Source organism: Podarcis liolepis, assembly GCF_965112155.1.
Source record: "Podarcis liolepis genome assembly, chromosome: 2".
Classification (NCBI taxonomy): Eukaryota; Metazoa; Chordata; class Lepidosauria; order Squamata; family Lacertidae; genus Podarcis; species Podarcis liolepis.
Window position 1 is genome coordinate 61,293,260 of NC_139555.1, and position 72,089 is coordinate 61,365,348.

Genomic DNA, 72,089 nt, shown 5'->3' on the forward strand with positions numbered 1-72,089 from the left:
GTGTCTGAGGAGTCGTCATGGTCACCAAGTTAACCGTGAGTCCATTTCAAGAATATCAGGGCCCAACACGTGTCGCAGGACAGATTTTAGATCTGATTTTCTGCACAGTTATGAGGGAACATATTCAGAAGCTGGGGGAGCCAGATACGACTCCGGTTGCTATCTGGTCAGGTTTCCTTTCAGGGCTGCTCAAAAGCTTTGGAGGTCCACCTCCCTGGTCCAGATGGATTTCTTATGGGCTGGAGGCGCGAAGAGTTTCCTATGAGGGATCTTGTTGAGGCCCTGGTCTCTGTTAGTTGGGATGAGAGGATCATGTGGATAATCAACACAATCATTCCTAAATGTCCTCATTTAAGAAGCAATGGAGCAAACGGCTTCACACCATTCTTATTAGGGCTGCTAAGTCCTGAACAGTGAAAGCTTCTCATTTCTCCACCTGTATTGAGAGAAAATAAAATGCAATAGTGACATCTAGTGATCACATCTTAATAATGCAATAGAGACATTTGGATTTTAAGGGTTTTACACAAGGTGGTTTTACACAAGTGGCTTGCTAGTTCACTTTCCAGTGAAATGTAACTTTCATTTTTGTTAGCGTGTGTTTCCTGCCTTCTCCGCTCTTCTGCCTTTCTGATGACCTATTGCCATGTGCGACAAAGCTTTTACCAGCAGCTAAGTTTGTATCGGGCAGATTTCATGTTCTGCATGAAAAAGCTGAATTGCAGGTGGTTGTGGCACTTCCTCTTCAAATTCATCTAACTTTTGCAATTTATTTTAAAGTTGCCTTTTGAATCTGTTGGCTCAGATTTAACTACCGCTACATGTCGTGAAAAGGGTCCTGATCTGATGCGGCAGCAGGCTACTGTACACACGTTGTCAGAGAATTAGAGATATCCTCCAAGCAAGCGATGGGAGCTGAGGGGTGCAGGCTTATCCTCTATTAAGCCAGGTGTTCCAGCCTTTGACTGATGATCCATGTTGCTGATGATCCATTTGTATCAAGGGAGGTGTCTGGAACACTGCACACCCAGCACAAACCTAGGCACATTTTCACTTTAGTAACTCAGGGTACCTACTTCCAAACAAGCTGTTTGTTGAGCATCCATACTGATTTCTTTGCAAGGAGGTTAGACAATGTCTGCTATTTTGTGAGCATTCATCCTGATTAGTTTGTGGGGAGGTTAGAAAATGTTGTGTTATCATTCCCTTATCTCAAATGTCTGAACCTGCTTTTTGGAAAGCAGGTTTGTTGCACAAGAGCTCTAAATCAACTTGGCCTGAATTTGCCAATATGTGACTGAATCCTACCCAAATATAGAGACTGTTTGCCAGTGCCTTACTTAGGAGGTTATTACACCTCCTCCTTCACCCTGTCATGCTCCTTAATGCATAAGCTACCATTTCTCAGCAAAGGTACCTTTGGGAAAGTCACAAGAACTGCATCTTTCAAAGTACATCATCTCTCTTTCAAAGTGGGCAAAAAACCAAAAAACAGTCACCCCAACCCATCCTTTTAACTCTCAATCCAGCTTAAATTTGTTTGGCACATCAGGAAACTGAAGTGATATTTATATCGTTCCAAGCAGCAAGCTATTCTGGACCCAGTAGCAGACTCCATGTTAGAAAAAGGCTGTTTTTGCCAAGGCTTCTGGAAAAGAATGTCTGGCAGGAAGCGGCGCACCAGAGTGAGAAAAGAATCTCTCCTACGTGCAAGCTCTTGCTGGTGATCTTTGCAGTGGTGCCTACATAGCACTTGGGAACTGATTTGTTAGGACAGAATCTAATTTCACTCTGCCTCCACACACCTCCCAAGACTGCTTACGAAGCAAGAGTATAAAAGTAGGCATGAAGATGTTTGCTCCCCTCTGTGTCGTCCTCCTTTCCATGGGCTTGTGCTTCCCTACTTTCCACTCTTAACAAATTCTGATTTTAACTAAAATGACTTCCAGTCCTGGAGGCATGCACTTTCAGTCTCTCTTGGGTCATTTACCTCTCCACCCACCCACTTCTTGTATCCCAATTCATACAACTGCATTGATAAAGCACCGCCAAAAAATGCAGGGATTGTACATATGACTGCCATCGTCATGGTTCTTTTTGTAGGTGGTGCTCCTGCATTTTGGGAAAAGGCCAAAGAAAGATGCTCTTGATACACTGTATGTACAGTTTCATCAAACACTGCCTTTTGGGGGGAGGGCAGTTTTATCAAGACACACATCCATAACTGGTTGGGAGCAGGGGAGGGAAATGACAGCTTACAGCATATCTTGATGTGTATTGGGTTGGAGGAGGAACCTTCATCTCTTCATTTTAAATGACTGGCTTCAAAATTCAGTTGATGAAAGTTACCAAGATTAGAACCACCAGGCATTCAAGCTGCATTGAAAAAAAGAGGAGGGTAATAATAAAAGGGCATTCTATCACACAGCTAGGAAAAAGCCCAAAGGTGAAAAGTATCTTAAATGAGTATTGTTGCCTTCAGAAGACGGAACATCTTTTTCAGATGTATGATTTCCCTTTTATTTTAGCAGAGGTTTGCCACTAGCGACAGCTAGAGTATAACACCAAAGCAAACTGAACAGTGTATAGGTATAATCTCATCTTGGCACATGAAGGCTGCTCTAAGCCTCTGAGTTGCAGACCGGACAGGGTCTACTTACCAGGATAAGCAATATATGAACAAATATTCATCCCCGTTTGGTGGAGGGAAGCCAGTATGCTTTACCCATCACTTGAAGGTTACCGTACATATAAAGGCCTCTTGAAATATTAAAGGGAGGTTTGGCACTTTTTCTGGTCACCAGATGCATTCACAAACTTGGATAACTCCTCTTCTATGAAGAGGAAGGAGTTGTAGAGAATTTGCAGCATTGTTCATTTCATTCTTCATTGGCAAGGAAATACACGGATCCCCTCCTTTGAGAAGGTCAGCAAAATCTATAACGTTTCCTAGGAGGCAGGTACAGGACTGTTACAGAAAGGTTCGTTCTTATGCACCAACAAGTGCACATTGAAGTACCGTATTTTTCTAACACGCAGATTTTTTCTCCTAAAAAGGAAGGGGAAATGTCTGTGCGTGTTATTGAGCGAATGTGTGGTCCCTGGAGCCGAAAAATCAGGCAAAAATCAAATCGCACAGTCACGGAGAAGGGAAACCTGAAAAGAGGAAGCTGTTGCTTTCCTGCATTCTGCCTCAGGGTCTTACTGCCCACCGTTTTCTGTTTCGTTGCTGTGTTTGCTCAAACAGAACAAAGAGCAGGGAAAGCCCCTCCCCTCCAGGCAAGCAGAGGGGAAAGCAGAGTGTCGTTCCTTCCTCTCTGTGCTCCGGTGCTGCTGAAAACATGCAGGTGAGAGAGAGAGAGAGAGCTGCTGGCTGGCTTGGGTGGGTGGGTGAGTGGGGGGGGAAACTTTTCCCTTCCTTTCCTCCCTCCCGTTATACCCCACTCCTGCATTCTTAGCCAGCTGCTTCTCTGCACACCCCTCTCGTGCTCCTTGTCCCTTCTGTGTTTTTCCTTCCCTCCCCACTTAAAATGTGGTTAAAAAGCATGGATCCTCAGGATTTTTGCACTGGGTCACCCCAAATTCACCATCAGAGAACATAGAATGTCCATGGCTACAGCCTGCCCCCCCAAAAAAATCACGCACCCACTGTTGTCTGGGGCTGCAATGGTGCAAAAATGTGGTTACAAAGCATAGATCCACATGGATCCTCAGGATCTTTGCATTGGGTCAGCCCAAATTCACCATCAGATCACATGTCTGTGGCCACAGCATGAAGCACAAAAATGATACATCCACTGTTTCATTCAGAATGTTTTTTCCCTTGTTTTCCTCCTCTAAAAACGATGTGAGTGTTATGGTCAGGTGCGTGTTATAGAGCGAAAAATACGGTATTTAATCTGTACATGTACACTGTTTTCTGGCTTGTAATTTAAGGTGTTATGATTGCTTTGTATAAATGTATTGTTTGGTCTTGACAAAAACTTAACCGATTTAATGAGACACAGAATTTACCACTGTAGAAGCACAGTGAGGTCCACCACCACCCAGCCAAGCAGAAGCTGTTTCTCGTTCCTTCAGCTCCCTTGTGACACCAGTAAATCCAAAATCCGATTTAAAACACTTCTTCTATTGTCTTCACAAAAGACATAGAGGACCTTGTACTTGCATGAAGGCAATCCAAGTTTTGTTTCCTCTCTGCTGCCAGTTCTGGAGAAATTTTAACAGAAGGGAGCAAGTAGCAATGCGTGGGCCAGTCAATGTTCCATGCACCCACGTCAATCAAACTGCATAGGGCAAAAGAAAGGAGGGCAATAAAAGGGCACTGTCTCTGCCAGACAGAAACAAGCCCTCACTGCAAGAGGACATGTGAAGCACGGCAACTTGAGGCGTTTCCCATTCCAAATCAAGAACAGGCTCTGGAGCTGAAACAAGACCCAGGCTCCAATAAAGTGGATTATTTCTAAGCATTTGAGAAGCTTCGGACAGCTGCAGCTAGGATGGGAAGTCTCACAGTCCAGGGTGAAAGAAGATCAGGGACAAAATCAAAACTGCTTCTTACCTAGAACTGAGCCGAATGCCCTTTTCCGATGAGCCTAAAGGATATAAACAATATTGCCGAGGTCTCTTGGAAGAACTGCCCAGATGACATGATGCTTGAAGAAAACCTAGTTTCGAGGCTTTTTAGCAGACCCAAGTGCACAGAAGATTTTGCAGAAACTAACGAGGGCACATCAAATATTTCGGGGCTTCGAGACAGCTTGGACCAAGTCCAAATGAGCGACTGTAGCGAATATCCCCACTCGAGCAATGACAGCTCAACAAGTCAGAGTTCCTGGCAGGACCACTTTGTCAGTCTAAAGCAGCAGATGGCCAGGCAGAAGGCAGAGTACGAGACTAAGATTTCAAGGTAAGAGCTCCGTCCCTGAAATTTCTAATGCATTTTCCTTTGGGTTTCTCAGGGGCTCCTACAACAAAAAGACAAGGAGTTGTGTTGGTTTCTAGATACTGGCAACACCTATTGGTTTTTGCCAGAATAAGTTGAAATAATTTACATATAGAATGCACTAAAAATAAATAATAATCACCTGCCTCAAACTTTGAACTGGTGCTGTAGTTTTAGCTATGACCTTTAAAGGAGTAATGAACATAACTGTGCTTTGCCAGAACAGTATTTTCTTCCAGAAAGGCCAACATAAAAATATGACTGTATGACTGGCATGTATTGGGTGGCTGTCTGTGGGTGGCTGTCTGAATGCACGTTTGTTGGGTGGTGGTGGTTTTCAATAGCAAAAAGATAGGACTGTGTACTCCTTCTTTATTTACCACAATCTTGCTGCATTTTGCAATGAGACTTGAGCTCCAGGGGATAATATCCCTTCCCCCTGCCCTCCACCGGCCCCCTGTAGTCAGTGTGGTTCTGTAAGTGATGAATGCGTGAAGATTGTAATTCCAAACAGCAACAGGCATAATAGATAGAGAGATTGATCTGGTCATAGATGTGATGGTTTTAATAATTTTGTATCAGGGCATGTGAGAAGAGCAACAGTATCCTTCTTTGAATTGTGTCTTATTTATAGGGCCAAGGATGCAGCGCTTGAAAAGTGCTATGCTTTAAAAATCCCTATGTCAAAAGACAGCCAGGAGAAAGGTGGGCTGCAAAATGCTAAACTACAGTGTCTGTGTTTATGCCAACAGCCTGGAGCAACGGAACAAAGAACTGCAGTTAGAGATTAAAGATCTGCATTCGAAACTGGGTCAGCAACGGAAGTGGCATTGCTTGGTGGAAATTAAAATGCGCAACACAGAGAGGGCACACAAAGATGCGGAGAGAAGGAATGAAGCACTTCAGAGGGAAATGGAAGAGTTTTTTGATACTTTTGGAGAATTAACACATGAAGGAAAGATAACAGAGCAAATTGACCAGAGCTTATAGGGAGTGACTCGCCTTGATTCTGGCTCCCCTGCTGCTGCCACTCCCATTTTCTTACTACATCCAAATGTAAAAGGTGGAAATCCTGGACTTTTCAGAGCAATATAACATACTATGATTATATAGGATTCTTCTTGCTTATATTTTAAAATATTTCTATATGTTGTAAAGTGTGTTGTGCAATGCTTAATTCAAACAGTTAATGCAGAATTCAGGGTTACACGCTATGATACCATTGACCATGGCAGGCTGCTGGACTGGCTCTGTGGCATGAATTTGGGGTGGGGGGCGGCATTGCAACGTTGTGCCCAGAAAGTAGCGCTGAGAAAATGTTCCTTGGGCCCACGGCAGTTATGTTATGGGATCCCACAAAGCACTCTTTTATCCCCAATGCTATTCAACACTAAATGAAGCCGATGAGAGCAGTCATTTGGCGTTTTGGAACAAGGTGCCGTTCATATGCTGATGATACTCAGCTCGGTTTTTCCATTGCATGTGATTTAGGAGCAGCAGGGAAAGACTGGGACTAGTGCCTGGATGCAGTGATGGGCTGAGTCTGAACTATGGGAAGAATGAGGACTTATGGGTAGGTAGTTCTTTGATCTGGGATGCAGGCCCAATTACCTGCCCTGGATGGGGTTGCACTCCCTCTGAAGGAGCAGGTACTGTACATAGTTTGAGTATGCTGCTTGAACCACCATTGTCACTTAAATCTCAGATGGCCTTTGTGGTTATTAGTGCCTTTTATCAGCTTCAGCTGATATGTCAGCTACAGCCATTCCTGGATAGGGGTAATATGAACACTGTAGTTCATGCTTTGGTAACAATCTTAAGCCCTGGTTACTAAGAGACCTGCACTGACTTTCCATTTTCAGGTTCACAGTTCTTGTACTCGTGTACAAAGCCCTGAATAACTGAGGCCCACGATACCTTAGGGATCTCCTTGCCCTATGCATCCCAAGTTAACCACTGAGGTCATCCAGGAGAGCATGACTATGGGCCAGAAGCATGACTCGTGTCAAAGAGGAGTTATGCTTTCAAGAGTCCAACTCTATGGCCCTCCTTCCCCCAGGAAGTTAAGACAGGCATCAGCCCTGAGTTTCAGATGCATGAAAGTTTTTGAACCCTGAATGCTTCTCAATATAACTTTCTACTTTTAATTACAAAACAATCCTTTGAGAGTTTAAATTCTTGAGATTTTAAATTTTGGAGGTCTTTTTTTTTTCTCCAGGGGACAATCCCATATCATAGTCTGCTATCTGTATTACTGCAATGATGGGCAACATGGATAAAGAGAATGAAGACCCATTCACCAAACTGTGTGGCAATCATTTAGAGGTGTATACTGAAAGAGAAGACAGATCCTCTTATCTCACCACTTCCCATTCCTTAGAATAATTATAATATGGAAATCAAGACAAAAAGAGGAGGCGGCAAGCAGGCAGGCAAACTCAGGAGGAAAGTTGCTTACCTGTTCACAGTATCTTTGCAAAGGAGGATGGGGAGAAAACCGGAATAAATTAGCCATGCCTCCACTGACCCACTTGACTGTCCTACCAGCTCCAGTGGTTACTAGCTGCCATTGCCAAGTCAGGTAGAACAGTGGTGGAGGGGATATATTCAGGGACCTAAATGTAAGCACAAGGCATAGTCTGAAGGCACGAGGCCACCACCTTGCTGAAGCTAAGAAGTTCTAGGTTCCTTCAGCGACTGGCTAAGTGGGAACCACATGTATACTTTGGGTTCAAGGATGGGGAAAAGTGGGATAAATTTAACAAAGTAAAATAAAACTGAATGTTCCATGTGGCATTCCCGGTCCCCAGCATTAGCCACTAACACAACAAAGGAGGTACCCGGCCTTCTTTATTACAAAGATTGGGGATGGTGGAATGCTATATATCCAGAAAAGCTACTTCTCATGCAGAGAACCACACTGGAACGAAAAAATTATTTTCCACAACAGAACTCGTATAGCAAAAAGTACTTTTAGTTATAATACAGAAGAGGGTTGTCCCCCCTACCCCCTCCAAAAATTATACAAAATGTAACTATGAAATCCAACTGGGTACAAACTTTGTATCAAAAAAAATTATTGGGGAATGTAGAGGTTCAATAAATTAAAACCTATTATTGTCATTTCAAAGATCTGCAATTCCCTACTGAGTTTTTAAGTGTAGTGGCCTATGCTACAGAATACCTTAATAATATCTATATGTAACCAATTCTGTTAACTTTAAAAACCTGTGTGTAACGGGAAACCTTGCCCCAGAAACAAAACATTGCTTTCCTGTTTTATATTTCAAGCAAGGATAGTCAAGGAAAAGGTTTCTAGAAGAGGTTTTTATTTTTTGTAGGTAGGGCAGCTAACCCGTGTGTCCTCGAGATGTTGCTGGACTATGACTCCCATAAAACCTGACTATTGGCCATGCTGGCTGACGTTGGGAGTTCACAGATTATCTGGATAGCACAGATTGGCTCCCCCTGTTGTAGATGGTCAATAATTTTGCTTGCTTTAAATGCAAAATAATCAACAAGGGCCTGAAAGAACATCACATGTAGATGATACCGGCCATGTCTCTAAATATCCACAATGGCATTATTATGGCATTTGTAGTTTTCCTGTTTCACATGATCCTGGAGTATTCTAATCATCTACACCACCTCTGAGGTCTCCCCTCCACCCAACTAGTAGTTTAAAAAAATATTTTGTGCTTTTTATTCAACTTAATATTGCTCTTCCAAGATTATCCATATTTCCCTCCACCATTCCAAAGAAGTATAGAAATACTCATGTTGAGACACAAAAACCAGCAAGCCAGCATTCTTATATACATTTTGTCCACATTTATTTCATTTTTACAGTGGCTTTAATATAGATGTTGAAAGACAAGACTATTGGGGAGAAATGGAAACCCAAATTAAAATAAGACTAAAAGCTAACACTTAATAATTCACTATTAATAACATTATTTTCAAAAGTCGAGTTCTGAGGGGGGAGGCATCTAATCTTGTTGAAGTCGCCATGGTATAAAATAATTCACTTCCATTTTCCACAGAACATTGCACAAGCATCAAGAATGAAATGTGTCAAGAGCCTCACTTAGTACACAGAACAGGTCATTTGATGTATCAATACACTGAGATTTCAAAGGTTTAGTCTGAAAGCACATTTCGAACTGACACAATAAATGACCTGAGACTCCAAACATGGTGAGGATATTAGGGCTTGATGCCATTTTTCTGTGATAATTTGTATATGTAAATCACTTGAATACAGGCACATACATCGCAGCACATGTTTTACAGGGAATAAACAATATTGTAAAAACAAAGGCTTATGGGGGAAATCTGAAAGATGAAAATGTAGATATGAGGAAACAATTTAAGGCTGTTTGTTAAAAACAATATTTTAATGGAGAGCTCTCCAATAGTTCACCTACGCATGTTACAGGCAAAATGTACTGGGACCTTCGATGTAAGCGCCATTTAAATCAATGAAGGCCACCGACAGCTTACTCATTTTGACTGGGCTTGTACAATGGAAGTTCCAAAACATTCTGCCCTAAGCCAAAATCTAGCTGGATTGTTTAAAGTTACAGGAAACTAGGGGAACAGCTAACTATAACATCTGTTAGCACAGGACTGCCAAATTCAACCAGTGTGGCTACAGTTTAACTTCAGTGGCAACACAAGTCTTCAGGCTGATTCACACATCAGCTTTTGGGGCTTTCAAACCAAAGTGATGTGGCCGAGTTACTACAGTGTGATAACACACCCATAGTGAAGCAACTCCTGGTTTAGCATAGCACTGCAAACACTTGAAAAATGTAATCAGCACAAACAGTCTTAAGGTTGTGTGAATCAACCTCTGGAAATAACTGGAGTCATTCTAGAAAAATTAATGAGGATCTACCACAGTATAATATTTAAGTTTTAAGAGGAGGGATACTTGAAAAATGCTCAAAAGTTCACCTAAGGTTTTTATTCAAAAGTTTGGCTAGATTGATATGCTTTGTGTATTGCCTTTAATTAAATACTTCATTGACTTTTGAATTTAACAGTTACATTTGGCCCTTGAAAATATGTTTCATGCATTACCCAGTAAAAGACCCGGAAGAGGAAACAGCATTTTTTTTTTGTAGAAATCTACATTTCCTTCAGTATTCCACAATAACTTTTTGTAAAGAAAACCCAAACACTCTGGAAAAGGACAATAGCTAAACATAAACCAACAACCATTTAAAAATATATGCATATAAAAATGTCAACCATATTGCTATGCCAATTCTTGTTGAAAAAATTCATGTAGGCATCAAAAATTCATTACAAAATTGTGCACATTTCTTTTTTGTTTCAGTCACCACTGTTTCCCCTAAAAGATGATAGCACCTTACAGTAGCATCTGCTATGAAAAAGTGGGAAGGGTACAGCTTCATTTCTCATGTGCACTTCTACAGCAATCAAATATGGCCATCATTAACATACATAATTCACCTTCATTATGAATGGGAGAAAGATGATTAAGCTGTCCTCTGTGTTTCAGTCTAAGGCACATAGTGCAGAACTAAAGCCCTATATCTGCAAAAAAAAATAAAAAAAATGCGTACTTGTGAGAGAAATACTATGGACAGAACCAGGGCTTCTCACTGAGATGGGATCCCATCTTTGTATACATTTTATATAAATTGCCTGTCTAGCATGCACAAGGGTTGATTCCTGCAAGCTTATCTGGGTTCTTTCATAGTATAAATACTGGAAAGCTAATTTATGATGCATAGCCAAAAATTATTTTTAAAAAAATCTAATGAAGAACCTGATTGCTAGCAGTAATTTCTAATCCAGAAAGACATAATGCACTTAAGTCCCATTAATTTACCAAGCTCACAGCCAAGTGTACACAGATCTTGGACAGTTTGAAAAAGCACTTAGCTATGGATTTTGAAACTTAGCTTTCTATTTCAGGGTTATTTCCACCTGACATTAAAGTACACTAACTTTTAAGCCAAAAAAAAAAAAAAATGCACATCCAAAATGTTTAAAAATAGTTTTATTTTTTAAAAAAATCAATATCTTGGTTTAAACTAGTCTCCTCCCCAGAAGCCCTAACTACAATGATATTAATTCAGTCCACAACAGGCGCAGCAACACACAGCATGATCCCTGTTGACATATGAGCCTGTTTCTCCCAACCTTTCCACAGCACGTGTAAAAGATTATGGACAGTCGGCAGGCAAGGCTGTTACAGGAAACTGGGGTACATGGGTGCACAGAAACACACACCTTCCACATCCCATCTAGCCCTCCTGCTTTACTTGGGCAAGAGTATCTGGCTCCAAGCTTTCATTTTTTGACTGAGCAGAGAGAATACATTAGATGATCATAAGGGATGAATGTTAAAGCACCAATCTCCCATTACACGCTAGTGCAGGGCCTATATATGCACCCATAGATGAGCACCAGAGGGGAGAGGAGGAAAATTTCCCTCATATGCATTATGGAGAGCCCTACGTAAGCAGCTACTGCGTTCGTGCTGGACTGCATCAACTCCAAACACTTTTAATAAGTAAAGATTGTGTGATGAGAGAGGAGGCATGGTTGTGTTTAGAAGAGCCCTAAAGTGCTTTAAAAAAACAATTAACAAAACAGATTGCTGTGCAAAAATGCAGGCACTCTTTCAGAAAAATTAAGCAGCAGCATGACAAAGTAAAAATTAAAATCTTAAATACACAATTTGAACCTTAAGTACATTTTCTTTTCAATTTTGGAACCATTAGAACCAAATGAATTAAGGAACCAATTAATTTACTACTTCCAAGTAGTATATTTCTACTTTATTTTTACAAATTCATATACGTATTGAAATATAGGACCCAGACTTATCTACAATATGCACAATGAGTTAATGGCAGTGAAATCCACAATCAGAATTACAATTATAAAAATAAAATACAATTGTTTTATAGTTTAAAAATGAGAACATGTGTTTTCCTTTTGCTTTGTTCATATGAGAAGATGGCTTGTAATTCTTTAGCACAAGAGATTCTCAACATGCATACCAAGCATAAAATAAAATAAAAAATTACATAAAGGTATTAAAAGTAGAATCTAAACAAATTATCTTATAATTTGGTTCACTGTTTTTCATACCGCAACATATAAAAAGTGATCTCAGCAACATTGATGGTGAAGTTATGAAATTAAAGATCAGGCAAGTCAGCTGAGGGAATTTAACCTGACTCCAAGTTCTGTCTCTAGAAGCAGATGTGCACATCACATTAACTTCAAGTATGTTATCCAAGTACACACATGTCCAGGAAAACATTTAGCTCCAACAGTATCACTAAATGTAGCAACAAGCCCTGATCAATTCCATACTACATACACTGACTTCATCTGTGTGCAGAATTTTACAGACAACGTTCATACTGAATTTACAAAATGTTGATCAGCCTTTCTTAAGCTTGCAGTTCTGCACCTCAGTTTAACAATCCAGTTCCCTACTGTATTGCTGCCAAGACTGGACCAGTATTCTCTGAGGCATAGTCAAGAAGGATGCCTCTGCACTTGAGGAATAAATTCCAGATATTTATAAGGAATGCTATCCAGCATGCATCTTGCACATTATTATGGCCACCAATTCTGTTTCGAAAAACCGATCTCAATTTAGATACTGCAGCTTTTAGTGCAACCTAGCACAAATTTGCAAACTGCATACTTATCTTCCCGCTTAACTCCTGGGGTGTTAAGTTGTAGCCTAAAACTACAGATCTGTTCTTCCTACATCTTAATCACCTTGAGCTTAAATTCAAAGAACCATACACCTAGTTCCACATGCCCCAAGGAGCTTCAGAGCAGCCCCTCCCACAGCACATGGCAAGTCTCTCTTGAAACTGAAGAGAGTTTCAAAACCAGTTTGTGATATGGCCCATGGTGTGGTGTTCAAAGGAAAATAAGAGTAAAAAGGTCTACTGGGCTCACCTAACTTAGAAACCTGGATCCTAGACCCTCCTTCAAAAGCAAAGAATGAGGAACTGGTGGCCCTCAGATGTTGTTGGATTCCCGCCATCCCAGACAGTATGGCCAGTGGGCAGGGATGATGGGACTTGCAATCCAACAGCACATAGGGAGCCGTGGGCTCCCCATATCTACTCGGAAGTTCATACATTCCACAGAAAATCATGTAAACCTGTAACAGTAACAAAATGAGCTTAAAATTAAGCAGCTCATGCTGAAACACAGGACTTGAAAGGATGGATCCGTTAGGGTACAGCTGTTTTGTTTTTAAACCCAACACCAAATAGAACACATGCAGATGCCTAGGTTAGCCCAAAAATAAACATTTGGGTACATAAATAAACCCTTGTTTAACCAGCATGAACTATTTGATAAATTTAGTTTTACTGAATAGAAAATGACACTATTTCAGAGGCTGTGTATAAACCTAAGCACGCAGGAAGCACTCTTCCACACATTACAGGAATCAGCAAAAAGCACTAGTGACTTGACTCTCTTTTCATACTTACATTGTAATATTATGGACATTTAAGGTATGCAGAACCCTCTGTTAATTTCCTTTTTTGCCACTTCCCCAAACGTACCAAAGCAGCTGTTATTTATTTGGTATGATCTGTGCAGATACGTGCCTCTCTTTATATAATTAATCATAAATATGCATGTTCACACAAAATCATTTCTTCAAAACACTTTCTACAAACAATTCAGACTGAGAATGGGTTGCTTCTAATTTCCGTAATGTTCTGAACAAATGACAAGGGTACATGCAAAAACAGTTTTTACATCTACTCATCTACTCCATCTCTGCAATGCCATTCAGCTACTCAGTATTATGTTTAAAGAAATATGTAGAATATAAAATCTCAACATTTAATAGCCAATTTTCTTCATTCTCCCTTTCAGGTGAGCAGTTAAGTAGAACTATTGACAAAGAATGGCGGTTTAAATATTTCACAGTATTGCCAGAGCATGCTATAGTAGTCTCATGATGGGATTTTGTTATTGAAAGACAGCCATGCTTGATTACATATACACATAAAGAGCTTTTAAAAAGGTGAACATTTAAGTGGCTCAAACACACCAAACTACAGAAGACAGAAAATATTTAAAGGAATAAACTTGATCAAAAATTGTAGGAAGAAATGACCTAACTGAATTAGCCTCCACTGCTAGAACTTTAAAAATAGCATGGATAAGTTTGAATATATGTTATATAATACTTACATTCTTTTGTGGCAACAAGACCAATGTGCAAATTTAGGTTTCAGGTTTAGTCCTAATAAATAATTAATAGATATAGATTCTGGATTCTTAAATGAGTAAGTGCTAGAATTACCTATTTTGAAGCTGCTGTAGATACAAGATAATGATAAAGGTAAAGGGACCCCTGACCATTAGGTCCAGTTGTGGCCGACTCTGGAGTTGCGGCACTCATCTTGCTTTATTGGCTGAGGGAGCCGGCGTACAGCTTCCAGGTCATGTGGCCAGCATGACTAAGCTGCTTCTGGCGAACCAGAGCAGTGCACGGAAATGCCGTTTACCTTCCCGCCGGAGTGGTACCTATTTATCTACTTGCACTTTGACGTGCTTTCGAACTGCTAGGTTGGCAGGAGCAGGGACCGAGCAACAGGAGCTCACCCCATCGTGGGGATTCTAACCGGCGAGCTTCCGATCAGCAAGCCCTAGGCGCTGTGGTTTAACCCACAGCGCTAACTAGTAAAGTTATGGAAGTGGCCCACTGGGTCATGTTTTCCCACTGTCTGCCCCATACTTATGTTAGCTCTACCTTTCGGTAATGAAACTGGTCAAAAAAATAACCTTATCACTTGATTTACTAGAATAACATTACCTATACTAGAAGAAAACAGTTTGCAAATATGTATCACACTCATTTACTGCAGAGGTGCATTCCTTCATGCGTAACCTTCCAGAGGCTATAAGACAGTGGTGGATGGGCAAAAGTGGGTGGCGCAATAGGAGCAATTCTTATCTTTGTACAGTAAGTTACATTCCGACCCTGCAAAAGTCAGAGGCTTTTGCACCCACACATTGCTCCATCCAGGCAAGCAAGAGGCACTGTCACAGTTCAAGGAAACATTCTAGCCAAGCAAAAGCGCTCAAGGCAGGACTGAGCAGGGCCAATGAGAGGCATGGCCTAGGAAGAATTGCACGGGGCAGGCAGTGAGGCAGGAGGGGCTGCATCTGGGACCTGGTGGTGGGGTTCTCCACCACTGATTTACCGCATCTCGTCCCTTTGACATAGGCAGTTTACAAGAGAATGAAATATTACAATTAACGTATTTTAAAATAAGAACAGGAAAGAGTGGAGATGCTAGGTGACAAGGTGACAGTACTTCTAAGTTGGTGAAAATATTACCTGAGCAGAGACGTGTGTGTGCGTGTTAACTATATTTCTTTGACATTCTATGTGAAGGCTTATTAGAAATTATGAAGGAGCACCCAGTCACGCAAGCTCCCAGCTCTGGTCTGAATTGGTACAGCCCAGGTTTGCCACTTGAGAGAACTAAGCCCTATAAAAGCATTATACTGAAGAAAAGTGTTACAAGAGCTTTTAAAAGTGGCCATCTTTTTTATTCCCAAACTTAAGAGTATGTGTTTAGACAGTGATGCAAGGCTGCTTTATAATGAACATGACATATCTCACCCAACACTATATAAAAATTAAGCACAAACTTCACTTTTGCTGCCAGTAAGCTATAACCAGAACACATTTACATGCCATTCTCCTCCACACTTCAATCCAGTAATTTTCCTCTTCACTTTCCTTTCAGCAACAAGTTCTTCACAAACGTTTTTCCCCACAACTGTGTGTGTGTCCGTCCCCCCACTCCATTTCTTGTTATAGGCAAGCTCTCCCTTGTCACCAAACTGATGCAAAGAGTCACTAGAGCTCAGCTCATTATTCCTTTTTTCAATATTAGAGATGAGTCTTAGAATACGATATTAAAAGTATTTCTTAGCATGCGCAGAGTGCCTTTCTGTCACCACTGAACAACGGCAGTCTCCCTCCTCCACACACTTAGCATTCAAGAGCAGCTCAACCCAGGACTGCTTCTTTAAAAACTACAAGGTTGATGGCTAGATATTTTGGCAGGGCAGACTCCAGAAAACAAGCTGTCCCAACCAAATCAGGACAACTGAATTCCTGTGATCTGAACTAGTTGTGCCTCACACTGTTGAAGCACAAGCCTCTGGTTGCTCTAATAGCGCCAGTGTCCCTTCACACAACTCACTAGAGTCCTTGTGTATTTCTGCCCCACCCACCCCTTCCCCACCTGCGAAAACTTCGTGTGATAATCCTAAAGTAACGCTGAAGCATGAAACAGAGTCCAGTCTCTGTTGCAGTACAGCACATTCAGAAAAGAATGCTCCAGTTACTAGATACTTTATACAAAGTATACATTCACAATCCTTGAATGCCGCACATTTACAAACATTTATGAAAATATTTTCATAGTGGTTCTGGAAGTACAATGTACATTTTGAAAGATTTAAATCCTATAAAACTAACATACATTAATACTATTTACAGTGACGTTAATTTTTAGGACTAGTTTGTCATCAATTAAGTTATACTGGGATAAATCTGCATATGAATGGGAAACCTCTTTTTTATTAAGCACACATTGAAGCATACATTCTTAGTTAAAACATAGATTTCTATTTTTCTGTTTGTACGTATAATCGATAATTTAGACTCTCTTCAAAGAATAGCTTAATAAAAATGCTACTTTAAGCAAGTCAGAGTTGCTCTGCAACACCTCCTTATTCAACTTTTTGTTAAATACATTGAGTTGTATCAAACCCAATGGGAGGAAGGCTACATCTCTCACCCTGCAGATAATAATGCCATAGTTATGCATTGATACTTTTAAAAAAGGAGTCATTTTCTTTCTTGTCTGTGGAGGATTCTTTGTGTACTTTACATCTTTAGGTATAGAGATTTAGTAGGAAGTCATTTCAACATTCACAGCCAGTAGAATGTCAGACAACATTATGAATCAAGATTGGGCGGCCAAGATGTCAAACAACTTGAACTCTTAGTCTAGAACTTATTCCTTCACTTGTTCCCTGCTGATCGTCTCTTTCTTCCCTCATGTTCCTCTGCTGTTTTCCCCACTGCTGAGTGTTAATTTGGGACACCAACCTGTCCTAAGTGCCATCCATATGGATCCTGCTATACAAGTACAGGCATGCCCCCACTTACACAGGGCTTATTCTGGGCACCCACATGCATAAGTGAAATCACATAAAGTGGGAAGCACCCTCTGAAAAGACTCTGAATGCCTATTTCCCCCTTCTCTCTCCCACTCTCCACACGACTCTCTCTTCAATTAGAGTTAAAGCTCTGGGGCTGGTTGGAGGCTGAAGGCCACAAAGGGAAGTAGCTAGGTTTAATTGTACACACATAGTTTTAATTGTGCACTGGGCTGAACCTTAGAAAAATCACTCCTGAAAGTCAGGTACCCTGACGACCAATGCATTGCAAGGGGTGGGGGCATAATGTGCATGTGGTTCTTAGGATCCTGGCCAACAGTTTTACAGGGGCTCTTTAAAGATTTAAGCTTTATTTTTAATAACATACCTGAAATTAAGTTCTACTGAAATGAATGACATACCTGAATAAGCACTCTGGATTGGGGCAATCCATTCATCCAAGAATCAACTCATACACAAATGTATCACTTAGCAATTCATCAGCTGCTGGCAGGTGCACATAATAAATAGCTACCACAAACATATTTCATACCATCTCGCATCTCAAGCACAATATTTAAGGGAGGAAGTTCCCATGTTCAGCCGCAAGTATCAAGTGAAAAGATAGCGATAAATTTACATGCCCATCTGGAAAACCCTAAGAGCAAATTCAAAGAGAAGTCTGTAGCAGCAAATGCAGCAACATGATAGAGCTACTCTAAAATGTATTTGTGGACCATTGCCTGAGACTGGTTATCCTACAAACATCTATTTAGGCTGCAATCCTATACTCACTCACCTGGGAGTAGACCTCACTGAATTCCTTAGGACATATTTCCAAGTAATCTTGCATCAGATTTTGATGTTAATAAAGTGCTGGTGCCAAAGCAAAACGATGGCATATATAGTCCGACTTTGGTTTTCAGTGGAACAAACAGATGTCCATCATCCAAGCCAGAAATCTGCATTGTTTAGAGCTTGCCAGTTAAGCCTGTTGCACCACCTGGGATTGTCTCATAACTTTGTTCCTCCCACCATATCTAATACAAAGTGTTAGTCTGGCAACCCACCTACACATTCACATAAACATTTTTATTTTAAACCCTAGGTGAATAGTTTTAACTCAAGCTCAAGGTGTGACGAATTACAATTTTTTAGAGCTAGAAAGAAACTGAATCATGTCAAACTGGTGTTTGCCTTTGGAATATGCCAGAAAAAGAGGGCGGGGGGACACACAATTATGTATAATAAATGTAGTCCTTTTCATAAGGTTTGGTGTTTAAAATAGCCCCTTTCACTTTCTTTTAGAAGTTTCTATTTATTCTGGATGTAGATGTAGTTATTTATACATAGGGAGTAAAGATCCCTTTTAATATACAGACCATAAAAGCAGGTATTTTAATGCCTATTCAAAGGGTCAAGGTAGGCCTCCAACCCCTTTGAATGCCCCCATTTTTAATCAAGTTTTCCATGGAAATGCCAGAGTATGAGAAAAGGGGTCAGGATTTCTAAGAGTGTTTTATGAACTGCTTTAAAGACCCCCCAAAATCTTATTTTTAAAAGACACACTAATGAATAAGTGCATGCAAGAATTAAGAAAAATTCCCACATGGCACGTTTTGCTTATTCCACCTTACCCCTTGAAATGAAAGCACTGAAAGAGCACATTCAGAGAAGCAGAGTTACATTCAGATGTAAAGATGAAGCAAGAACTCACAAGTTTGCTTCTTCTATAGAAAAGTACAGAAATTAGGAGGTGGAGAGGAAAAGGCCCCGAGAAAAGAATGCTATGTAGGTAAACAACTGCCTCTATATTTTACAGTACTGAAAATACCAGCAAAATACACTAATATAGCAAATGTATGTAATTGTAAAGATATACATTCAACGCCACTTACAATGGCTTTCTTCTTTTTCTTTGAAATTTATATTGATTACGTTTCAGATGTCTGACAGAATGCCCATGAACTCATTAGAGTTTTGAGTTACTCTAACTGCTCACCTGATGTAGGTTAAAACAGAATAGGTATAGTAATATTTGTTTCGACCCGAGATATGAAGTTGCTTTCATTTTACACTATTAAGCAGATAGTCTTATTTCAACTGAGTAAAATCACAGGCATTACTTTAGAAAAAAAACATGCAGAACATGGAGTTTCTTGACTTGGTTCCATAAACTTACAAGCATTTCAGGCCCAACAGAAGCAAAAGTTCTTTGCCAATGTTAAATCTGCAAAGCTGATCACCGGCATCCTTCAAGTGTTCCTGTCAAAGCATCAAGGCTGCTGTCTGTGTCTGAAGCCAATGTTTGTTCTGTCGACATGGATGAAATGTCATTGATAGATGATGACTGGGAAGGGCTGGTGTTGCTATTCACTGCTGCATCTGTGCTAAGTAAACCAAGCATAAGAAAATCTGAGGCAAGACATGGCTGGAACCATAGATTTTACGGAACTGTATTCATTGTTCTGGTGAATTTATTGTGGTTTGCTTTATTTATGTGTTTCTATGTTTGATAGTATAGTGTTTACAATGGTTCCCCCCCCCCCATCCTTTTGGGATTATTGTGAGCTGCTTTGAACTCAACGCTTGTCGTTGGAAAAGCGGAATACAAATATTGTATCAAATCAAATATATTGATGATATTTTAGGATTCATAGTATTCTTTCTCCAAACACAAATGGCTTACCGTGGTATTTCTTAAAGGAGTATATATATGCAATATTGCAAGCTTTCCACTCAAGGGCATAAATATTTTATAGGAAGCAAAAGCCCTGTACTTTTGAACAAATGAAAACATGTAGTCAATATGTTGGGAATGAGAGTGTATACACTTATGAAAATGAAATTTCAGTTTCTTCCTTTGGATATCTTTGAAATCTGTTTTCTAAAAAATAGCACCCATTACTCCACAATAGATTGGATCTAGTGTGCCCCTCTATAAATGGAAGTGCCCCTTCCATCTGCAAAAGAGGCAGATCCACTGGAGGTTCCTGCTAGGGAAAAGGGGGACATAGTTTGCAATTCTAGGCCACTTCCTATACTGCTCCAGAGGATTCATAACCATCTGGTCAGGGCGAATAAAAATCAATTTCTAAAAATACCGTATTTTTCGCTCTATAACACGCACCTGACCATAACACGCATGTAGTTTTTAGAGGAGGAAAACAAGAAAAAAATATTCTAAATGAAACAGTAGATGTATGATTTTTGTGGTTAATGCTGTGGCCACAGACATGTGATCTGATGGTGAGTTTGGGGTGACCCAGTGCAAAAATCCTGAGGATCCATGTGGATCCGTGCTTTGTAACCACGTTTTAAGTGGGGAGGGAAGGAAAAGCACTCAAGGGATAAGGAGCACGCGTGGGGTGGGTGGAGAAGCAGCTTTTCTGCGAGCTGAGCAGGGAGGAAAAGAGCACTGTGGCTTTAAAGGTATACTTAAGGTATTTGCCCTGTGCCTGGGGTTTTTTCCATTTAACAGTTTGCAGCCTTTTTCTTCTGTTCCTTGTTTTGAGGCAGAATAGATTTGAGCAAGTGAGGAGGACTTGGATTGCAGGGGATTTGCCATTAGCTGTGTAAAAGCTCTCCTCCTTGCAGCCTTCTACTTTGTTTGTACAGGTGGCTACTGGTATCAGGTTCAGTTTGAGTGATAAGCAGCCACCAGCAGCAATAAGCAGCAACAAAAAGCAGTAGGGGCACTAGGACCCAGACAATGCTCAAATCTATCCTGCCTGAAAACAGCTGAGAAGCGGGGGATAGCCTTTTCTTTTACTTCCTGGTTTTCACTGCGCTGGTGGCTCAGAGCTCCAGGTTGGTTTTGGTTTTTTTTTGCTGCTGGTTGCTTAAACTTTATCCTTCCTGATCCAAGCCCTCCTGTCCCTCTGCAGCCTCATTGCTCCATTTAGAGAGCGCTGGGACCTTTGCTAGCTGAGGCTGCAGCAGCTGTTGCCGGCTACTTTAAAAGCGCCTGCCTTCTCCCGGCTTGCTATGGCTCCCGTCTGTCCCTCCTCGCGTGTAAGCGGCTGCTGCCCGCTTTGCTGCCATGGCTCTCCTTCCCTCCCTCCTCCTCAGCTCCTCCCCCTCCTCCTGGCTGTAAAGCAAGCAAAGCTAGAGCCGTGCAAAGCCCTGCAAGCGGCTCCGCTTTGCTTGACTGACGGCAGCCATGGCTCCGGTCGAGTGCATTCGCTCCGTAACACGCACAGGCATTTTCCCTTACTTTCTAGGAGCAAAAAACTGCGTGTTATGGAGCGAAAATTACGGTAATAATCCAAAAACTGTAAATTAGAAACAATTAGAAATAAATAATCTAAATACAAATGTGTTGGCCCCCAAATTAATCTCTACATTGAATCACTGCCTCTATCAAATGCACTGAGCAAAAGGGTAAATGAAGAACCTATGTGATCATTTCTCAAATATGAACATTTCCTTTCTACCTACCAAATGTAGACATTTCATTTTCACTTGATGAAAGCAAACTGCTGTAGTCTGCCTACTAACTACCAAACCTTGCTTTGACTTAACAGTGATGGGCATTTCATGCTTGCTTCCTACTCTGTTTTTGTGAGGTTGGGCTAGGCCAATGTTAAAAGCAGCACTGTGTGCACTTAATTTTCACAACAGACTGTACTTACCTGTAATTTTGCACAGAAAATTAATCTCAAATATTGCTCATAATGTCAGGCCATGGTGAACTAGCTTCCATGAGCAAGAGGAAGCTGGGCTTGCATACTCCCTGCCATCCTTCTGCTCCCACATGGTTGGGAAGCGGATTTCTGTGTGTGTGGCTTTGTTTTTGCCAAGTTTGGTTGCTATTGAAATGAAATCAATATTGCTGCTACTCACACCTGAGTAGGCCTGGCATTGTGTGCAAACATGTGCAATATTTGACATTAATTTACAATCAAGCGATGCATACATTTTATGAAATAAATAAGTAAATAAAGCATTATATGTGAATTGGGCCATTGGATTTGTGCATGAGCCAACCTGCACACAGACTCTTCCAGAGTACTGGTACTTTAGTTGCACTTTCCTGTTCCCTAGACAAGCTTTTTGCTACCAAGCATGTCAGTCAAGATGTGGGGACAGCACCTCACTCTTTCTTTTCATATTTGTAGTCTCTAGAGCAGGGAAAGGCTATGTGACTGTATTATCTCCTAGAACAGCAGTTATGGGGAAAAGAAATTCTGTTTCCTTTTTTGTGGCCTCTGTGCAGTCCCCTATATGACAACAGTGAGAAGTTCTTACCTGGAGAAGGATGTAGAAATTGTGTCAGCTAAAAATATTCATCAGTGCATCTCCACCAACATCACCCTATATTGTGGCATCACTGTCTATACTATAGCATAATGCCAGGCAAATGTCTGAAGAGACTGCCAGGTTGCTATCTTGCCTGCATTCACCACTGATATGAAGAAAACATGTTTGCGAAATTTAAATTTTCAGGGTCAAGTAGGCATGAGCCCCTACAGTGTTCCCCATTACATTCCATGGGACCGCAAGCCAAGCCAGACAATGCTTCCATTCATCATTGTTACAGGACTGCCAGACAACTTTAAAATAAAAAGGAGAGGGGTGTTGTCCCCCATAAATTTCCTTTCAAAAACCAATGACCTTGCTCCCCTACAGTGCTGTGGAATGTGATCCCACCATTTTTGTTTCTCATCATGATGGATCTGCCTGCTGCTGGGAAAGAGAGAGTACGAGTGACACAAATGTCACTCAGAGCAATGAGGAAATACTTCCTATTCTCTCCTGAAACCTTAAGGCCACAGAGAACACAACTTTCACTCCTCAGTGGTGAGGGATAGTGTGTGATGTAGTCCATCGTCACCTGGAGGGTCAGAGGCTCCTCACCTGTGCTTCAGGGGGGAAAGGCATCCCATCCACAGCTCTCAACTTCTTCTATCATCTTTCCCCACAAGCTAGAAATTAATATTATAATTCCATGTAGCTCAATTATTTTATTACCAGGTTTTTGTGCACATTCTGAAACTGGTTGCACTGGAACAAGAATTTGAACAACATAACTTACTTGGAAACTTCCGTTGTTAATGACAACAGATTTATAACACAGCACAAAGAACTCCTGAAGACAAAAACAGACTATTACATCAATGACTAACCTGAAGGTTGTTCTTTTACCAAACCATTCTTATTCCTTTCTTCCCAATCCATTACTTCTTTATATATTAGTTCTACATTTAAAAGAAATGACAGAGGAGGGAGGAGAGAAAGAGAAGAAAAATTACAAGAGTACTTTTTAAAATCTTGAAACAGCTACTATGTTCTAACAGAACACTCTCATGCAAACCCCTCCATCTCAAATAACCACCCAGTCATATTTCACTGTAAGAGCATACTTATGTTTACTTTTGTTTATAAAGCATCTATAGGTTGCCCTATGACAAAAGGTTCTCAAGCATCATAGCATATAATAAATCATGGTTACCTTTCCATTCTTCAATGGCATGTTCTCTTTCTTCCAACTGTGCATCGTAGATCTGAGGAGGAGGCTACAAAAAAAAGGTTAAAAATAAAAGTCTTTGAATTCAATAAAACTTAGATTAATTCCCAAGTCAAAATACAAGTGTAAAAAAGAAACGATTGTTTATTGAGCTAGGAAGTTCTCACGTGTTATTTCCATTGAAACAAACATAAGCTGCATAAGAGAATGTTTCTGTTTAAAAGGCTCTTTATAAACTTTTCATCAAAGCTAGTTTCTACTGTTATCACATGATTTGCTTTTTTGAATACAAGGATTAGTAAATGCTACAATTAATAGGGTAGCAGCCAAATAAATGAGTTTTAGTCAATCAATCACTGTATGTAGTTGACAAATCAATTGAATCAAATAAATACAAATTCTTCATTCTCTCATACTGACTTCTGTCTTGCCACAGAACTGCAAAATACAGGATGGCTTAAAGATTGGGAAATGGGACTTGGTGGGATTATGGAACTGCACTGCAATTACTGTGGCATATAACATACATAGCATATATAACACTTTTTCTAGTGTAAGGAGAAATCTAAATATGCCCTCAGATTTTCACCAAGGTAAGTAGCACTGCCATAGTGACATCAACCATAAAATTTCTTTTGAATAAACTTTAAAGGTAAACTTACCGCTTCAGCTTCAGCCGGGTCATACCAAACAGTGATATATGGGTGACGCAAAGCTTCATCTACCGAAATTCGTTTGTCTGGATCTACTACTAGCATTTTTGATAGTAAATCTCTAGCTTGACCGGCTAGAAAATGGAAAGGGGGTGACCGTTAGCTGAAGATCTGAAGCATAAAAGTAAGGTACAAAATGCATATTCATAACAAGGACATACCATAAGGTATTTTTTAGTCTTGAATATGTTGACAAGAGACAGTAAGGATGTTGGAATTCACTCTATACAAGCGACATGCTTAATGTAAACAGTGGATTAAAAAATCGATAATCTGCATTTAGCTAAGTGACAGACAACAAGAATGTGCTGTTTTATCAACTAGAAAAAAGTATCCACCCCCACCCCAAACAATTACCGTACATTATAGTACGAATGAAAATGAAAATACAAGAATAATGCACACATGAAATCTTACTTTTTAGTTTGTCCCGATCAGATTCCGATGGAAATATCCAGTCTGGGAACAACTCTTCAAATTTGATACCTGGATATTTTGGCCTATTTTCTACATAGTTCCTCACAGTAGGCTGCAGTTTTTTCATAAAATCTGCGGATGGTGTACCTAGTTGTTCAATAACTTTATTCCACTGGTCAATATCTGCAAAAGTTTCGTTTAGGAAAATAAAAGTATTCCCCCTTCCCCCTCAAAAAGTATGTATAGTACAAGAATTAGCTATGTATTTAATTTATTGCATTTATATCCTACCTTTTTCTCCGAAGAGCTCAAAGTGCTATACATGGCTCTTCCCTTCTTCATTTAATCCCCATGACAACTCTGTGAGGTAGGTTAGGCTGAGAGACTGTAACTATCCCAAGGTCACCCAGTGAGCTTCACAGCTGAGCAGGGATTTGAACCCAGGCCTCCCAGGTCCTAGTCCAACACTCTAAGCACAATCCCACACTGGCTCTTCACAAAAGCTTGTGAAGCATGTTGGGAATGGCTTGAGAGACAAGTTAGATCCAAACTTTGTTGGCATGTTTCTACTCAGGGCTGGTGGAATTTCAAAACGCTTCTGCTTGTCACCTAAGTGGATAACTGCCTAGCAGGTAGTCACAGGATCCTGAAGTTAAGCATTTAAAAGGTACATGGAGACAAAATTTCAGAATCAACTTGAAAGTAGTATCTGCTTCAGTTATGCCCCTCTTCCCTGCACAAAACCGAATCAAAATGTCTCAGTTCCACAGGGTGTTTTGGATTTTTCAACTTACAAAAATGAGGAGTGCTCATTAGGAATTTCAAAAGATATTTTGGTTAAATTAAATTAATATAACTTAGCTGTGCTTGGTAAGTAAAATGTGTGTAGAATTGCACTGAAATCATTAAAAACGATTGCCAAGAACTTGCAGTTATGTTGCTGTTGCTTAGCATTAGCTGACATATTCAGAAGGTAAAATTATAATTCTTTGGTTTTCCGAAAGCAGTTTATGTGCTTCTTCCTCAGATATAGGCTTACCAAGCTAAATGTTGTCCAGTCAGAAAAATAATAGCAGATTTGAATTCCTCACACCCAAAAACATACTTTAAAGACCCTTCACTGAAGAAATCTCCAAAAATTAAATTTCAACCCCTAAAATAACATGTCCTACTGGGGCGGCTTCCTCCCCAACAAATATTTATTTCTGGGGAGCTGCACATTTTAACTAGCAAGATCATGCTTTTAATAGTATTTTTAATCCTCAATAACTTTTTCTCCACCGACTTTTATAGAATGGAAGTGTTTGGCAGAATTTCACCCCCTCAATTCCCTGCCCCTTGTTTAAAGAAGTCACCAGAATTCAATGGAATAAATGAGTTCTTCCAATATGGTAGAGGACATTACCCACAATATTTTCTGTTTAACCTGAGCGAGCACAGCACTGGAATGACAGTACCAGTCTATGGGGCTATATAAGACTAGCTATACTTCTCTTTTTGGGAACATCATGTCTTATCATACTTCTGTAGGCTTCATAAAGGCAAATCCAGATGTACGTTTAAACCGAAGACACAGTGAAAAACATATTTAAAATCTCATTATAAGATTCTCTATGTTAGTTACTACAATAGCTTAAATTTAGTATGCTGGCAAAAAAAATCAATTTCATAAATTCTTAGTAACAATCAATGGATGTCAATTGCAACTACAAGCTTGGCAATTTCAAAGTGTTAAGCCTTGTTTACTAAATGCAAGCAAAATATGCTAAATTAGCTAGCTCTCTAAAGCATCAGAAAAAAAATACTTCTAGCTTGAAGACATATATTACAGTACAGTGCATATTTCCATAGTTTTCTAAATAAAAAAGCCACATCACTGCTGCCATTAAGGTATCCTTTTAAAGAACATGTATGTTCTGTACAGATGAACATGCTAATTGCTCAGTTTTTCCTTGCTTGATCAAATGCATTTAGATGGAATTTTGATACCAAGTACTATAAAAGGTTAAAACATCACATGCTAAATTGCACAAATAAAGACAGCTTCTTGATCTGCATAAATGGATTTTACTAAAGAACTCCACCAATCTAGAGTAAAAAGAACCTTAATTCACTATGCAGTCCTAAAACATGTCTACTCAGAGGTTACTTAGAAAACTGTGTACAAACCATGTATTTCATTACTGCATTCCAGAATATTTTAAAACAACAATTTTGTGCAGTTTATGCTCTCTGGTGCATTCAGAAGTGTAGTCTACATGAAATAAATCTTTTTGGAATAACTCCGTAGGTGAAAACAATCAAGTTCCACATGGCTGACAAGTGCTTAATCAAAAATAGATATGAAGTGAGGTTTTTTGGGCATCACCATAAATCTTCAACAGCACACACCAGGAGTATCAATAATCACAATCCAAATTACTAAAATGTGCCTCTCATCTAGGAACGAAGAGGCCACATGCAAATATAATGATTAGATAGTGCTTGCTAGTAGAAATTAATGAGGAAGTCCCTTTAAATGTGGCCTTCTATAAGGTCCCTCGAGTTGTTAAACTGCAGCAAATGAAATTTAAAATGGAAGAAACCATTCTCATCCCTCACACTCCTTCAGAATCCCAAATTGAAGCTGCATGGTCCTAATAATTATTAAAAAGGATGTGCATAAGGTACTACAGATAGCTTGGTGTGCCTAAGATCTATACTGTATATTGCAAACAGAGAACACCGTAGTCTTTTTAATATCCCAAAGCACTGAGGAGAAACTTGCACATACTTGTACGTACTTCTGGAAGAAAAGTGTTTGACAATACATTTTATGTGTGTGTGTGTGTGTGTGTGTGTGAGAGAGAGAGAGAGAGAGAGAGAGAGAGAGAGAGAGAGGGAGAGAGAACATTCACCTGCTAACAACTGTGACAAAACAACTGGCTGGTTATTTTTAAGCAAGATTCAAGTAGTAAGGTTCTCCCCCACTTTCTTCTAGGTCACCCGACTGCAAACCCAAATTATAAACTAACAACCAAATGCTTATTTCAATAGGGACAATAGCCATTTACATGGCTTCCATGTAAATCACAAAGATGGAAAACAATATGGGTATAAAGAGGGAAAGAAAGCATTAGGATGTCAACACTAAGACCCTTCTCAACTCTCTGCTCAGTCATGAAAAGCACCAGTATCTGTTGAAATATATTAAATTATGTGTTTTCTGAAGAGACTGAGATTGCACCTGAGATTGACTTTCGAGTAAACAACACTTTTAACCAATAATATAAAGTAATGATCAGAGAAACAGATACTAGATTGGTGGAGCTCAAACAAGTAAGATGCATTTTCTGCACAGAAATTTGTTAAGCATGAAACACAGATATATGAAGACAGCAAATATGAAAACTAGTGTTAACATGCAACTTAAAAGAGACACAGCATACATGAAGAATTGTGTTAGGTTGGTCATAAGGCTTTAGAGAATAAAATAATATATGGGAGGAAATTGAGAAAATGAAAATTCAAGCTTCTTCTATTTAATTGTGTTATTAGGTTAACACATGATCAACTGTTAAAATCTCATGAAATTAAGCATTCGGAATTATATTTTTCTAACCTGCATGCCTTCACTATCCTTTTGAAGTGAACAGGATAAGATAAGAACTGACAAGACAAAACCACTGTTGTAAGGCTATTTCCATTGTGCAGAGAAATGCAAAAAAAAGAGAAAACAATAAATTTTGAGCAATAATTTTGTGGAATTTTCAGTTTAAACAGTGCCAATAACATCAGGGAAATTTGCAGCACCATTAAAACTGCAAAAAATGAAATTCCAAACAAGAATGATTAATGTTCAAACACCAAAGTTAAAAGAAGAGAATAAAAGTTTAAGTGCTTGGTTAATATCACAAATTCTGAACATGCGTGGCAGATCCATTCAGTAAAAAGATGAGGGCAGGGGATTAGCATATTTTTCATCCATAAGTGAGTGAAATAACTCTTTGGTAAATGTGGATTAAGATTCAAAATTATTAGGGAAGGATACGATCAGTGCCTTGGAATATCACACAACCTTTCACCAATTCTCCCATGATGCAACCAACTGACCAGATATCAACTGAAAGTAAAAGTGAAATGACAAAATTATGAAGTGTCGTGAACTAAAGTGGAAAACAAAAACATTTTTACATTAAAAACACAACAATGCAAAAAAAAATGAAACTGCTAACGTGTTGTTGAACAACATGGACAAGAACATTTAATCTAAATGCAAATTTTAACTTTTGACGAAGAAACATTTTGCATTAAAAAATATAACGCCACCATATTATGGCAGGTCTAGCAATTCCTCAAAAATCGCTTCAGTCTTATTTTCAACTGTTCACATTTGTGGTCCATGAAAGTCTTATAAAGGATACAATCTCTTCCTGGAAACAGGACCTTATGGAGGACCATTTCTGCCATTATGCACCCAACAGACCAGATATCCACTATTAAATGTTAGGTGTAATAGGGACAAAAGTTACAAATCTACAAACACATTTTCAGTACACACTAAACATTCATGGCAGCTATTCAGAATAACCCAAACAAAAAATTCACTATTTTATACAGTATTCTTTAAACTGAAATAATAGCCAGCTAGTCCCTGGTTTGAAAGAGTGTTAAACAGAACTAGCATTTCCTAGATTGAGGTCCTTACATATGCATAGTCTCCTTCCTGACTGTGTATTTTTTAGTAAAACCTCCATAAGCCTTTGGAGTTTAATTTTTATAGTGTAATATCTGGGAGGCAACATTAAAAGGGAGCTTACACATTACACATTTCTGCTCTACCAAGAGAAGAACTCAGCACCATGCACCACTGCCTTTTATTGCCATATTGGCAACCTAGATAATAGGTTGTAGCCAGTGAGTTAGGAGATGAGGTAATCTCCACAGCCTTATCAACATACTGTATACTGAGAGGTGGTGTTGGATGAAGGAGGCTGACTAGCCAGCAGCGCCTCCTGCTTCAGAGACCCTCTCCCTCAGAGGATGCTTAGTGCTGGTGGTGGCTGAGTGGTGCCTCACTACCTCACTAGCTGCATCTCTCTTTGCATAGGGAGATTTTAAAAGATAAGAAGGTAAAACTAGTTCTTTAGGCTGCGAAAACTTGGCAGCACTGCCTCAGGCAATTACCCCATGATGCTTGATGGTGGAAAGCCTACACAGTTCTCAAATGATAAGAATATATTCAAGAAACAGAAAAATCTAACAACCGGTCAAGTACCCAACAAGACGTAATTCTGTTCTGCAACTTACCATTCTCTTTGTATCCCATGCCAAGAATAACCTCTGGTGCTCTGTAATATCGTGTTACTACATATGGGGTCATCATGAAATTAGTACATGCCGTCCTTGCAAGTCCAAAGTCAAGGATTTTGAGAGTACAATCTGATTTTACTACTATATTGCTGGGTTTTAAATCCTAAGAAAAAATACATTCAATTAAATGTTTAAAAATATATAGGGTGGTGCTGTGTTTGGGGTGGGGGAGAATCTGCATGATTAAGAGTTTCTGGGATGGGGGGTCTTGGTACCTTTCCCCTCCCCCCAGTTAACACATTGGGGCTGGAAAAGACTCCAGAGTGAAATTCACCTACTATTGGAAGGAGGGAATAACTAAGTTTGTGGGAGCTCTATCCCTAGCTCTTGCCCCACCCAACAGTTGGCTGCTGTTTTATAGGACAGGAGATGTCACCAATTTCTGCCAATTACACACACAGAGAGAAACATATGACAGGGGTGGCCAACCTGGCGTCCGCAAGCAGTGGGCCCAAACTTTTGAGTTTCCTCAGAATAGAATAAAAAGTAAGTCTTTCACACTCCTAGAAAGTTACGAAGCAAAATAAGCAGGTACCATCTAAGTGATTTCTGTGAAATGAGCCAGCCTAGCTACTCCCGTCAGTCAGTGTTTCAGTCAACCATAAGGAGCTGTTGCTTTCCCCCCTCCTGCTTTTGTCTTGTTTTCTAGTCTTTGGAATGTCCATAGTTTGTCCTTCCTTTTTCACTAGGAACCAGGATGCATCTTTCCTGTGGTGGGGTCATCTGAGATTAGCAGTCCCTAGAAGTTGTTTTAATGCAAGTAATATTACACAATATATATTAGTAAATATTAAAGAATCCCTCCTTGCCCCCAAAAAGGCAAGTGTGGAAGCTTTGCTAATGGGTGTAGGCTCCTGCTGTGCAGAAGAGGAATGTCCAGCTACTCATTAAGAATTCACCGTATAGTTATAGTACAACTGTTTACATGGCTACTCAGAGCTGGGTTTCTCTGTGTTTAATGAGCCTTACTCCTAGCTAGGTGGGCATAGGATGACAACCTAGGCTTTTCAGCAAGGGCAATGAGCTAAAGTAGAAAGGGAGGAGTGGAAACCCAACCGTTCTGGGCACTGAACGACAAATCCGGTTAAGCTTCAGAATTCACGACCACAGGATGTCGTTTGTTTCCCTCTTGTATGAGAATATAAAAGGGACTGATCGAACATGGCAAGTCCTAATTGTCATGTCATTATAAAAAAACCCTTTCAAATATAGCTGAATATTCTTAATGAGGTTAATTAATGAAAGTCAGTTATTGATACAATTGTAATAGCACTACGTACTCTATGGATGATACCAGCTGAATGGAGATGTTTGATACCACACAGCATCTGGTACAAAAGGTAGGACATTCTTTCATGATCCAACTCCATATGAATTACTTGGCACAAGTTAGCATCCATTAGTTCCATAACTAAATACCTGAAACATTTAAAAAAGTATTTTTTACAGGAGCAAACGTTGACTACAGCTTGTGGTTAGCAATGAGAGATCGAACCACAAGCTCAGGTACAGACAACAAACTAAGCCAGACCTTAACTTAGCTCAACATGGGTGAGAGCATAAAAAAGACATGGGTGGTCTAGGAGCCCACAAGTTTGCACAGTCCCAGTAAGTCATCTTGTGGGAATGCAAAATGGAAATTACAGTGGACGCAATTATACAATTTTGTTTTCTTAGCAGAAATATTTTTTAGCAATCCAGACTCAAATAATCTATTATTTTATTGCTTTGGGTACAAATCTCCCACTGAAGTTAACTGGCAAAACTTCAACTGACATTAGTTCACATCTCAGTCAGGATACTGGTTTGACTGCTCTTCCGGCAAAGGAAAATAAACAAAGCAACTCCCTCTCCCCAATGTCAGTTATGTGGCCAGTAAAATTTATTTATTATTTTATTTATTTAATTTGGATACCTTCCTTTATCCGAAGATCACAGGGCAGTTCACAACATAAAAATACAAAATGAGAACACATAATAAAACAAAAACAAAACAATAACCCATCTCCTAATGATGAAATGAACACTTGGGGGGAGTGTCATGTTTTGTTCATAAGTCTCAATGCTTACAAGAAGGCTTCAGCATTTTTCTCCAAAAAGCACAATATATTTAAAAAATCATTTATAGGCCAACTGCTTCCAGGTCTTAAATGGATATTTATCAAGAAAACACAATAAAGTAAACTCACACATCTTGAAATTCTTCTAGTGACTTCTGTGGTGTGAATACATTTAATAGACTAATTATCTGTAAAACCAAAATAAAAGAATTATAATCACCATCACAATGATTTGCAAAAAAAAATCAAACAGTACATGGCAATGTCAGCATACAGATCAGATTATTTAATAACTTTTTACCTGAAGCTTTGTAGCAAGAAAAATGAGATTAACATAGTGATTCACAAATATTTTAGAACTAACTCACTATCTTCAGTTTGCATAATGCTATTTTTTTTGTCAAGTTCCATAAGGGACAGTCAATATTTCAACATAAATGAGATAAATCAAGTATATTTGTTTAATGGATTGAATAGCTTTATTTATAATAAATCCATGGATAAATTAATAACCAGAGTTTTGAAGTACGACAATTCTTAGATTATGGGAGTAGCACAGTTGCATCTCAGTGATATATTATTTTGCTAGAAGGCCTAGAAAATACATTTCCACATTGCCTGTTCAAATATTCAGTGGAAAGAGATCAATACCCTATTGATAAGGGTTTTTTTTACTGCTTTTTGAAGAAAAACATAATGGTTACTAAGAAGTATACATGCTACTAAATATACATTATAAGCCTGCTAATAATAACAGAATCGTAGAATTGGAAGGGGCGAGGGTCATTTTAATGGTCATAAAGAGAAACATACTGGACTGTTTTTTAATACATTTCTAGAAATATTGGTGCCAATCTGTGGTGTAAGCCATAGATCATTCCTATCCGAGGAACTGTTACCTAAAGCCAACCACAGACAACAAAAAGACCACAAAGAGACCTGCATGAAAAAACCGAAATTTAGTTAGCTTTTCAAAGAAATATGACAAACTATGAATAACTAGTCTTCTATATTGCAATTAGGAAATAGTCCTAAAACATCTGTTTCATTACAGGAGGTACAGGACAGAGCAAAAATTGATCTCTCTCTCAATTATTTAATTATTTGAATCACAGAATAATGGCTTTAGTTCCAGTTGATTCATCTGACATTCATTCAATTATTATTTTACATTTACTTGTTTCTAATATAAATTAACATTACTCACATTTTTGTGATTGACACATTTTAGAAGCACAAGTTCCCTGTAAGCTCGTTTTGCATGTGTTTGGTTCTGAAAAGGGCGACTCAATTTCTTTACAGCAACATTTATTCCAAGAACTGTATCAAATGCAGCACTGAAAAATTAAAACAGAAACATCTTAATTGCATCTTTTAAAAATCAGAGCCATGGGTGTCAGGGTATATGACAGACAAGCTCAGTTACCCCAAGGAAACTGCTTCTTGTTTTAGGTGAAGGGCAAAGTGCACAAATGAAAACCCTCTCGAGTTCTACTTTATTCAACCAAAAATAAATCAGATCTTATTACTAGACTAATTTTAACACCTCCATGCATGAAGCATTTCATCCTGTTCCATTAGTCAAAGTATAGTTAGAAATTTCTTAAAAGTCAGATGCATTTATATCTCAGTCAAAAACTAAGAGACAATTCTTCTCTAGAACAGGTGTTAAGATTACATAATTTCTTTAATCAACTTGTTGTTTTATTTGAGCTCTTATTCTGACACAGGACTTTTTAAAGGTTCTGTTCATTTTCAACTTCATCACGGAATAGCACTGTACTTCAAAATAATGTTTGGATTCTGTTGTTTCTATGTATGTGTGGAATTAAGGTATGTGCCATGAGATGTCAAGCAAATAAAAAACTACCTCACTTTCAGAAGACATCTGAAGGCACGCCTATATAAGGAAGATTTTAATGTTTAATGTTTTACTGTGTTTTGTATTTTAATTTGCTGGAAGCCACCCAGAGTGGCTGGAGCAACCCAGTCAGATGCACGGCTAATAATAATAATACTTTGCTTTCAGTTCTTGATCAAAATTTTGGTGATATTACAGTTTGATGCTTATACTAGTTTTGTCCAATAAGTAGCTACTCACCATACAATGCCTTGAGCCCCAGAGCCAATAGGTTTCAATTGTTGGTAACGTTTTAGTACAGTGAATGTCGAGTCTGAGACTTGAACACTGTAAAACTGACTGTCACATTTACTCTCGCTCATGATGTAGTGTCATGTAGTTTTCCTCCCAGGATTTGGCAGTTTTCAAGATCTGTAGAAAGAGAACCAAAAAAAGTGAAACTTTTTATAAATATGTACCCAAAGCTGCCAACAGCATTTCTCTTTAGAAATTAGACAACCACTAAGAGAACAAAGCACGACGTGCATTTAGATGACTAACTTAAGAGACTTGACTAGCATAATGGATGATCCAAAAGTGATTTTAGCAGAATGACTGATCAGTGCAATGCTATCTTAGCGGAGATAGCATTTCCTGTGCACACAGGTCATGTTCTGTGTGGGTTTCCTGCCTTGTCCCAAGTAACAGGCAACAATAGGCAAGTGGCTGCCCCATGGAGCCCAGAAGTCTACCTCTTCTCCTTTTGGCACAGCACCATTCTTTTCCAGTCAGTTCCATGGGTAGAATGTCTTCAAGTGCCTTGGAACAAAGGAAGAAGCATTCTGTTCCATTTCTTATCTAAAATCTTCTAGCAGTGGTGCCACACCAGATAGAGAAGGGTGCCTTTTCAAACATAGGAGGCTTTCTTACTCCTTCCCATGGCAATTATGAAGTAGGAGGAGACAACAGGGTGTTGTGTGTTGGCACTGAAAAAGCTCCAGTTAAGCCGTTTAAGCTCACTGCAGAAAACAGCCATTTAGGAGAGTTGTTTTTACTAGGCTAATACTGACATACACCACTATATGAACACACACTATTTACAAACATTACAAGTAGCATTCTCTCTCTCAGCCCAGAGGGTTCTTTGCTTCAAAGTACTTGTTGTGTTAAAAGTCCACAGTCAAGTCCTAAGGTCAGCTGCTTTCAAAGTCCTGCAGCTGATTAGACAGGCATCCCCAAACTCCGCCCTCCAGCTGTTTTGGGACTACAACTCCCATCATCCCTAGCTAACAGAACCAGTGGTCAGGGATAATGGGAGTTGTAGTCCCAAAACAGCTGGAGGGCGGAGTTTGGGGATGCCTGTGATAAGAGTTCTCTAACTTCTGAAGTCCATCAATTTTCCAACTTCTTCCTCAGACGATCTTTTCAAAAAGTTTTCACTTGAATCCAGTTCCAGCAGATAGCCTTCAGCAATTCTCCTACCATGACCCACACAGTATGCTGTAACCTTGAGGCCTTTTATACACAAAGTCACTTGCCAAATCTGCCCACTTGCACAGATAAGAGTCACAAGATGCCTGCAGGTGCATGGTGGGGAATGAGTTATCTCTGCTGATTCATAGAGAATTAACCCATTAACATTAATCCTTAACATTTTGCCCCCCCTAAGGAAGAACTGGAGCAACCGATGACCCTCATACACCAAAGCTGTCCAAGACAGCAAATACACTGCTAAGTTTATGTCACTGTCTGTCCTCTCTTTCTTTGTTTATGTGTTGCCTGTCCCCGCTTCACTTATGTTCAGTACAGTGGTACCTCGGGTTAAGTACTTAATTCGTTCCAGAGGTCCGTTCTTAACCTGAAACTGTTCTTAACCTGAAGCACCACTTTAGCTAATGGGGCCTTCTGCGTATGTAACCTGACGTGTATGTAACCTGAGGTACCACTGTACTTATTTCAGAGAATTGTAAAGTTTGAAGGAATCCCAAGGGTCATCAAGTCCAACTCCCTGAACTAAGTCTATTCCTCCTCCTTCTGAGTTTGTGTGTCCTGCGTGAGTGTACATGCATGTTAAATTGGCTCAGGTTGGCAAATAGCCCTCAAAAGAGCCGCAAACCAATGTCAGCCACCTCTGCTATCAAGTTGTACATTTTTTGAATGAAATTCTTAACCCACAATTCTTCAGTTTTGAACGCACGTATCTGGGAGTATAAGGCCCATTTAATTTAATGGGACTTACTTTTCAGTAAATATGTTAAGTCAAACAATGTCATGTATGATGTTTGTTTGCACTCCTACATTATTATTACCAATGGTCCCAAATCCAGATACATTTTTGTGCAGAAGACTAAGAAGATGATCAGCACAGTCAGTTCAGGCAGGACTGATCTGTTTGCCAGTGCTTTCATGTTGTAAGAGATGCGTGAACACACATCTTCCTTCCCACACCCTGGTTCAGATGCAGGAGGTAGAGAGATTTTTGCTTCTACAGCAGTTGTTTTGTACTCCTTGGTGGGACGTTTGGTGAGCAGAAAATGTTTGAACTCCTAGATTGTGCTTGCTGGAATATGACAAATATTGTAAAATACTAATAAGTATCTGTGTGGGGAGGAGAGAATTAGGTTACAGCACTAGAAGAAAACAAAAAAGAAGTTATCCTCAGCCAAACAGACTGTTTTGTTTGGATCACTCTGCCAACTACAGAAATTTCACTGCCTGCTAGGGGAATGTGCAGCTAAATTTCAAAACAAATCCAGGCAGCAGGAGCTTTAAACGGCTTTTAAAAATAAGATGACAAGCTATATCTAATGTTAATGTGAATTACACGAGAGACTGCATTTATGTGAACAAACATCTCAAGAAACTTGACAGTGTTTCAAGTTAATTATATATCCACAACATGCATAATACAGAAGGACTGGAAAATAAAATTAATTGCAGAAGCTGGTGAACACCACCAGACTATACTATGTCAAAACAATGTTTTAAGTTGGCAATAAGGCCTAGATGACTTCAAGAAACCTGTCCAACTGTATACCACCTCAAAATACTCCTGTCATATCTGAATTTCATGGAAATATTTGTGTTAAACTTTCCTTCTTTAGCCTTTCTGGTCCCATTATCATCATCATCATCATCACTTCTTCCCCTTCCTCCACCAATATGTTGATATTATGTGAAGTATCATTAATATGAACTGGATTCAACGCACTATTCAAGAAAAGTTATAGGGTACGGAGAAAAAAAGAACATGCAACGAAGTACCGGTAACTCACATTTCCAAATGATTATACGTTTGCAGCTGGTTCACACATAGAAAACCATGGTATGGTTATCAGGTCAAAGCCAGCTATAGTTTGCTGCAACATCCAAATTGGCAGGTTATGGATTGTGCTTGCCCTCCAATGCAGAATTGGTGGATTTAAAGTTCTGGTGTGGAAGGAAAGACAAACCACAGTTAGCATAGTTGGATCTGCAGGTAAACTGCGGTTTGCCTGAAAAAGAAAGTAAGAAAGGAATAGGAGATTGAAACTTCAAAACTTTAATCTAATGCCAAATCAGCCTCTCTTATAAATCATTAATACATATGACCAAAATTTTTGGTAAATTTGATTAGTGTTTATTAAATATAACATTTGTGTAAGTAGCAGAGCTTTAATCTAGTTGGCTTATACTATAGTAAAGTAACCAAAATGGAAAATATTTACAAGTTTAATTAAAAAAAACAGCCTCACTAAAGAGTTTAGATTACATTTCACTATTTATTCAAAATACAATTTAAACAAGTAAAACCTCTCTGTTGAAATGTTCAAAATTGTTTTATTACATTCCACTACAGAACTGGAAAAATGTATTTTTGACAGTGATATACACTTAGTTTCCATTGCCAGGCATAGATACCAATAAGTCAGTTTCTGAGTGTTTACATCTGTGTGCATAATACACACATATATATACCCTAGCCAACATAGATGTTTCTCTGTTCAGAACTGGGCACATTCAGTAAAAGCAAGTCCTTTCATGTCTAGGTGTAAAAAGTAAAACATAACCTCCAATCTTCAGGTGGGCAACATATGGTCTGTGAGCCACACAAAGCACACCAAGTTCAAAGAAAAAGGTGCTCAAAGCCAAACAAGTGTATTTCAGCTCTCCTTCAGACAATAGATGCTTACTAGACGCAGCTGAATATATTGGAGGCAGGGCATCAGCTTCAAAAATGTGGGGTGACAAGGCTCACACTGCTTTTGAAATTGCAGCCCATATGTTTTTTTTAAAAAAAACATTAAGTACCCTAAGAACCAAAACATTTTTGTATATATAAGCCTACTCAGACATATATGCTTTAATCTGTTTTTAGTTTATTACTGATTTTATTTTTTGAAAGTTTTAAAGTTGTTTTTTATTGCTTTTATTGATAATTATATTGCTTTATTCTCTTCATAAACTGCTTTGAGGGGTTTTTTTAAATGCTCAGGTTGTGCATAAATTTTATGAATTACATTAAATCAGTTAATCAATCTTGCAGAATACCTGTGTGGCCCAGGCTTCAGCATGCTATAGATATTTTCCCCTTCAAACCATTGCAAAGTTGCTTTAAAATCACTACATACACTAGGTAGCAATTGTAGCATGAATGCAGGCTTGAAATTATTGTACTGTAACTGTACTGTATCTGAATAAATGTTTTTTTTATTAAAGTGGGGAAGTGGAGGTTCCCACTTGGATAAGGACAATACCATGTGAAGATGCAAAGAACTTGCACACATGGGGTGCATCTAATCCACTTTAAACTGCGGTGTTTACATAGCCTAGCTGTGCTATTTGCCAAGCCAGGCAAATATACTAGACCTGGATGCTGATTTCTTTCTTTCTTTTTTTTGTCCTTCTCCAGAGTCAAGTGGGATGAGGATGGAGAACAACAACAGCAGCAACAACAACAAATAATAATTCAAAAGAAACAAAAATAGGATCAATTAATCCAACCCCGTTCATTAAAAACCTCACCCACATAAAGGTAAAGGTAAAGAGACCCCTGACCATTAGGTCCAGTTGTGGCCGATTCTAGGGTTGTGGCCCTCATCTCGCTTTATTGGTCGAGGGAGCTTCTGGGTCATGTGGCCAGCATGACTAAGCCGCTTCTGGCGAACCAGAGCAGCACACGGAAACGCTGTTTACCTTCCCGCTGGAGCGGTACCTACCGTATTTATCTACTTGCACTTTGACGTGCTTTTGAACTGCTAGGTTGGCAGGAGCTGGGACCGAACAACAGGAGCTCACCCCGTTGCGCGGATTTGAACCACTGACCTTCTGATCGGCAAGTCCTAGGCTCTGTGGTTTAACCCGCAGCGCCACCGGCGTCCCACATAATGACTGACTATTCCCTCTCTGGTAGGAAAGAAAGAGTACTAGTCCGTGCTCAGTCTCTGCAGTAATGATATGGAGGCTACCTGCCACACCTAGTCTTAAATTCTAGCTCCAAGTTGAGGGAAAAGAAAGAGAACAGCTGCCACTAACACCACACTGTGGAGAAGCATCACAATATTGAGGACAGCTGGCTCTCCTGGCTACTCCCTATATTCCAGGAATTGGGGAAGAGTGTTCACTTTGTGTAACAGAACCTTTCCTCGGAACTGAGGGAGTGTCCTTAAATCTGGGATTAATAAAACTCCCATAAAAATCACTGATTTTTATATACGGACTTGTAAAGCACTGTACAATAGATATAACAGAATTTGCTTAAATTAGCTGTCAACATATTGTTACACTGAGGTCTCAGGGGGTATAAAAACTTTGAAGTCCCCATTTTATTTACGTTACTTGTTTCCAACATTTGTAGACCATTTTTCACCATACAAACTCACAAAGCAGCTTATACAGCAATAAATAAAAACAATCCATCAGCCAAAATAATTATCATATTTAAAAAAAACAGCAAATGTAAAAATGAAAGTTTAATAAATAGGCACAATAAACAGCACAGCAACAACACAAACCTCTGACTTAGATCATGTTAATCAAATCAAGCATAAGTCTAGGTGAACAGAAACACCAAAGAGGTAGCCATTTGTAGGGACGGACATATCAATCTATTTCCTCTGCAGGTTTAATGCATATTAAAAAAGGGTCAGTCTCATCGTGGTGATGTGTGGATTTTATATCCTTTGAAAATCCACCTTTTTTCAGGGGGAAGGAAATTTGTATTTTCAAAGTAGTCCAATGATCGCCTTTTTCTTTCTTCTTAAAAAAAACCACAACAAAACATTTCCCAGACCAGAGAACAACTCACTAGCAGTACCTCTGTCTTGCCAAAATTCAGCTTCAGCTTGTTGATCCTCATCCAGCCTATTATCACTTCTAGGCACCAGTTCAGCACTGATCCAGCTACATGTGGTTCTGATGGTATGGACATACAGAGCTGGGTGCCCAGCATCACCACTAAGATGGTTTCAGCTAGCTCTGCCAAGGAAGCTGTTGGGCAGTGGGGTGAGGATCCCTGTTCTGTATCCATGACCCAACACTAGGTGCATTCCCTTGACCCAAGGACACTGGATTACTGGGACAGTCAGGCTAGGACAGTCAGGCTCACCCAGCTCTATGTAATGCATACCTGGTTAGCACCTTAAGATGTTTTATTATGCACCTACCTGGCATTCAGCAATAGCACTTCAAGATGGGAGGGTTGGCATGACTACCTAGGTTCTATTGACAGGTAAGTGTGTGTGGTCAAGTGCCTGCTGCCTACTTTCCCTAACATCATCCCTCCCCCAGTGTATTCCAGGGAGTCAATATTACCCTGCCTGGGATTCTGTTGATCCCTTCTCTCCGCAATACAGTCAGCCAGGCACATATCTAACATTCCTTATCTGCTCTGGATCGCCAAAAGAGTCACACAAACTGCTAATGCAAAAAAGAGTGTCAATAAAAAGTACAACTAATAAGGCACAGTGGAATATAAAATGACAACTGCTACCAAAGGTTCTTGTTAGAATTTCATTGCAGAATACATGCAATATAGAATAGAAAAGACAGACAAAAAAGCTCACTAAATACAGAGCCAGTGCAAAAACTGGGCATTATAATTTAAACAGTCAGATCTTAGTGGTGTACCCTGCACACACACACCAGTACAACCAGCAGCAATAAACACTCATAACACTTTCAACCCAGTGCCAGCATCTTACCCACACATTATTTGCTGCCTACTTGACTGGAAGTTACAGCACACACTGGCAGTTACCAAAGGCTATGCTTTGGTAGTAACCTGGGGATAATCTCAAGCTTTTACAAAGCTGCACCAGTCTTCATATTAACTGTATACTTAAAGCTGAAATCCTATTTTGCCCATTAATAAATCCCATTGGGGCTTACTTCTGAGTCTAGGGATTTATCCAGACTTCTTTATTATCTTCAAGGGCTAGGTATCTGCAAGCAGGATGGAACACCACTGTTTTAAGCATAGATTCCACTGTAGAAGACCACCAAGTTAAACAAACTGGTGAGGGAAAGAGAAAGAGGAATCACATTTATGCACATTACAAAGTACTTCCCCTTTGTTGGGGTGGTCATTCAGTCTCTGCAACTGTTGTTCAACCCTTCTCTGATGAAGATTTGGCCAAAAGGCCAACAGATGCATTGTATTTTATTAAACACGGAATATTTACAAAATGGTGGCATAGTTATCATAAACAGTGTGTCTGATATTAAGTTTTCTGGGCTGTTCCATTTGCAGTGGTTAGCAAGTCTTGCTCTGATGTAGCACTGAACTTCTGAGGTGCCCAGAACACCTACAAAATACAGCCCACGACAAGGAACAAACCCCAGCCTCCAGATCCGAGTTCAGGAGGGGGCTGGAACTCACCATGTTGTGCTTCCAAGGTGTTTGGAGAGCCCCAAAACACAGAACAATACAAATGAGGCTCAACAGTCCCCTCAAACTTGGAGCTGGATACAGGAGAGATAATATTCACATTATGTCTCTAAAGCATGCTGCAACTGTAGGGACAGTTCCCCACCCCACCCCCCCAGCTCCAAGCTCAAGAGGAAGAGTTTGTCACATCAGTCAGAGGTGGCATGGACACTCACCCCTGATCATTCCAAGCTGCAGAAGCAGACATAAATGACCAAAAGCACTTCATTCTGCACAAAGAAATTAGCACATCAAGGAGAAGACTAGAGTTGAACACTTCTCACCAAATCTAGTTCTATGTGATGGTAACATTTTGACATGGAGAATCATTCATCCACCAGCTGACTGAGACAGAATACTGCCCAAGACCATACTTGCCACCTTATCTTTTCTTTTCCTCCATCTGTTAATAGGTGGGCCCAAAATGTCTCATGCATGTCAAAGTAATTTCTGTGGGAGGAATTCAATGCCTTCTTCTTCCGATCCTTCCATCAGCACAAGCCTTTCTGCTTGCCAGAACAACAACCCCCCTCTCCTCCACCCACCCACAGTTCAAGGGGGGGGGGGTTCCTTCCTGACCCTACAGAACAAATTTGCGGTTAGTGTGCCAGTAGGACATCAGGTTAGTTGAATTTGGTCCTAGTGTCTAAAACTGACATAGGCAGCTGTAGAAGTACTGAGAAAGAATCTGATAGCATATGGGGAGATTGTAAGAGTGCAAAAACAGATCTTTTAAAAGTGAAACTTATCATTCTGTCTTGTCTGGCTACCAAAGGCAAGCAGAATTTTCATGCAGGCATGGGCAGGGAATTTCATACAGGGAGGTAAGCAAAAGAGAGAAGGGTCACTCCATCCTTCCTCCTTCTCCAGCTCACCTTGTTTTCTTCTGGCTACCAAGGAATGCAAGTCCTTTCACCTTGCCCAGCACAGAGACCTAGCAAAGGAAGTGTTAAGAGTCCTCCTTCTCCTCTGCCAGTCCACCTGATAGAAGCCTTTTTCTTTTTCTATTAGCCTCTTAGTAAAACAGGATTTCTGGCTAGCTGCTTTTCTGGTCTTATATAGGCATTTTCTGTGTGCTGAAGTAGGTTCTAGTGAACAAAAGTTTGTATCATACAAATATTAGTGTTAAAGGTGGCACAATACTCTTATTTTTTCTTTTGTTTTCCTTCCTCATTCTCCCCTCTCCCTCCATTTACTCTGTTGTAACTTCCTGTACATATTTGAAGGCCTTTTCTGTCATCTAGAATAATTAAATGCAACAAATATATATCTTACCATTGCCCTATTCAGGCATTATTGCTCCTGCATTGGGCATTACAGGAATGGGGGTGCATCAAGTAGCTTCACCTGCTACCATCTTTGCAAACAGAACAACTATCTATATCAACACAGCTTTCACACATATAGCTGTAGATACAAAGAGTCCTTCATTTGATGATTGAGGAAATACTAGGGTATTGGGCACCTTGATGCATCCCTGCAGTAACACTAAAAGGGCTTATATTGCGGGGGAAATAAAAACTCATAATGCAACTGAATTTTTCTGAAATGAATTAGATTTTAGATAGTTCAAAAATTAACTTTAGTCACTGTAAAATGTTTTGCACATGATGAAAATCTGCACATAGGGGCTCCCAATATTACCCAATTCAGATTTATTTAATGCACATTGTCAGTGTGGATAGGAAATTGGATAGCAACACTTTCCAAAAAATATTTAAATGCCTGAATAAATCTGATTTACTGTATATATGCTCCAGTTTAGAATTCATCAGTTTAATTCTACTACTCCCTGAAACATGATGTACATTTTGTCTTCATAACTGCATGTACAGAAAAAGAGTGTGGTTATTTGCCACAGATATATTAGCAGTTCCATAGGCTGTGGTTTTACAGGCACTCTAAAGTAAGGGCTACCTTATTAATTATGTTTCGCTTAGATGAAATCGACTTCTGTCTGTAGGAATAACATGCAACCCATTTATAAATTATCATTTGTAATTTTGCCGTGATTAATATACTGGAAAGCAACAACACAAAATATTATTATCCATGTTCAGTACAGTCGTATCTCGGGTTACAAACACCTTGGCTTACAAACACTTCGGGTTACAGACTCTGCTAACCGGGAAGTAGTACCTCGGGTTAAGAACTTTACCTCAGGATGAGAACAGAAATAACGCGGCGGCAGTGGGAGGTTCCATTAGCTAAAGTGGTACCTCAGGTTAAGAATGGTTCCAGGTTAAGAACAGACCTCCAGAACAAATTAAGTTCGTAACCAGAGGTACCACTGTACTTGTGTATAAACATAACTTAAGAAGTGGCTCTAAACTAAACATTAACAAACAAAATGGCTTCAATCCTATGCACACTTCAGTGTAATTCTCAGTGAACTCAGTGGGACTTCTGAGTGAACTTGCATAAGACAAAGTTGCACATCTCATAGTTCTTAGAAAAATTTCATCAAATGAAGCTAAATGTTGGGAAAGTCAAAACAAAAAAAGCAATGAATTGATCTGGTACAAATGCCACACTATGCTAATCTATGGCTTAGCATGAATGCACGAGTGTGTGGACTCTCAATACATTACAGCCACTTTGCCCCTCTCTAGTCAATCTGCTGCTATGTTGAGTTAAAGTATGGCTTGGCTTAGTGTGTCATGTGAACCTAGGCTCATGCTTTAGTTCTCTGCACACTAACCATGAGCAGTAACCAATGTTTGTCCTGCGATTAACAGCTCAAGATTTGATTGGGAGAGCTAAACCATGAGTCTGGAGGATGACCAAGGCTTGGCATAGCTTAGCACAGCAGTTGAATGACCAGTGAGGAATACAGCAGCTTCAATCTCCTCTTTAAAAGTCTGCACACTCACACATTTGTGCTAAGCAATGATTTTGCTTAGTGTGATGTACAAACAGGATAGCACATAGTTAAACTGTGGGAAATGTTATCACAAGATGTAGTGATGGCCATCAATTTGGATGGCTTTAAGAAGTATTTAGACAAATTCAGGGAGGTGAGCAATGGCTCCTAGATATGATCATGACATTACCTCCAGTATCAGAGGCAGTATGCCTCTGAATATCTTTTGTTTGGGGTCACGAGTAAGAGAGTGCTAATGTGCTCATATCCTTCTTGTAAGCTTCTCATAGGCATCTGGTTGACTTCTGGGAGAATAAAATGCTGAACAAGACAGGCCTCTAGTTTGATCTTATGTTCTTAGGTTAGAGGTGCAGTTCTACCGTGTATATCAGCTGCTTAGATTGTACTATGGACATTTATTTTTAAAACTTACATCCTACCTACTTTCAGAGGAACTCAGTATATGTTTAACATATCACAGTACCAAAACAATATTTCACATTAAAACCATCTCCAATATATATCTAACAGAAAATGTATTGGATTTGAATATCCCTGATTCTGAACAAGTAAAAAATACCCCAGAATCACCTTCCCTTTCTATTAAAAAAAAGACTAAACAGAGACCCTTCTCACAAGAACATGAATACAAGGTCAGTAATAATGCACTTTCAAATGTAAGAAGGGATGTATAAAGGGCAATAGTAAAAAAAGAAGCAGAAGAAAAACATGTTCCCTGTATGTGACCAAAAAAATGCTCTTAACAAAGTAAGCTACCAACAAGTATCATGTAAGTTAGAAGGCAACTTTTAGCTAGCATTCTTAATAATTTCAGTTATGTGTTGGCACATGAAATGGAAAAGTGATCTAACAAGCAGACTTCTCTTAAAAGGTAATTTCTCTATGTGAGGGGTATAATTACACAATCCAACACAACTCAAACTCAACAATTTGACAAGCGGACAGTACACCATACTAATTTTAAAGCACAGTCATTCTTATCCAGAGAAGTATGACATCAAGAGGAGCACTAGTGGCAACCTATATGTGCTATTCAATTACATTAAACAATAACTGCTGCCTGAATTGTTGATCCCCCTCTCTCCTTTGGCAATAATTTAAGAATAGAACAGTTTACTGCGCCTTTGAGATGGGACAGGGGATATTCAAAGAAAGCTTGGGCAGAAATCCAAAACACATTTCCTTGAAAGTACATCCTACAGAAATCAATGGCTTCTGCTTCCAAGTAAACGTGCAGAGCTGGGTTGTTAACCTCCACCTTCCATAGCACAGATTAGATAGCTCTGTTCTGGCATTGAAAATGTGTACCAGGACTGTTGCAAAACGCCCATCTGAAAGCTTAGCAAGGGCAGGACCAATGTGCTCTTGGGGGGCTTGGTTTTCCATCAACGCAATCCTATGCGGGCCTGCTTAGTAAAAGTAAGCTCCGCTGGATTCAATGGGATTTGCTCCCAGGCCAGTGTTTAGAGAGGGTGGCAGCTCATAACAAACCACCACCACCACCGGGACCCTCCAGTCCGACCCCTGCGTCAGAGCACGAAGAAGCTGGTCCATCCCTGGCATCTCCTGCTCACAAACCGCAAAGGACGAGAATCACTGCGGCAGCAGAAGGGGGTGAGCAGCAGGAGGGAGGCGAGAAAGGCGCAGGTACCAGCCAAGCCGGGTCAGCCCAATGCTGTCAGGCGAGGAGATGCCACGGGAGCGGGGCGGGAAGGACCTCCTGCGTGTTTCGCGACCCCTGAGAGACGACCCCTCCTCCCCGGGCGGCACCAGACCGCTTTTCCCCGGGCGGCTGCTCAGGAGACGAAAACGAGCCGTGGGAACGGGGGGCGCTGGCGGGGTGGGAACAGGGGGGGGGGGCTGAATCCGGCCGGGGCCTAAAGCGGGAGCCTCCGCCGCCCCCTCGCCATGGGCAGGAGGAGGAGGAAGGGGGGCTGCCAAGGTGGCGGGGAAACTTTCCAGCCGCAGCTCCGGGTGGGGGAGGGGGGCTGAAGTCATCACGCAGCCGTCTGCGGGGGTCGCCGCCGCCACGCTCCCCGCACCCACCCACAACCCCCGGCGCCTCCTCCCGGCGCCAGCCCCGCTGGTATCCCTCGGCCGCACCCACAGCTTGCCCGGCCCCAAGCATGCCCGCTCCGGCGCCTGCCTCACCTCCTCGGAAGCCCTCGGGGGAGCCACTCTGCCGCTTCGATTCCTGACCGAGCTCTCGGAGACGCTCCAGCCGCAATGGCCTCCCTCGGTCCCTCACAGGCCGCACCAGGCCCCGAGCGCGATGACAGGCAGCCGCCGCAGCCAATCCATGCCGACATTCTTCGAGGGTCGGCCAACCAGTCTTTCGGAGGCGGGTGTTAAAGGCCACTATATAAGGTAAGGAGTGACAAGCGCCTTCCTCGGTGACTGGGCGGCAGAGGGGGGGGGGAGGGGTGTGTGCTTTGAGGTAACGTCACCTGCCTGTGCGAAAGTGAGCGGATCCAATATTCACATAGGGTGACACATATGGAAGGCCGTTTCCCTAGTATAATACTGTTAGATGAAGAAGACAAATCAGCAAATCATCGCATGGCTGATGTCAGGCTTCCACATAATTTTGTTTTTCCGCTCTGAGGTGAAATGACGTTAAGCATGAATGAAGCACTCGACACACACAGCTAGTTGCCCCACTCCGCACAGCAGTGGAAACGTCATTTTCATGTATCAAAACGCTAGGAGAACGGATTAAGTGCGACGTGTTTGCTTTTGAAATGTATTCATATGCATAAATGTCCTGGACTTTGCAATCCCAGCAAAGGGCTGGAGCCGTCGGGTAATCTGCTATTTACCACAATAGGATATTGGAAAAGTGTGGCATACAAGGGTCAGTGACAGTGACATTTGAATCTCGTGCTGGCATATCAGATATGAGGAAAGGAGTTTGAACATCGTCATCCACTGATAGAGGAATGCACACCCAACTGTGAAATTAATCTATATTATTTCCATTACAATGAGACACCTCTATGAAAAATGGCATCTGGTAATTTTATCCTCACCAAGCATGAGATTCATCTGGCAACAAAAGAACACTAAGCAGATGTTCATCCTGCTCATTTGACACAATAGAAATCAGCAGGAAAGAGAAGGCTGCTTCTTTAAGGTACAGTTTTTTCTATATGGGGGTGGGTATGCATTTAACAATAAAGATCCAAAACATAATTATACACTATACAACTTACATCACTGATGTGAAACACTGCAAGGTTTCAAAAAGGGCAGCAGCACATAAGAGGAACCCACATAATTTATCCTTCTGTAACTTAAGCCTTTGGGGGTAAAAGATAGCAACTCTTTAGGGTAATTCCATACTGTATGGAATGTACTGTATGGAATGTAAGATTTCTTCATATGACATTTTGTGTATTAGCTAATATTATTTGAACTCCAATTAACATTAAACCATTTGTTCATTAGCTGACTTGATCCTCTTAATTCAAAATAATCAGTAAGTATACTGCTGCTAATTTAAATGCTTACTTTTTACTATGTTTTAAAAACTCTGACCAATGTAACAATTTTGCAACCTTACGAACAAGTGTTTTTGCTAAAAGTATGAATTGTTTTTTCCCTATCCTTGCCAATAAACATCTAATGCTTCAATAAGTGTCCAACTTATTGTAATGATCATTGGAGACTGTGGAAAGAAATATTTTCTGGCAAATGACCTGTGACCAGTGTTACATGAACAATCTAACAGACAATTCATTGATAGACTTCCTCAAATAAATGTCTGCAAAGCAAGACCAAAAGCAAGTGTGCATATGAGGTTAACTATGAATTCACCAGTTGTAGGTCAGCATCAAGCCCATGTGTGATGCTGTAATGCCCATGGGAATTTGCACTTAGCTGTGGCAACACCCTAATAATTTGTTCCTTGTTCCAAATTGAACATATACAATTTGTGAGGAAGACAAATGTCACAGAAATCCCTCTTTTTACAAAGAGGATGAATATTATGTTGCATCACATGGTCAATAAATTTTGTTTTCAAACTCAACAAAGTTGCCAACTGACAACAGTACTTCAGTAGCTGATTCTGCTTCTTTCTTTCTGCATTTTCTTTCAGGATATTCACACTTCATTATTCCCCCCGTTTATGGTGTTTATTTTATATTATGTTAAAATTCATTTATGCTTTGTGTAAAAGACTGCCTTCAACCATTTACAGTTGTTCACAACTGGACTTAACTGTCAGGGGTCCTTTACCTTTACCTTTTTACTGTCCCCTGAGGCAAGGCAAGAGAGCTTCAGCTCCTGGGGTTAATTTTTTTATCTCTAGATCAGGTGTGGGGAACCTCTTGCCTATGGGCCAGTCTTGGCATGCCAGACTTCCCCATTTGGCCCACGAGGTTATTTTGGGCAAGCCACAGCCAGCCACCCTAATCCTGATGTCAAACAGGTAAGAGTGGGGCTTGACCAATCATATTGTACAGCTCCTTTAAAGGTAAAGGTACCCCTGACTGTTAGGTCCAGTCATGGCCGACTCTGGGGTTGCGCGCCCATCTCGCTCTATAGGCCGAGGGAGCCGGCATTTGTCTGCAGACAGCTTCCAGGTCATGTGGCCAGCATGACTAAGCCGCTTCTGGCGAACCAGAGCAGCGCATGGAAACGCCATTTTCCTTCCCACCAGAGTGGTACCTATTTGTTTACTTGCACTTTGACGTGCTTTCGAACTGCTAGGTGGGCAGGAGCTGGGACCAAGCAACAGGAGCTCACCCCGTCACGGAGATTCGAACCGGCAACCTTCTGATTGGCAAGCCCTAGGCTCTGTGGTTTAGACCACAGCACCACCTGTGTCCCACAGCTCCTTTAGTCCAAACATAAAGTTTATTTTGTTTACCCAAATGAGAAAGCAGAACTATCAGTACAATAAAGGGTCACTAACCTATTCTGTTTTATTGAAGAGGTTTTTAACCGAACTTTAGCGGGCGGGGGATAGAGGAATTTGGGTTGTCTTTCATAGCACACTTCTGGCTGCTTTACTCACATGAAAAAATCTGTTTTGTAAAAATGTTGTCAGATAATAAAACTCTGGAAAATCATCTTCAAAATGATACAGAACATGTTAACTATATGTGAATATAAAAAAATAGGTCTGCAGATTGACCCTTAATCTCTTCTATGGGACAGCCCTTCAGGAGAGAAGACAAAAATGGGCACAGCCAATGCAAAGTGCTCTTGCCAACATGTGTCTCCAGGCACAGCAATGAATCCACGGGCACCTCTAAGGATGTTTACCTGAGGAACCAGCAAAAACTGAACACTAGACTATGAGATAAAAATAATAGTAGTGGGGGTAGAGGAAGAAACATCAGAAGAACAGGATGTTTTAATTAAAGGAAAAACATTCTGGAACAGGTTTTGCAGGGGAACAAAGAATGTAAGCTCACTTTATCCCAATCCCAAGGCTTTTGAGGCTGCCAGTGAGCTTGAACTAGTTAAATAAATTGAAGTCACTAAGTAGCAGAGAATCTACATCTCATGTGCAGTCTCTCAAAGTTAAAGGAATTTTATCCAAAAAGGGACATTACTGTACAGACTGCTTATTCTCGTCAGTGAGCTGTAGCGTAAAAATTGCTACTTTGAAAACTGCAGTATGGGAACATATTGAGAAATTATCTTTGTGGCAAAATTTATTTCTCTAGGAAGTGAAGAAGTGATAGAACTTCAGCAACACAGTTGCTAGAAATATAGACAGTCATTTTCTTACATGTTCCATGAAGCTTGAAGATACACCAGTTAAGTGCATAATACGATTACCGTACCTGTCTGCATTGTCAGTGGCACTGATACTTTGTGTCAGTTCATAGTAATCAGAAATTTTGAAACATCCCCATACTGTAGTTAGAATTTTTTTCTTCACCCTGATTTGTCCAAGACTATACTGCGAGCTTCATCCAGAGGCACCACCAGGGCCAAAATATGCAGCAGAACACAGCAGAATGAGAAAAAGGGCCCCTCAACAAAGCAAGACTAGCGTACTATATTCTGAAGTAATACACATTACCATCTAAAGAGCCCACATCCCTAACCTGCTCTCCATAAGAATAAGAATTTATTACTTATACCTTATCCACCATTAAGTCCAGGATATAAAATTAACTAATTATACCAGTAGATCCGACAGTGTCCACAATGCCAGGCCAAAAGGTTGAAGAGGCGGCATCAAATCACAGCAGAGCCGAGGCTAATTAAGAACATAAGAGCAGCCACAGTGGACCACTGCCTCTGGAAGGCTTGCAATCAGGACATGAAAAAGTAATCCTCTCCTGTTGTTGACCTCCAGGAACTGCAAGTTTCATACATACATCGTAACTAATATCCATTGATAGACTTATCCTCTGTGAGATGTGTCTAATTTCCTTTTAAAGCTATGAAAACTAGTAGCTATTATCACCTCTAGTGCCAGTGAATTCCATCAATTAATTTTTCATTGTGTGAAGAAATACTTCCTTTCGTCTGTTCTAAAGCTACCAGTCAATTTCATTGGAGTACCAGCACAATCTCCTCAAATAAATCACTTCTTTCCCCCTCACACCATAACCTACACGAAAACTCAGTCAAGAACATTTTGCAGTCAATAGTCTATTTAATTGCATAGCGTTTTGGTTGTACAATAGTTAAATATAAACATACTGAGCTCACACAACAGCCTACTATGGTTAAACAATACTATTCAAGAACATGAAGATAATTTGGCTCAAGTAAATTGGTATTTTGTCAAAAGGAAATTTTCAGCAAAACACAACTAAATCTGAATGATGCTTAAGAAACTTTAATTCACAATAGTGCAGAAGTTGTAAAGTGTAGATAGATGAAAGGATCTGTGGAAATACAGATACAATCCCATAACAGTAAATAGGAAAGGTTAATATAATAGGAAAGAGAATTCCAGTTAAAAATACAAAGCACAAACAGTAAAAGAACTTGTACACAATTAGTAAAATCAGCCCACTACTACAGGCAACCAACATACTAAAAATAACTTAAATGCTATACATTTGTGTATATATAAATACTTTGTATTTAGAACTAAGGCAGCACTCCTATGCATATATACCAAGGAATAAATCCTACTGATTTCAGAGGGACTTACTTCTGAGTAAACATGTATGGATTCAGGCTGCATGTATAGTGTTGACTTATTCACAGTAACTCAAAAGTTATATACATATATTGCACAGTCGTAGAAATAGAAAACTGATCATTAACCATTTGTAAACAATGCTTTTTCTTCCTTTCTTTGGCAATTTTATTATTTCAGCGATGTGGCAAGAGCACTTAGGTGCAAGGCAAGTAACAAATATTTAAAGGCACATTAAAGATCACATTAAAAAATAACAACATTCCCAAATACTTTCCAGTTAGCAACAGATCCATTGTACTGGTTTGTGGTTTCCACAGCCCCAAACCCCACTGAAGTAAACAGAATTATGTTTACTTTGCTTTGTAGAATCAGCATCATCAAAACAGTCTGCTAAAGTCTCACTGACAGAAATTCAATTTTGGATTATGGGTAACAAATATTCTACTGTGCAATGCTTATTCCACAGTCACAGATTTTGCCAAATTCCTTGGAAAATCCACCTGGGGAAAAGAAAAGAAAATTATCCTCAATTCAATTTATAGGAGGCTTTTTCATTTAAGAAATTCATGTGCATCACTCAGTAAAACAGACTAAAAATAATAATCACCATACTAGCTGTATTCCTCCCCAAATTCTGAGAATGTATTGGAAATCCAACCACAGCTAGTTGCATCCCTTCCCAGCTGGCTTTGCCTGACCACTTTCCCTTGACCAATTCTCCCTTCTGTCTTCTCTCTACTGCCATATTTGAACCATAACCCTGGGTCTCGGCTTCCTTCCCTACTTTCCTTCTGACTTTTCCGGCTATGGATCGTCCCTATAGATAATCTAGCAAAATTATCATCAAAATGTGAGAAAATGTATGAAAACTTGAGACAGATTACATTGAAACTGTGTAGTGTAATTGATCGTGTACACTGTTAACCTGGGATTTAAAAGCAAATATGCCCCCGTTATAAAACTCCCAAGGCACACACAAAAAAATTAAAACAATTGTTAGAGAAACAATATAAGGTTAAAAAACAAATAAAACAAGCAACAGCAATTAAAACAGATTATGCATTATGCATAAAATGAAAGTATTCACTGGCAATGGAGTTTTGGCACCAGACAATCCAGCATTCCATGGTCAGAACAGCAAAACTGACAGGATCCTTTCTTCATTTAGCATCCACCTAAATTCTGAAGGTGGAGCACATTTGTATCCTATCAGTGACTGACATCACTTGTGTAGCAGGAGCAGCAGCTCACTCATGGGGCAGAGCCACAATGCTTGCTTCCCAGCTGCTGAGTTGCTCACTGCCACTCGTTGAGAGGGGTGGGGCAAGGCAAAGGGGAGGTTGGCATGTCGTACATGCATCTGCTGCAAACCGCTCCTTATAGCTTGGATCATGGGAATGTTCATGTCAAGAAAAATGGCATGTGCTCCAAAACTATTTTTGTAATTGTGTAAACTTGTTTTCTCTGCTTTTAGCACTTGGAGCTTATGTTGCAGGGTAAAAGTAAATTAAATTTGATTTGCACTGAATTTCCATCTTAAGAGAGCACAACTAGGTCTTTGTTTAAATTCTATGTAATCATTCTCGTTTCAAGTCTGAAGAAACAGGGGAAGTGTCCAAGTGTGTTTGTATAAGTGCTTTAATTGGAGTGCCTAAATATAGAAGTAACTTACATCATATCCTCTGAGAACAGCCAGGTGGAATGAAAGCAGCTGTAGAGGGATAACACTCAAAACTCCTTGCAGGCAATCAACCGTCTGTGGAAGCTCAATAGTTTTGTAAGCAAATTTTGAGCTCTCTGTGTCTTCTCTAGAACACAATATAACAGGGCGGCCCTGCAAAGCAAGAAATCAAAGTTGATTCAAGGTTACATTTTCATTTCATCTATATTTTGCTCCGCATTTCAGACATTTTGCCAACATGCAGCAATTAATGTCAACTGAGCTAAATTTTAAGTTGAAAGCCATTTTGCATATCTCTGTAAACCACGGTGGTATATATTTTATGATACAACGGTATATAAATATTTTTATAAATTAAACAAATTTCATAAAAAATACCGAAGTCTTTCACAATAATTATATATACACAATAAAAACCATATAAGAACTAACATTGCAGAACACCTGCTAACTATTACCTACTCCGCGTATTTTAATTGTTATGCCTTGAAACTTATGCAGACAAGTTAGTAGGGAAGACAAGTGCCAAACCTCTACTGGAAAAACATTCCATAGGTTTACTGATGATGTAACATTTCCAAACCCATGGGCTATAAAAAAAATCCCTACTTTCTCCCTTTCTTTCCAGAAAAATACTAAATAAATAAATAAAAGGCCTTGGGAAATTGAAATGTGTGCAATATTGACTTATCAAACCAAATGTATTTTCCTAGTTCCAGCATAATATGCTTGCAGCTGTGTCTTCTGAGCACATGCTTCCCTAGGCTGAAAATGTCCAGAGGAGCAACAGTTGCTGAGAGACACTTTCCACCTCATCTTATATCCAAAACTTTGTGCACTATAGTTCTAATGGCCAATTAAAGATACCTAATTTAGTGGTTATGGGACGTGAGTGGCGCTGTGGTCTAAACCACTGAGCCTCTTGGCCTTGCCGATCAGAAGGTCGGCAGTTCGAATCCTCACAACGGGGTGAGCTCCTGTTGCTCGATCCCTTCTCCTGCCAACCTAGCAGTTCGAAAGCACGCCAAAAAGCGCAAGTAGGTAAGTAGGTACCGCTCCGACAGGAAAGTAAACGGCATTTCCGTGTGCTACTCTGGTTTCGCCAGAAGCGGTTTAGTCATGCTAGCCCCATGACCCGGAAAAACTGTCTGCGGATAAACGCTGCCTCCCTCGGCCTGTAAAGCGAGATGAGCGCCACAACCCCAGAGTTTTCTGCGACTGGACTGGTCAGGGAACCTTTACCTTTTTTATATAGTGGTCATCGCTGCCATTCCATAACTTGTGAATAGTGTGAAGACTGGTTGCTTTTGTCTGTCCTTAATCTCTACACCCAATCTATTTCATTAAATGATTCCAAGTTCTGGAATTACTGAGAGAAGGGAGGAAAGGGCATCTCTTTCCCTGTCCTCCAAACCATACATATAGAATCATAGAGTTGGAAGTGACCCCAAGGGTCATATTGTCCAACCCCCTGCTATGTAGAAATCTCAGCTAAAGCATCCATGACAAATTAAATTTATTGTGAATGGGAAGGCTCCATCCCTATGGCCATTTTGGTTGCCCTTTCTGACCTCACAGTTCTACTTTCTCTTGCCTATGACTACCCTTCATAATGATCATCTTGCAGGAAATGCACAATCTAGTCCTAAAAGTGACATGCTTACTAGGCAATTTACCTGGCGAGCAGTGACCTGCTGTAGAGCATTCTGGCACTTTGTGAAGCAGGGATCCTTCATAATGATCATGATAACTGGCATCTGCTTATCTATAAGAGCCAAGGGCCCATGCTTCAATTCCCCAGCCAGAATGCCTTCAGAGTGCATATATGTAATCTCCTTGATTTTCTGCAAAGCAAATGGAACAAGATCACAACCAAAGCACTGGGATAATAAAAAAGCATTTATTACGTTCAAAAATAATTAAGTGCAAGTAGGTAAAACTGACAGCTGTTGTAATCCAAAGGACACTTTCATTGTGCCCGAAGTCCCACAGGCAACATTTCACAAGTTATGTGGTTCTTTGGATCCTGACCTATGTACACATATGGTTCTCATGCCCATATGCAAAACAGGAAGATCAGAGATGCCTTAAATCTAAGATCATAAACGCCACCTTCATTCAAGTTCAAAGTATGTTTGAGGTTTCCTGCACACAAGTCTTGATTTAATTAACAGAAGCTGCAAGGGAGCAATAGCTGATGTACTGAGCTCAAAATGAGAAAAAAGTGAAACATCTACACCCCTTTGTTCAGTACACAGCTCTTAAGAGTTTTTTGAAACAAAACCCATCAGATACGCAATTCCCCCCCCTGAAAAGAACAAATTTTAATGGGTTGGATCCAGACTTTGCCTTCCATGGGAGGAAGGGCTCTTTCTGTCCATGGCAGGCTTTATATATGCAAAAACCTAATGTATGCAAAAATGTTTTACTTACAGATGTAACCATATTTAATTATGTACTCATTTAACATATTTCTAAATTGCCCATCTGCTAATCTCGGGTTGGGATAAAATACAGGCAAATATTCCAGGTAAAACAATAAAAACAAACAACATCCAATTATGCCAAACAAAGAACAGGAAAAATATCACAAATAAAACCAAGATTAAGATTTCATACCAATGCACCTTCCAAGCAAGTGGCATAGTTGTAGCCACGACCCATAACCAAAAGTGATCGCTGTTTATATAGTTCAAGTGCCAGATCATGTATCTTCTCATCCAAGGTCAGTACTTCCTTGATCATCTCTGCCAACAGGTTAAAACCAATAATTATTTACGGTATTACAGAGCCCACCATTTCAAAAGTAGTAAAACAGAAGACGTGGCCAGGATTGCATGAATTCAGATTGATCAACTTTAATTTTATTTACTAGCAAAGCACAGTGTTTTGCTCCTTTAAAATAAAAAGAAAAAGATACACAGGGCCATTTTGAATAAAGATATGGAAAATTATTTTCAGTCAGTCCCTATGCTGAACACTCAATAGCTTTTAAACACATCTGTGAATACAGAGGATGATTTAAAAATCAATTTGGGGTTTGATTTGAGACATTAAACAAGAGGCTATTCCATTTTATCTCTAAACTGTTTTCTCAATTGTTATTTTTTCCCCGAAGGTTCTGAACTCAATGCAGTACAAACTGAAGCTATGACAGTAAAATATGAGCACATCAAAATATAAAGTTGGATTAAAAATGGTTAACTTAATTTTTAAAAAATAAAAGCTATGGATATTCCTTACTCACATAATAATTTGAAAAACGTTCTACATATCCCATTTGAAATGGCCCACATATTCTTGAATTTTAGCATTCCCATATACAGTGGTGCCTTGCAAGACGAAAAGAATCCGTTCTGTGATTCTCTTCGTCTAGCAGTTTTTTCGTCTTCTGAAGCAAGCCCATTGAAGGATCAGCGGATTAGAACTATTAGCGCTTTTAGCGGCTTATCTGCTGATCGGATCAGCTGATAAGCGGCTTAGCGGCTTAGAAAAAGGGGGGGGAGGGGAAAAAAACCAGCAGGAACTCGCAAGACATTGTCGTCTTGCGAAGCAAGCCCATAGGAAATTCGTTTTGCGAAGCACCTCCAAAACGGAAAACTCTTTCGTCTAGCGAGTTTTCTGTCTTGCGAGGCATTCGTCTTGCGGGGCACCACTGTATATATATGGGAGTATATATATATATATCATTTGTATGGTAAAAACATGCATACCAGGTAATGACTTCAGACCGCTTATGATTTCTTGTCTTCTGTTTTGCAACGAAATTCTGTCTTCTGACATCAACAGACCAAACATTACAAGAGAGATGAACTGGCTGGTATATGCCTGAAGATTTTTTAAAAAGACATTAATTTGGCTTCCTTCACGTTTGCTCCCTAAACTACCTGCCTCAGCAAAATAATTTCTTACATTACGATGGCGTGGGAAGGGCTACAGGTCAGTGGCAGAGAAGATGCCAGGTTCAATTCCTGACATCTCTAAGTAGAGCTGCAAAATACTCTGCCTGAAACCCTGGAGAACCACTTCCAATCAGTGCTGACAGTACTGAGATAGATGAACCCATCAGTGATCTGACATGGCAGCATCCTACAGTGTCATAAAACATGGTGCTCTAGCACCATGCAAGGCTATTATTCCAGCAATCTATGCAGAAATGTCTAGGCCTATGATTTGGTCAAAGAAAAACCCCCACCAATGACAGTACATATCAGTTACCTTTGTGCTTGCCACCCCAATCTCAGGCCCGGCATTGATATGCACACCACAGTCTGTGTCCCTGGATATTGAGCTTCCAACAGTATTTGTAATTCCAACTGTCAAAGCTCGGCGATCCTTACAGTACCGCAAAGCCATCAATGTATCAGCAGTTTCCCCTTCAATAAAAGAACATATTGACATTTATGCTTCACTCAGAATTGCAGCAGAATTATTAACCTATCATATAAAGTCAGAAGAGATTGACTTGGCTAGAAATGTATAACCCATTCATAGAAGATCCTGGTGGGCTGGCATTTCCATACTGTTTCACCCCTTCTGAGTTGGTGATATTGACACAATTTGTAGTTTCTTAGTTCAGAATATGAAGCAATGTTTTAAATACAAGCTGAGCACTATGATCCTCAGGCTCTCCTCCAGCTTGCTTTTTAAGAACTTCTCCCGCCCATCCACCCAGCTGCTGGTGCACTGTTGAAAGCCAGAGGAAAATCCCTCCTACACCAGGAATCTAAGGTCTGGAGCCATAGGAAAAATAGTGCAGTGTAGTAAGCTGGAATGTCATACTAGGAAGACTGAAATTCAAATCCCCACCCTGAGTGACTTTGGAACAGTCATCTTTTGAGGATAAATTTGGGCTGGGGGTAGAACAGTGTATACCAAGCTGAGCTACTTGGAGGAAAAGAGGGTTTTAAAAAAAAATGTATCAATAGCCATTTGGCTTAATTGTCCAAATCAAATGCACCAGATCAGACGATAGAATGAGAATGTACTTTAGTCCTCCTTGACCCTTTCAGACTGGTTCATGGTACCTTTAGGTTTCATCTACAAAATTTTGCAGATCACATGCTTAAATTGCAACAAAGAGACTTGTAGTACCTTAAAGGAAATGAACACATTTTCATTTCGCATAAGCCCTTGTGGACCAGAGTCCACTTCATCAGATGTATAATCATCTTAAATTGGCAGGAAGATAATGGCAGGAAATTGTAAAAAGAGGAGTCAAACAGCAAGGAAATGAAGACACAGAGACTGTGAAAATTCTATCCAATCTTAAATTATCACCGTTATTATTCACAGCAACAGTAATTGGTGATCCAAGCAATTGCTAAGTGGCACCTGTAGTGAACCGAAAACCATTATCCTTATTCATGCCCAGATTTACTATATTAAAACGAAGCTTCATTATTAGGTCTAATTTAGCTATTTCATACTTATGTTGTGCCCATCTTGACAGAAGAGCCTTGAAGTCCTTGTTCCTCTATCCTGAAAACACTCGTACCAATTTACATGTTCTCCCTTTGACCTCAACCTGAGTGTTGCCTGACAGAAAATGTGCATCCTTTAGGACAACTTTGTTCTAATTAGGTTGATGAGATACTTAAAATGTAAACTTAAATAAAAAGAATGGAGTAATTGGGAGTGACTAATGTTTGCTTATTCTGTATCTTCTATTTCCTGGAATATTATCATTGTGTAAGCCCCATTGTCCATTGTTAGCAGCAACAAAAAGAAAAACACCACAGCAAAAATAGCACAGGGACAAAAAGAGGCAAACCTGAAGTTAGTGCCAAATGAAAACTCACTGGACTGAGAAAGCCTAATACATTTTGATAGTGTTTTTATTCCTCAGAAGCAGCATTCCTCTCTGGTGGAAAACCTGTGACCCTCCAGATGTTGTGAGACTACTATTCTCGCTAGCCCCAGCCGGTATGGCCAATGGGGCAACCCAATCAGATGGGCAGGGCACAAATAATTTTTTTATTCTTATTCTTATTCTTACTATTATTAGGGGTAATGAAGCCCAGCAACAATGGGAGGGCTACACGTCCCCACCTCTGCTCTATGCTCTCCTGCTATACCACAAAAGAAGCATTTAAGATTTCTCTCTCTATTTGGCACCAGTTCTTTTGCCTCTCACTGTTAAGAGATAACTTGAGGTATAGTGTCACTCTGCTGCCAGGTGGTTCTTTAGTTAATAAAGGAGGGTTCTGGCCTAACTTATCTACACTGTTATCTAATTGCCTCACCAGATACACTCTGCTTATTACATCCTTTACAAACTCTGAAAAACCTGCTTTTTCCTTTGCAGTACATGATCAACAGAGAAATCTTACAGCCTTGACATAGGAATGCTATTTCCCTTTTAACACATAAAGCGAATTAGAGTAGTCATAGAATGTTATTTTATATTTCTACTGTGATATGCTTGTAGCAGTTGACATACAAAGCTCAGCTAGTAAAAAGCATTCAAAAATGTAGCCAGGAATCTATCACCTAGGTATGGAGAAAGGGACTGGGACATAGACTCAGGATGAAATCAGGTACGCCTGATCTCACTTGAGAGTGTAAAAAAACCTACTCCAGACTGGCTCTGAAGCTGTCACCAGCTCATGATAGATCTGAAAACCAAATAAAAAGCTTTGCCAAGATTAACATACAGCATAGATTAAAGCTCACCGGACTGACTGATGAAAAAGCACACATCGTCTCTAAAGACAGGGGTATTCCGATCCAGAAAATCACTGGCAAGTTCCACCATCACAGGTAACTCAGTTAGTTCCTCCAAAACTTGACGAGTCTGTAACCAACATAAAGATAGTAGAGCAAACTTCAGTCTTAACAAAATAAAGCACACTTAAAATTATCCTTAAAGTAGCTTTAGAACAATGGATTATTTCTAGTATTTCTAAAATGAATAGCTATTCTGTATACAGCATATGCAAAATGCATTTCTTGTGCAGAAATAAACTATATTTGTCGAGATCACAAGTGAGGAGAGTGCTGTTGCATTTACATCCCACTTGTGGTAAATGCTGACCACTGTAAGAAAAGGATGCTGGATTAGATGAGCTTTTGATCCGATCCAGCAAAACTCTTCTTATTTTTGTAGGGTATGTTAGATTATGGATGGTTATTTTCTTTTATTTATGTATTTATTTATTTATATTTATTTAAAGATATGGTGAGCATCTTTGGTGGCATGCTTCTGTCAGCAATTAAAGGCATTCTTTCTTACCAAGGCATCCACTGAACACTCTCTCTTTTTCTGCCATGTTAACCTGTCTATTATTTTTTTGAAATAACAAGCAGGCAGTGGGGTAGAGCAGCAGAATGGGGGGGGGGGTAACTTCTTGCTCTTCCCTCCCAGAACCATCCCACCTCCCTGTGGGCTGAGGCAGGAGGGTCTACTCCAGTGCTGGATTTAAGGTCGTGTGGGCGGTTTTCCACGAGCCGAGGGAGCACAAAATAACAACAACAACATTTATCCAGGTAGCTACCGAGAAGATCCATAAAAAAGCAATTGTACCAAAAGGAATTATTGTGAAAATAAGAAATAATTTGGGGTGGGGGGAGAGGGGCCAAATTTTGTCCTCGCTCAGGATGCCATATTATCAAAGCCCATCCCAGTCTAATCTATGAGGTCCATGTCAGTGCACGCCAGGCACTGTTTGAAGCTCACCAGGTCCCCAGGTCCCTTCAGCCACTTTTCAGTCAGCTTCTCAGCCAGGACATCAGTTAAGCTTAGCCTGCAGCCCTACACCTCTCTCACACTGCCCACCACCAAGCATTTTCTCCCTGCTTGTCTTAGCTAGGACTCCACCCACCACTCTATCCGCTATGTCTTCTTCCTGAGTAATAAGGAGTTCTGAGGCCTCAAGGCTGTCCCTCATCCCAGCTGTTTCTGATATGCCTTATCAAGTCACTTGGCAGGGAGGGGAAGCGGTCTGTGTTGTCTGCCCACAGGCTCTTTACTCAGCCATCCTCTACCAGCAAGTCTTGTTGACTGGGGGCTGTATTCTATCTCTAACCAGGCAGGAAACACAGGGTACAGCAAGGCCACCCCTAAGTGTCTTTCACAGCTTCTGCTCTGGTATGCAGCAGCAACATGGGGAACATGAGGTCAGGTGAGCGCTGCACCCAACCTCACCAAACACAACTGGGTTTATTATGGTATATTTATGCAGGTCAAATGTATTTTTATTGAGCACCACTTTGTGAAAACTGATCAATAAACCTTTTATAAATAAAATAAGAATAGAAAAGCAAAATCCTTGTAGCCATACGTTTCCATTATCTTTCTTACATGTTCAAGAGTATACTGAACTTACAGCCACTGCAGCATGAAAACTGGTTCCGCAACCAATGATTATTAATCGCCTGCATCTTCTGATTTCTTTCAAATGGTCCTTCAAGCCACCTAAAAGAACTGTAGTTTCCATGAAACAGAAACAAGGAGATATCTTTAGTTCAGAGTAGGTTGCTAAAAAAAAAAAAAGAGTAGTGGCAATGCTGAGTGGAATTAAAATTTTCCCCATGTTACCTGTGTTGCTCTCAAAGTTCACCCTTCCTCTCATGGTATTGAAAACAGACTCCGGTTGTTCAAATATTTCCTTTTGCATGAAAGCACTGAAGTTCCCTGTTTTTATAAAACATGACTAGTTAAGTTTCAGACTGCCTTTCTTATTACTGTTCAAATGAGACTTGAATTTGCAGCAAGAGTAACCAAGCACAGTACAGCAATTTCAACAAAAGTCAAAACTGTTGCTAGCAAAGATTGGGCAAAGAATGCAGAAGGGGTTATGGGAATTCACTTCGTTATAAATATTAAATTCTCCTAAACAATAACAAAGCTTAATTAAAGATGAAGTTCATCTGATTTGGTGGCTGAAGGGCATTAGGGTGAGGCAGAGGGCTATGGATCAACTGCCTCCACAAACAAGACACCAGTGGAAATGCCTCCATGCACTGTGCTAAGACTCCACTGGCTTTTCTACTTCCACCCTTTCCTCCTAAACTGTGCTCCTGCCAGCAGACTGGGGGTGGGGGCAGAGCTCTGCATCTCCAGATTTCTAGCCCTTGTGAAGGAGATATCGCAAGCACAAATGGAAATATTAACAGAAGCTTAATTTCTTTGGTGACGTAGCACATCTCTGTCATGTCATTCTAATCACCCAGGTTGCGGAATGTGTTTCCTTAGGCACATCTGCTAGGTGCAAGTGCAACTGATAACTTGCTGCCGATTAAAAAGCCACCTTGTTCACACTTGCATCTGCCAGCTACTGAATTTTCTGCCTATGTTTATTGACTGTTCATTGCTCAGATGCTTTACATGTTTCGAACAACATCATACTAATGTTCATTGTTTTTATTAAATTTTCTTTATAGAAGTACACTTGAGGCCTTAAATATCAGCAGGATCAGTTTACAGCTCTGGGAAGACACCAGCTTCTAGAAATGATACTGAAGTATCATTATTGTCATTATTTTTTAACTGTCTTTTTTCCTCCCTGCCCATCTCTGGCGCTGTTCCTGTGGCTAAGGTTTGACCAGAAAAGCACCTGGTTTCTAATGGGTAAATGTTTTCTTCATATGCCCTTGGACCAGCAAGATAGTTCAGCTGCCCTTACCTTTCATGATTTGCTGCAGTTCCATCTGCAAAGTCTGTATGATCCGAGATGGGTCATCGCTAGCGCAGCGTTCTAGCCGATGAATAGAAAGCTTCCCTTCAGCCACTGCTGCAATGTCATCGTCTTCTAGAAAGATTACTCTGTTGGTGTGTTCAATTATAGCACTACAAACAAGAATGCAAAATCAGCTAAGTTACAGAATCTCCATTTAAATTTGTTCTATTTGCATGTGCAAAGTCTAAGAGTAAAAAGGAGCTTGGATTATGTACTCCCCACATCTTGGTCACAACTCAAAGATGGGAAAGTTGCAACACCAAATGAGCATTTGGTAGCCAAGTTCTATAAAGGCTCTCACATTCAAAATGTCAGCTCCAGCCAGCATGGCCAGTGACAGAGATGATGGGAAGTGTATTCAAGAGGCAATGTCTGAAGGGTTACAGGTTAGCCATGCCTGGATTAGAAGCTGCAGCCAGCAGCAGCCTGTCCCACTGATTTACATTTCTCCATTGAATTACAACGGTTGGGTAAATAACTAAACTGATCCTGCTAACATAGATCACACATATTTTTCAGTTACCTTGCATCTGAAGCAAAGAAAAATTCAACTGCTTTATCTCCAACAGCATGTAGGCAGGTAGAACTATCTAGTCTTTTCATTCGTGTTTTGCATCGATTCTTTACATTTTCAATGTTGCCTGCCAATTAAAACACACACACACACAACTGTGAAGATTGATTCATTATCTAGATCAAGTTGAAATACAGAATTACATAATTTTAAAACAGGTGTAGCAAAGATTTGTCCTCCTTCTTTCTCACAATCTGCCCCCTAAATATGGTCTGGGTTTCCACTCAATGCTCCAGAACGGATTTGGGGATGCACACAGGAGGAGGGGTGCTATCACTAATCCTTGTGCTGATGCAAATATTTCACTGCCCTAAATGTCTACCTGTGGAGTTTCTAGTGACATGAGCATTTCTGTGTGTGTTTAATGAACTCACTTCTTCAACAATTCTGTAACAAAAGTAAGACCTGTATGATTATAATGCTTTAATAACTTACATGTTCTATATAGGATAGGGATTTGTTCAGTGGAAAGCTTAGATTCACTTCGAACTCCAATAAGTAGTGGACTCCCCCTCCTGTCAAATAATGAAACAACAGGCAAATTAGTTATAAAACTTTTATTAAGGATAAACTGAATTTTTCAAACAAAAAGTATCTACTAGAAATCTTTCCTGTGTGCTTGTCTATTAATATGGACCCCACCAAATGCAAAAAACCCTCTTAAAACTATCACGTATAAAAACCCCACACAGCTTTACATATATCATCAGCTTCTATTACACAGTAATGGACACGAAATACTTTTACTAACCTGGTAGCAATAGCTTCCCCTGGGTAGTGGATACTTTTGAAAACCAGTGCAAAAGCTCCTTCCTGCGAGGGGGGAAATTAAACATTAGTAGGTTGGGGGTGGGGAGGAGGATGGCATGGATGATAGTTACACCCACGGTAAGATCCTGTCTTATTATCTCTAATGACCTTTTGAGAAAAAATGAATCTTTTGTCAATTGGCATCAAGGAATTGTCAGAAACAAAAGATTATCACAAAATGAGGAGGTCAAAAATGCACAAGTCAGCAATGCTAAACACACGTGTGGGACTAATCCCCATTAAATTTAGTCAGGTTAGAGTAAATATTGAGTAAACAGAGAGGAAGGAATGAACTGTCCAAACCATGATGGAAGAAAATGTACCTTCACTCTACACATTCAGCTTTGGGATCTATGGTCCCAGGGCTATTAAACTAACAAGGAAGTTTAGAAATCTTTTAACTGATGCTATAACTTTTCATCTGAGAACTATAGAGGAAGACAAGAGATGGTAAATGGCAAGACTGTGCTCTGGTTATTGCAGTTTGATATTTCTGAAGGAAAAGAAAATCATTGTGCTCAGAAATACTACAGTTTCCTCTATTTCTTCTGGGTTTGCACCTCACTCTTAACCAGCAGGCACAGGGCTGCATGTAACAAGATGGTATTTTTATTAAAAATGAAAGCAAAATAAAACATGGAATTGAAAGAATTCTTTAAAGTTTTCCCAACGGAACAAAACTGAGTAGTTATTTCCACATTTTAACTTCATACATGAAAAGTAGTTTCATATTGTCTTAAACATTATTTATTATAGGAAATAAAGAGAGAAAATTTCCCACTTACCAGCTGATGAATGACTCTCTCAACCAAGACAGAAAAACTTATGTCTTCAGACTCCCGGTTGTCATACACATATTTGATCAGCTTTGGAATGGTTTCAGTATCTGTTTCAGATTCAAACTCATAACCTTTGGTCTCCTGGAATAGTGGGGTGTTTTTTTAAAAGAAAATGTTTAGATCTGTGTGTTACCATCAGGATTTTAAGACTGCATACAACATAATCAAGTGTCATCTACAGTTTCAATCACAATTATCATCATTCCTACCACCTATCAAAAATCACATAGAGAAACTTCATTTAGACTGCAATCCTATAAACACTTGCCTGATCATAAGCCCCACTGAACCAGGTAAAAATGGTTTCATTAAGCCAAGGTTTGGCTTAGCGCATCATGAGAACCAGGCCATAGAGCAAAAGCTAACCAGGCCACAGAGCTGAAATGGCACACACACATTTTGGGACATCCAGTTGTTTTCAGCTTACCAAAAACTTCCTTAGGTCTTTGTAATTTGTGATGATCCCATTATGGATAACGACAAATTCTGAAAGAAATAGGAAAACACACAAAAAGAGATGAGCAATAACAGCTTAATTCAAAGATTTAAAGTTGGAACCTTTTCTAAATAGCATTTTAAATCTGCAAAGTTCTTTACATTATTTTCCTCTTTCAGTGACTGTGTCGGGCTGCTATCACTAGATTTTTGGTAATGAAAGGAGTTTTGTAGGAATTCCAATCTGATTTGTGAATGGAATCCTGGCATTTTAGCCTCAGCTGCTTCAGATTCCCTAATTTCATGAATCCTTGGGAGTTGCACCTTTGCAAAACCACAACTTTCCTTTGTGTAAGAAGAAAAAATATCTGACGTAATCACCAACCTTATCTAATATGCACAAACAATTCATTTCAGTCTACTGGTTTCAAAAGCTGTTTCTGGGAATTTCTATTCTGGTGCAACTCCAGATTTTTTGAGAGGGTACCTACCGTTACTTTTATCTGATCGTTGTGGGTGACTGTTCACTGCATTTGGTGCTCCATGGGTTGCCCAGCGAGTGTGAGCAATACCAAAATGTGTCTCGAACTCTGCTTTTAAGTCTAGACCATCTTGTTCTGTATACAAAATCAAACCAATACACACACAAATCAATCCCAACCACTTTTAATTCAAATTATAGTCACAAAAATATGTAACGAACCGAGTCTTAACTTTCTATTTAATTATAAAAGAGAGACAATTTGTAAATTCTAAACTGTGTGGAAGTATTTGCTTCTATACTTTCAATAAACCACTTGAAACTGGGCTGTCCATATTATACTAGCTGCATTTATTTCATCGGTACCAACAGGAGAGAGTTCTTTTCGTCAAGCCTAAAAAGCTAATCTAAATAAAAATACCCAACAGAACTAGAGAGAAAAAATGGGGGGGGGGGTGAAGGGAGGAAAAAGAGGGAAAGAAAAATAAAATAAAAAGAGAACTTCCAATTCTTAATATGTCAGCTATATAGGGAGAATTATTCAACACACCCACTCCAAGATAACAGCCAGAAAATCCACCTTCTATAAACCAACATTATTATCTTCAATCCTCAAACTCTGATATCATTAAGTTCTTTTTCTTTTTCATGCATAAAAGTAAGAAGTTTCCAATCTTTAGTAAATGCTGGCAATGATTTTCCCCAGATTAAAAATGTTGATTTCACCATCTCACTGAAGTCCAGTAATTTTAACAACCATTCCTCCACTGTAGCTAATGATGAATCTTTCTCAATAGGAGAGAGTTCTGATGACATCGTATACACCATGGGTGCCCAAACTTTTTTCAAAGAGGGCCAGATTTGATGCGTGAGGGCCGACCAAAGTTGTTGAGCTTTTTCTCGTAGGATTTTCTTAGGATTTTACCCCAGGTAACACCTCAGGTTACAGACTCCACTAACCAGGGAGGCCCCATTAGCTAAGGTGGTACCTCAGGTTAAGAACGGTTTCAGGTTAAAAACAGACCTCCGGAATGAATTAAGTTCGTAACCCTAGATACCACTGTACTGCCACAAGGGCCAGATTAAATCGACCGGTGGGCTAGACTAGGCCCCCAAAATGGACTTTAGACATGCCTGATACACAAACCACCACAGTTCACAAAGAAGAGCAATGGATATGCTAGTTTAGAGGTGGAGAACTTCAGCCTGAGCCCTTGTGCTGGTTGTTAGCAGGGGCGCCGACTTATAAAAAATATTGGGGGGGCCCATGCTGGTCAAGGAAGGCTCCCCTCCTACAAAGCAGACCCGATCCAGGCGGCTTCATAAAGCTCCTGGAGAGAGGCGGGGGGGGGCGCGGAGAGACAATGCCAAAACTCAGGGGGCTCCTTGAGCCAATTGCCAGAGATGAGCCCCGCAGGGGGAGGCAGGGTCCTCTATAGCCCACCCCAGCTGCCCTTCTTGTATCTACAGCCAGTTTGACAGGGGGCGGTGGAAGGGTCTGGAAGGAGCGGGGACCACCGCGGAGCACACATACCGGGAGCTGGAGAGGCGAGGCCCAGCCGAGAAGGGGCCAGCCCGGAAGGCGCAGCTTCACAGCCGAAGCTGTCCTCGGCTTGGGGAGCTGGAGAAGCTGTCGGGTCAGGGCCCTGGCGCAGGCCTAGCCGCTCCCGCGACGCCTCTTTGCTCCCGGGATCGGGGCCGCTAGCTCAGCGCTGGAGCCGAGGGAGCCCCCAGGCAGGCCTGCGAATAAAGGCAGAGCCTCCGGGCGGTGGCCGCTTCTGCAAGGCGGCCGGAGAAGCGGGGACCCCCTCCCCTCCCCGCGTCCCCCCCACTCGCTCCCCCCTCTGAAACTTTGTTAACACTTCCACGCTGAGCCTCTGACAATAGGGGCGGGCCGAGGGCACGACGCGGCTGGGCCCTCTGGACTTGCGCCCCCCCCCCGATGTTGCGCCCGGTGCAGCAAAGCATAATATAACTAATAATTTTCTTAAATTATTGGGGGGCAGAGCCCCCCCCAAACGAATTTTTGAGGGGGCTTGGGCCCCCTCAGGCCCCATGGAGTCGGCGCCTATTGTTGTTAGTAAGGCTTGTTAGTTGAATCCCACCCTTTCTACTCACTTTGCAGCTCCTCATCGAGAGCCTTCACTTTTCCTCTTTTCTTGACCAATTTAATGTACCTTTCCTTATCTTCATTATCATTCCCATCAATTGCAACACCTGAAATACAGAACACAACTTATTGTACAGTCTTAGTTAACACATACAATTGCTTACACAGCCAGGTAAATGTTTAGGCAACTGGTGTTGAGGTAAAACATTTGTATTGCTCATCATACCTTAGACAAGCCCCAAATGATTTAAAAGCAGCAAAAATTCATGAGGGCACTGGGTGGAGGAATACCTCTACCTACTAAAATAAAATAAGCAGCCCAATGTAAGGATGTTTAGATTGTTCTGCCAAGCTCTAATTATCATTGATGGCTATATCTGCCTCTCATTGCCATTCAACTCCCACCTTAAAATCTTCTCCTTTATGTACTTGCCAGCTAAGATGTCATTTTATGCATCTGATGAACTGAACTAGAGTCCACAAAAGCTTATGCCATAATAAATTTATTAGCATTTAAAGTGCCACAAGACTCTTTTGTTTTTCTTACAGTATGAGACCAACTTGGCCACTGCTGTGGAAATTTTGCACAACAGGATTGTTCACATACCTGCAGAGTCATATCCCCTGTATTCTAGTCTCTGTAGCCCTTTTATGAGAGTTTCAAATATCTCCTTCCTGGTCCGAGGCACCCTGTAGTTCAGATACGCAAAGATTCCTGTTGAGTATTGAAAAGAAGAATGATAAGCTGGTACTTTAATATGCTTACACAACATACTCAGAAGCACATATAAAGTCTTATAAACTCAAAGTGCTACATTTTACAACAAATCCAATAAGGCTTAATCCTATCATTATAGAGGTTTGGGGCTTTGTTTTGTTGCTCAGTTGAAGTTTGTTATGTAGTTAAGCAACAACCTTTAGAATGGGGCAACCCAATCCAATATCATAAAGTGTTGCACAATTTTAGTCAGTATCAAGGATTTAATTTATTTGAGTGACATTCCCAGGTTAGGACACCAATTAACGGGTTGCTTTATGACTGGCACACTTGTCAACTGACTTATCAAATTACTGTCAACTGACCAATAAATTGACCACCTACTTTGATCATGGTCAAATATTTCATGAAGTCAAGAACACTAACTGAGGTGGAAACTTACTGCATATTATAGTGTATTGTCTTTTGTTACCATGGCCAGGGAACAGTTTCATCCTTAACAGTTAAACTAATTTGATTTTGTAATTAGCATCATATTAAACAGGTTGATGCTTAACAGGCAGTCCCAATCCTCAGATTAGCCATGCTGGAGAGGGTTTGGATGAGGGGGCCACCTACTCAAACAGTGGGTAGGTAGAAGAAACCGCCAACAGCACCCTACTGCCAATAGCCAGCAGCATTTTGGGGACAGGTGGGGGTCAAAGCTGGATCCTTTTTTGCTGCTCTTTGCTACTCCAGATTGGTAGGTGCTGTAACTAAAAGCCAATTTCCCTTCCCTACAGCATTCCCTTAAGCCACAGCTTTGTACCTTTTTTCTTGGCCAAATAAAATTAATGCTTTACAAACAGTTGGCAATTATTTGACAATATCTGACCAGTCAGTTGGTGAAATAATTTCAACTGGTCTGAATTCCCAGCCCTAATTTATTTAAACATCCCTTCAGAATGTGAGATGTATTAATTACACTGATCTTTTCCCACTTTTCTTTTCCATTTTTATTCTTCACCCCTGGTATGCAATCTTTCCAATGTTGGTACTCCTTTGGAGATATCTTACAGATAGGCTACAACAGATTTGGGCAAGAGTTGGGCAAGCATATAATTGATTATGTACCTGAAAACTTCTGTATGCTCCCTTGTTTGTTTTGTTATGGTTAATTCCCCCCCCCCTTTTTTTGGTACTGTACATAAAATGAAATTGTAAATAAACAAATGAGCATAAATGAGAAACTGTGTATCATTTAGTATCCACATCTGAAACTACACATGTCATGTCAAATATGTATTATCTGACACCAAGAAGGATTTGTACTTTTGGAGCAAAAGTTAGTCCGCAATTTCCCACCCCTCAAAAGAAGATGTGCAAAGCGGATATTTTTACAACAGACCTGAAAAGGAAAACTTTTTAGAATATAACTGAGATTTCACAAAGCCTGGTAAATAACAACCCCCAGCTCAATGTATTGAAGACTTGTGTTTTTGTTTGGTTTTCTGTTAAAACATATCAGTTATAACTCTTGACTGCAAATAGTAACATTAGAAAGTTGCCCCGAGGCAGCAAGAAAGTCTGTTAAATTTATGGCTATTAACATTTTTTCCATGTGCTCAGCTCAAATTCTCTGCTACTTTTCCAGAGAAGTGTTTTAAACATTTCTGCATATCCTCATTTTTAAGAAAAAATGACTCTTTTGCTGCTTTCTGAACCAGTGCTTTACAACATGTATATTTCAAGACCTGTCAGATTTCCTGTATTAAGGCATCATGTCTTTATGTGTATTATCACTTCAGGGAAGGCCTCTTTTGAGGAATCTGTCCACAATGCAGCCAGTGTCCTGTGTTTGGTAAAGGTTCCTTGTTTATACTGAACTCTAGCACTGCTACTATTCATGCATACCAGGAGACTCAGAAGCCACTAGAGACTTCACTGAAAATGATAGCAGAGCCTGGGCTGCCAAGGAATATATTACAGATTCTTTGGGTCATGGGAAAGACATTTTCCTTTCAAGCACACACATTCTATTGTGCCTTCTATTAACTTATTAACTGCTCACTTTCACACACAAGAAGGCCAAAAATTCCCAGCACAGAGTTAATACCATTAAATGTCAATGGGCTTGCATGCTCTTAACTCCATGCTAGACTGTGGCCAAACCCTCTACTGCTTGTTAAACTCATTCCCCTTCTCACATACTTCCTTCCACAAACAGATTGTCCTCTCTCTTCTAATTGGGTTTATGTGCTGCTCAACAGGACACTGTGAGGGCATTAGGAGCTGTTTAGAAATAGCCTATATTTTAGAGCAAGTCAGTATGAATTTGGTAGTGATCAGGCAGGAACCTGAACTTCAGTAGCTGATATAGAGTTTTTAGAGAGGCAAAAATAAGTACTGTGGTACCTCGGGTTACATACGCTTCAAGTTACAGATGCTTCAGGTTACAGACTCCGCTAACCCAGAAATAATACCTCGGGTTAAGAACTTTGCTTCAGGATGAGAACAGAAATCGCGTCGCAGCGGTGCGGTGGCAGGAGGCCCCATTAGCGACAGTGGTGCTTCAGGTTAAGAACAGCTTCAGGTTAAGTACGGACCTCCGGAACGAATTAAGTACTTAACCCGAGGTACCACTGTATTTGCCTTTTTAAAAATAAGTATTGCTACAATGTGTCACAAACGTTACAAAATCTGAACCAGACCTCTTCCTTTCCTGAAACTGAAGAATCTGTTGTTGTTCCATCATCATTATTTTAAAAATATAACAAAACGTAAGTTTGTTTTTGGCCTGAGCTTCTAGCACAAATTGCAAATACAGTTTTAAGTTTCATTTATTGCTAATGCCATT

The 72,089-nt window shown here is 40.1% G+C and overlaps 3 protein-coding genes and 1 long non-coding RNA gene across 11 annotated transcripts in view; 2 read left to right on the plus strand and 2 right to left on the minus strand.

Annotated features, from left to right (window-relative positions):
• The first annotated feature begins 3,993 nt into the window (after window positions 1-3,993).
• Window positions 3,994-7,123, plus strand: LOC310699747 (rho GTPase-activating protein 24-like). Its single transcript, XM_083488259.1, has 2 exons — window positions 3,994-4,909; window positions 5,698-7,123. The coding sequence occupies exons 1-2, from the start codon at window positions 4,590-4,592 to the stop codon at window positions 5,933-5,935; spliced, it is 558 nt and encodes a 185-aa protein (XP_083344385.1). The 5' UTR covers window positions 3,994-4,589; the 3' UTR covers window positions 5,936-7,123.
• Window positions 7,124-8,753: 1,630 nt separating this feature from the next.
• Window positions 8,754-47,101, minus strand: MAPK9 (mitogen-activated protein kinase 9; the record flags this gene model as incomplete). Of its 8 annotated transcripts, XM_083488202.1 has the most annotated exons (14): window positions 46,957-47,056; window positions 42,797-43,009; window positions 37,291-37,444; window positions 34,277-34,447; window positions 33,383-33,512; window positions 32,305-32,363; window positions 31,396-31,534; window positions 30,053-30,218; window positions 28,794-28,865; window positions 24,764-24,946; window positions 24,296-24,420; window positions 23,619-23,682; window positions 23,293-23,364; window positions 8,754-19,549 (listed from the first exon to the last, which is right to left on the minus strand). In XM_083488202.1, exons 4-14 carry the CDS (start codon window positions 34,396-34,398, stop codon window positions 19,407-19,409), a joined length of 1,275 nt encoding a protein of 424 aa, XP_083344328.1. In that variant the 5' UTR covers window positions 34,399-34,447; window positions 37,291-37,444; window positions 42,797-43,009; window positions 46,957-47,056. The 8 variants fall into 8 exon arrangements, with proteins under 8 accessions (XP_083344328.1, XP_083344330.1, XP_083344329.1 ...); XM_083488204.1 differs by lacking the exon at window positions 37,291-37,444; XM_083488203.1 differs by lacking the exon at window positions 42,797-43,009 and having other exon boundaries at window positions 46,957-47,055.
• Window positions 47,102-51,407: 4,306 nt separating this feature from the next.
• The window catches only part of GFPT2 (glutamine-fructose-6-phosphate transaminase 2), a 25,485-nt gene continuing 4,803 nt past the window's right edge, over window positions 51,408-72,089 (minus strand). Inside the window, exons 2-19 of the mRNA XM_083488116.1 lie at window positions 69,143-69,250; window positions 68,544-68,642; window positions 66,436-66,561; window positions 65,937-65,995; window positions 65,456-65,590; window positions 64,612-64,673; window positions 64,296-64,375; window positions 63,810-63,927; window positions 63,233-63,396; window positions 62,146-62,241; window positions 61,934-62,031; window positions 60,282-60,402; window positions 57,825-57,982; window positions 57,320-57,434; window positions 56,226-56,353; window positions 55,283-55,450; window positions 53,598-53,759; window positions 51,408-52,425 (exon numbers count right to left, since the gene is read on the minus strand). Of these exons, the coding sequence (XP_083344242.1) occupies window positions 52,381-52,425; window positions 53,598-53,759; window positions 55,283-55,450; window positions 56,226-56,353; window positions 57,320-57,434; window positions 57,825-57,982; window positions 60,282-60,402; window positions 61,934-62,031; window positions 62,146-62,241; window positions 63,233-63,396; window positions 63,810-63,927; window positions 64,296-64,375; window positions 64,612-64,673; window positions 65,456-65,590; window positions 65,937-65,995; window positions 66,436-66,561; window positions 68,544-68,642; window positions 69,143-69,250 (2,042 nt within the window). The 3' untranslated portion in view covers window positions 51,408-52,380. The remainder of the gene's footprint in view (window positions 52,426-53,597; window positions 53,760-55,282; window positions 55,451-56,225; window positions 56,354-57,319; window positions 57,435-57,824; window positions 57,983-60,281; window positions 60,403-61,933; window positions 62,032-62,145; window positions 62,242-63,232; window positions 63,397-63,809; window positions 63,928-64,295; window positions 64,376-64,611; window positions 64,674-65,455; window positions 65,591-65,936; window positions 65,996-66,435; window positions 66,562-68,543; window positions 68,643-69,142; window positions 69,251-72,089) is intronic.
• LOC310699777 lies at window positions 56,353-59,251 on the plus strand. Its single transcript, XR_014522243.1, has 2 exons — window positions 56,353-56,931; window positions 57,279-59,251. It is a non-coding gene; the product is annotated as an uncharacterized lncRNA (long non-coding RNA).

Bases quoted from the DNA above. Each gene is read 5' to 3' on its own strand.
- LOC310699747 (XM_083488259.1), top strand. From the start codon at position 4,590: ATGAGCCTAAAGGATATAAACAATATTGCCGAGGTCTCTTGGAAGAAC. The intron at 4,910-5,697 runs GTAAGAGCTCCG...TTATGCCAACAG, and splicing joins TACGAGACTAAGATTTCAAG to CCTGGAGCAACGGAACAAAG.